Source organism: Chiloscyllium punctatum, chromosome 52 (genome assembly GCF_047496795.1).
Source record: "Chiloscyllium punctatum isolate Juve2018m chromosome 52, sChiPun1.3, whole genome shotgun sequence".
In the NCBI taxonomy this organism is placed as follows: domain Eukaryota; kingdom Metazoa; phylum Chordata; class Chondrichthyes; order Orectolobiformes; family Hemiscylliidae; genus Chiloscyllium; species Chiloscyllium punctatum.
The window spans coordinates 41,432,181-41,504,269 of NC_092790.1; positions in this window are offsets into that span (position 1 = coordinate 41,432,181).

The window sequence follows — 72,089 nt, forward strand, 5'->3', positions numbered from 1 at the left end:
ATGTCTTTGAACTGTTGTAGCTGCACTTGCATCTTCCTCTGGCAGCTCATTCCATAAGCAAATTACCCTCTGTGCGAAAATGTTGTCCATTTGTCCCTTTTAAATTTCCTCCTTTTAACCTTAAGCTACGTCATCTATGTTTGGACTCTCCTGTCCTCTCAAAAAGACCTTGGCTATTCTCCCTATCCATGCCTCCCATGATATTAAAACTTCTAGAATGTCACCCCTCAACACTCCATCTGATTCTAGCTTCAAGAGCAAACATTTAAAGATAACCACTGCAAATTTGTAACAGTATTAAAAGTGACAGGTAAACAACACACTGCCCAAACTTCATAATGTAATTTGTTTTTCTCCATGTTACAATACTAAGGCAGCTTGCAATTCTTACTCGTGCTCATGAGACGTCAAGCAAACAAATTCCTTTGTCTAAAGGGGGTGATGATCTCAACAGTGAAAACGTATATTTGGCCAGTTCTATGTTAAAAAAAAAGAATTCTTATACCATACGGTCAGCATGCACCTTTAGCAGAGTGAGATGAAGGCTGGGTGTACTTTTTGGATTTGGGATCACAATGTGAATTCAGTGCAAAGGGAGAATGGTGTTTTCAATACGGTTTACTCCAACAATGAAACTTTCCAGAGTGAGATGTGAATGGGAGGTGTAAAACAGCATGAATAGTGAGGCTGAGCCACACTGAGACCAGTGGCAAGGTGGCAGCACAAAACACAGATTGATGCTAGTGCAGGGAAGGTAGACTGGAACGAGTTTCAGGTGAAGTGGGGAGGGACCATAATGTGAGAGAATGTGCTCTGTAATTTGAGATGGAGAACCTGGAATCAGGAAAGGAGAGGAGCAGGGAAGAGGATGGAGCAGCAGTGACAGGGGTTTCTGGGGAGAATTCAGGAATCACAGCTGAAAGTCATGCCCCACATCTGCTTATGGGCCCTGAAATAAACATCCTAAATCTGGCCCTACACTAATGCTCATCATGGTATCCTTGTCAACCATGGTGGTACATCTTCTAATCGAGTCCTTCTTTTTGAACAGAAACAACAATTTCTTAGCGTTATTGGATATCTGCTTGAATGTCTGCCCAGGTATACCCACTGACCTTCCTCTGGGTCTACTTCCACATCCCGCTTCAGATCAGATGTGAGACAGAAAGCCTTAACTTAGATGTCTAAGTCTTTTCAATCATTCAGGGGGGACTTCTGCATGTAGCTGAACACATGATCAGCGGAAGCTGACTCCATTCTCCCAGTTTCTCCATCTCTGTTGTTTCTGTTTGATGACGCCACATTCCAGTGAACTGCCACTGATGTGACCGCCTTTTCCTTCAAATCAGAAGTCCGCTAATTCCATTGAACAGGGCCTTCAGCTGTCACTATCCCATCTCCCACGCTTCTGTCCTCACTCCGTCCCCTCCTTACCAGAACAATGATAGATCTCCCCTCGTCCTCACTTCTACTGTACTAGAATCCACATTCACAGAATCATCTTCCATCATTCCACCATCTCCAATGGGACAGCACTATCAAACACATCTTCTCTCGCGACCACTGACAGCATTTCATAGGGACCATTTCTTCTGTAACACCCTCCATCATCCTGAACACTTCCCAACTCCCCATGACACATTCCCATGCAATTACAGAAGCTGCAACACATGCCCGTTCACCTCTTCTATCTCCACTGGGAAGTGTAAATTAACAAAAGATGCACAAATATCTTGGTTCTGAAACTACATACGACTGGAATCATTGACACTACAGAGTTCTTAATGAAAGTCATGGAGAGAAGCAGAGTGAAGCACATTCAATTTAAGCACCGAAAGTGGCATAACTGCAAGGGAAAACGTTCAGATGAATGTTAGAATTAGAATCGCTACACTGTGGAAACAGGTCCTTCAGCCCAACAAGTCCACACCGATCCTCTGAAGAGTAAACCAAGCACACCCATTTTCTTATCCTATATTTACCCCTGAATAATGCACCTAACCTGCAAATTTTTGGTTTGTGGGAGGGAACCAAAGCACTCAGAAGAATCCCACATGGAGAATGCGCCAGCTCCATAAAGACAGTCGCTAGAGGATGGAATCGAACCTGGGTCCCTAGCGCTATGAGGCAGCAGCACTAAACACTGAGCCTTGGTGCTACCTCACGGAATGCGTTTTGGAGTTTTGAAAAACAAGAAAATAAGAGGTGTGACACAATAAACAAACGCTCAGAGGGATGAGAATATGAAAATGGAAGTGCTACCACATCAGAAACCAGAGTAGCTCACGGGGTGCAGGTCAATGGGTCTCTGTATGAATTGGGCGATAGACAGCAGAATTGCATTGCAGAAGTTGCAGCGCAAACCCGGGAATTCATGTAATAGTGTAGATCACAATTGGACAGAAGGAGAATTGTACTGAGTTACAATCTGTAACTTTTTGCCCAGGATAATTCCTCAGTCCATTATTCTCATTAAGCTGAATGATGTTTCAGTCACGAGTGGAGGTGAACATACCAGGGTCAGAGCCGTGTGGACCTAAAACTGATAACAACCCATTTAAAGCTACCACACTTGACTACTCACATACATTGCAAACAACAGGACTAACATCTGATAGAGAGGACGAAATGATTACAAAGCAAACAGATCAGATCGAAGCTCTGCAGTCCTGCCACAGCTAGTCAGAAATGAAGTTGAACTATGAAACTACTGACGAAAGAAGAGGACTCCACAAATATTATTTTTTTAAATTATTCAATGGGATTAGTGTGTCGCTGGATAGGTCATCTTGTATTGCCCGGATGGTAGTTAAGAGTCAAACACATTACTGTGGGTCTGAAGGTACATGTCGGCCAGAGCAGGAATGAATGGCAGTTTCCTTCCCGAAAGGGCATCTGTGAACAAGATGGGTTTCTCACACAATCAGCAACTGTTTCTTGATCATCATTAGACTCTTAATTCCAAATATTTATTGGATTTGAATTCCACCATTTGCTGTGGCAGTATTCGAACTGAGGTCACATGAGCATTGCCTGGGTCGCTAGACTAACAGCTCAATACCACTAGGTTATTGCTTTGCCATTCCCCGAAAGAATGGAACTTTGCTGCACATCAGTGTAAAAGACAGTATGCAATGTCTGCACCATCCTCAGCCACAAGTATCCCTTAGATGATACCCAACCAATTCGATTTGCTGCATGTGACATGAAGAAACAGCTGAACACAGTAGGTAAGAAAAAGGCAATGGGCCCTGACACCATTCCTGCAATAGGACTGAAGACTTGTGCTGCATAACAAGCCGTGTCTCTGGGAAACTGTTTCATTCCAGCTCCAACTCTGATATCTCCCTGGCAACGTGGAAAATTCCTCAACTATGTCCAATCCCTTAAGAGAAGAATAATTACAATCTGACCATTTACCACCCCCTCAGTCCCATCACGAAAGACAAAAATGTGTGAGTTATTTTTGACAGAGCTGTCAAGCAGCACAGAAATTATCTGCTCAGTGTGGTTTCCGATTGGTCCCCATGTGGAGATGGTGCTGTTGTGGAAATGTCACTGGATTACCAATCCCGACCAGGCTAATGCTCTGGCAGCTGGTGGAAGTTAAAAACAACTAATAAAATATCGAAATCTAAAATCTGCTGTCAGTAACAGTGACCTTGAAGCAAAGTCGATTGTAAACACCAATTGCCTTCCCAATGTAATTTCAGGCAGTGAATCTCCCCTGCTTTCCTATTCTGGCCGAAAAGTGCCTCCAGACGATAGACATGTGGCAAACTCTTCAACGGTCTCTAAAATGCCAAGCAAGACATTCTATTGTATCAAACTGTTCCGAGCCCTTAATGGATAAAATTGAACAGAACACCCAGCACCAATCTCGGTATGAGAAAAGGTAATGGGAAACACAGTCCTGTTGATCCAGAAGATGCCTCCTTCCTAACAGCTGAGAGCTTGTGACACAGTTATAGAGTTTTCACACAGACTGCACAGAAACATTGGGGAAGGAATAGGTCATTCAACACATTGAGCCTCCCCCATTCTAGTTTTTGGTCGAACATCTCTTCAATTTTTTTCCCAAACACTGCATACTGTATATCCTTTGAAGTGATTAATTATTGGAACAATGTGAATTACGAACTTCGGTCCATCAATTTTGCTTCCCCATTCAATATAACGATGGTTGATCCTTTCTCCCCACACCAAACTTCTGCTGCAACCTTGTCCCTTTAGTGTCAAGAAATACTTAACGAAATTCAGTGCCTTGCCTTCCACAGGCTTGTGTAGCATAGAATTCCCAGATTCACCAGTCTGTGAGTTCAGACATTTATTCTCATCTCAATGCAGAGTGCCCTGGCCGTACCTAATATTGTGGCTGCTTGTTTTAGACGTCCCAGGAGGTGAATTATCATCCCTGCTTCCAATAAATCTCGCCCTGTCAGAGTATTATATATCTCACTGAGATCTTCACTCATTTTCCTAAACCACATGGAATACAGACTCAGTCGCCCCAAACTCTGCTCCCACAACAAGTTTGTCATCCTATAGATCAGTCTGGTCATTCTTTGCTGCTCTCCCTCAATGTCAGGTTTGTCCTTCATTAGGTAAGGAGACCAAAACTGCACACAATACTGCACAAAGTTCGAGATGGGGTCTCACCAAGGTCAAGTAGAGCTGTAATAAAATACCCTTATTCCTGGACTCAAATTCCCCGGAAATGAAGGTCAACACATCATTTACCTTCCTAACGGCTTTCAGTTGCTCCAATAATGCTTTGAGTGACTGGTGTACAGGGAGATCCAGATCCTTTTCAATGTTACATATACTCAATTGGTGGGTCTATGTACATGGGACAGCGTGCCAGTGCCAATCCCAGTATTGACGTCTGGCTTCAGAATGCACTGCCGTGAATGGACCTCAGAGTTCAGTGAAGAAGTCAACAAAGTATGCACGTTACTATCTTCATCGACCAACATTTCACATCAATTCCTTTTGAAATGCTAGCCTGATATTATATTTTTCCAACCAAAATGTTCAGTGTTACGTCAATCCACATTGCTGTTCATCTGCCACGAATTTGCCCATTTCCTCCACATGTCTCAATTACCTTTAACTTCTTTACATCCGCCTCATCCAATCAATTCTCAGTTTGCGACCATCAGCAGATTTTGAAACATTCCATTTAGTACCCCAGAGCAGATGTTTAATCTACTTCCTGAATAGATGGGTGCCAAACATCAATTCCAGGATCATCCTGCTCGTAATTGCTTTCTACTCCAAAAAAAAGGAACTGTTTATTCTGACTCACTTTTTCTTTCAGCTCTCTACCATTCTCAACCCATGCCAGTATATTAGATCACACTGTTGCACACTGTTATGGGCCAGGACAGAACACCTCAAGTCTTTTTAAGGAAGTAGTGCAGACTCAAACTTTGCTTCTTGCCTTAAGCAGGTGTAAGGAAGATATTCCAGGAGTGACGCAGCTTGTTAAGCCATTTAGTTTTAAATAAAACAGAATTTATTTTCAAGGTTCCGGAATGAAACACAAACAGAAGAGGATAGCATGCAGAATAACAACCTATCCGAAAACCCAACAGATTATCCTAACTTAATGATGTAAGCAAATTAAATTCATAAGGAGTGGGTACATGGGAAGACCAAGAACTGACTTTCAATTCAGCCTACATAGATGTGGGGCATTACTGTGTGACATGATTAGGGATGACAATACCAAGAGACAGCCAATTAAAAGCCATTTCCATGCTACTAGTTCCACAGTAGGTAGAACTAAAGTGACTTTTCCCAGCTTTTCTCATTTTAAAGTTTTATAAATAAATATTAAAAAATATTAAAAGTTGGCTACTCAGCTAATCGTCCAGGTGAAGCTTTCTGGTCTTCAGTAGCACTTCATTTCTCAACCGAGAATCTGAAATTGGTTGAAAGCCATTGGGTGGTACCGTGGCAAAGTGGTTAGCACTGCTGCCTCACAGCGCCAGGGACCCGAATTCAATTACTGCCTCAGGCAACTGTTTGTGTGGAGTTTGCAAATTCTCCGCGGGTTTCCTGCGGGTGCTCCGGTTTCCTCGCACAGTCCAAAAATGCGCCGGTTAGCTGAATTGGCCATGCTCAATTGCGCAGAGCGAAGGGGTAAATGTAGACAAATGGATCTGGATGGGTTGCTCTTTGGGGGGTTGGTGTGGACTTGTTGGGCCAAAGGGCCTGTTTCCACACTGTAAGTAATCTGTATCTAAATAATCTAAGGTGTTGTTCGAAGTACTTGAAACAATCGCCATAAACACCCCATGGAAAATTCGAAAGGAAAAATCAAACCCAGTTTCTTCCAGGAGAGATATCAGAGAGAGAGGGGGCAGGGGTATCAGCATGGAACTTCTTCTTTGGCCTGATAGCTTCACAACTGGCTGCCTGCTTTCAGTAAACAGCCAGTCTGTGAAAAATCAGTCCAAACAAATCAAAGCAGAGGGTCTGCGCTGGGAGAACTGGCCACTCAACTTTCATAAGAACAGAAGGATGAGGATCAGGAGTAGGCCATCTGGTCCTTCTAACCCGCTCAGCCATTCTGTAACATCAAGGCTGATCGACTCGTGGACTCATGTCCACTTACCCGCACTCTGACCGTATCCGTTATTTACTTGATTGTTCAAAACATATCTATCTCAGCTCGAAAAACATTTACTGAAGTAGCGTCAACTACTTCACTGGGCAGGGAATTCCATAGAATTACAAGCCTCTGGGTGAAAAGGTTCTTTCTCAATTCAATCCTGAATCTGCTCCCTTTAATATTGAGGTTATTCCATCTTGTCCTAGCTTCACCTGATAGTGGAACCATCCTCTCTACTTTTTTCTGACCTCTTCCCTTCATAATATTGTTTATGTTTCTATAAGATCCTCCCCTCATTCTTCTAAATTCCAATGAATATAATGCTGATCTACTCTGTCTCTGCTCATAAGACAACCCCCTCAACTTCAGATTCACCAGAGTGAATCTCCTCTGCATAACCTCCACTGCCAGTACATTGCTTTGCAAGTAAGGAGGCCAAAACTGCTCACAATACTCCAGGTATGACCTCACCAGCACCCTGTACAGCTGTAACATAACCTTCCTGCTTTTAAATTCAACCCCTTTTGCAATGAAGAACAAAATACCATTTACGTTCCTAAATATTTTATGTACCTGCAGATCAACCTTCTGTGATTCATGCACAAGGACAGCCAGGTCCCTCTGCACAGCAGCATGCTGTAACATTTTTACAATTCAAGTAATAATCCTTTTTACTGGTACTCCTAACAAAATAGATTACTTCATATTTATTAACATTGTATTCCATCTGCCAGACCTGTACCCATTTGTGCAATGGAACTATTTTCCTCTGCAAAGTTTCACAGTACTCTCAAACTTTGCTCTGCCACTCATCTTCGTGCCATCTGCAAACTTTGTCCAACTACGCATGCTCCCAACTCCACATCATCTTTATAAATTGTGAATAATTCCAACCCCAACACTGATCCCTGAGGCACACCACTCAGCACTGATTGCCAGCCAGGATAGCACTCATTTATACCCACTCTTTGCTTCCCGTTAGTCAACCAATCTTTTATCCATGCCAATACTTCAGCCGTAGCGCCATCCATCTTGATCTTATGCAGCAGCCTACTATGTGGCACCCTGTCAAAGCCTTTTTGAAACCTAGATACACCAGATCCACTGCTGCCTCGTTGTCTATCTTGCTCGTAATGTCTTCGTAGATTTCCAAAAGATTGTTAAGCATGATCTGCCCTTTATGCATCCTTGCTACATCTGTGCAATGGGCAGTTTTCTATCAAAATGCCTTGCTATTTCTTCCTTGATAATATTGTCAAGGCATCTTCCCCACTACTCAGATGAAGCTAACTGGTTTATAATTCCCCAACTTTTATCTACCTGCCTTTTTAAACAATGGCGTTCCATTTGCTGTTTTCCAATCTGCTGGGACGACCCCAGAGTTCAGCAAATTGTAGAAAATTACCACAAGTGCACTTGTTATTTCTCCTGCTATCTTTTTAGTACCCTGGGATACATTACATCAGGGCCAGGGGATTCGTCTAACCTTATCTCCATTACTCGATTAGCTTGCCCAATGCTACCTCCTCTGTAATAATGATTGTTCACAAGTCCTCACCTACCTTCATCTCTTTGGTAAAAACAAGGACAGCAGATGCTGGAAACCAGATTCTAGAGTGGTGCTGGTAAAGCACAACAGTTCAGAGCATTCCTGATGAAAGGCTTTTGCTCGAAACGTCGATTTTTCTGCTCCTCAGATGCTGCCCGAACTGCTGTGCTTTACCAACACCACTCTAATCTAGAATCTTAATCTCTTCGTCGCTCACTGGCATGTTATTAGTGTTGTTCGCTATGAAGACTGATACAAAATACCTGTTCAATGCCTCAGCCATTTCATCATATCCTGTAACTAAATGCTCCTTCTTATCCTCTCAAGGACCAACATTGAAGTTAGCCACTCATTTTAATTTTATATATTTAGGGAATCATCTGCTATCTGTCTTCATATTCTGTACTAGTTTTTTTTTCGTGTTCTATCTTACTTTTCTTTATAGCTTTTTTCGTGGCTTTCTGTTGATCTTTAATCTTTTCCCAATCTTCTAGGTTCCTGCTGTTCTTGACCACTTTGCATTCCATCTCTATGAATTTCATAGCCTTGCGTATTTGCTTAGACACCCACGGCAGACTGCCCCTTTTCTGAGAGTCTTTCCTTTTCACTGAATATACTTTTACTTAGGACTTGGAAAAAATCCTTTGAAAATCCTCCACTGCTCGTCAACTCTCACCATAAGGTATTTGTTTCCAGTTGACTTTTGCCAAGTCCTCCCTCCATTCTGTTGTAGTCTCCTTCGTTTTAGCACAGGACCCTGGTATTAAATTTTATCTTCACTCTCCATCTGTGTTTTAAATTCAACCATACTGTCATCATTCCTTCCAAGTTCATTCCTAACTAAGAGTTCATTAATTATTCCTGTCTCATTACACAGGACCGGATCTAGCATAGCTCGCTCCTCATTGTACGTGTTTTAATTTTCAACTTGAAAGCATTCCCAAGTTGTCAAACCCAGACTCTTTGGATTCGCTGCTTTTCAGACTGCTATGAAAGAAAAACAAAGACAGCATAACCTTGTTAAAGGAGTAGCATTGTCACAACACTACACTTGGGACATCATCAAAAATGTTTCTGAAAATTCAAATTCACTGCATCTATTGCTTCGCCATAATTTATTTCGCAGTCGGAATCTTCAATATTATTCTCCATTAATAATTTGGTATTGACTTGATCCATGTTCATTACTTTCAAATTAACATAATTCTCAAAGTTCCCTGGCAAAGCGTTCTTTCTAATAGACTCTTGTATTGTCCTGATTGCTTCTCTGGTACTAAGCAGACGGTAATTTCCTGCTGTCTCCCTGCCTCCTTTAGAAATATTGGGATTCCATTTGCTGCTCTCAAATCTGTCAATTCAATCACCTGGAATTTGGAACACGGAAAGCAGAGTATCCATTATTCCCATGGCCACCTTCTTTAGGAATCAGAGATATAGATTATCATTCCATGGGGATTTATCAGATTTCAGTACAAATACTTTCTCCAAAACTGCTTAGTTAGTGATTGATTGTATTTCCTTTCTTTCTCAGTAGACTTCAAATTGTTTGGAAGCATTTTTTTAATATCCTATCATGAAGGCAGAACTGAAGTAAATGCTTCATAGTCTGCCATTTTCCTCTTCTCCATTCGTTGGTTTTGGACTGTAAGGAAGCTACAATTATCTTCTCCAACATTTCACCTTGGTATATTGTACGTTGAGAAGATTTCACATTTCACGCTTGTTAATGTACTCTTCCAAAGTCCATTAGTTGCTGTCTTAAGCTGTTCAATGATTGACCTTCCACAGACATACAATCACAGAAGCATAGACTCTGTACCATCAAAAATACAGCACGATTTATATTATTCCAAATTTCCTACATCAGTCCCGTAGCCATGAATGGTATGACACTTCAAGTGCTCGTCCAAATAATTTTTAATGGTTGTGAGATTACCCGTGATAACTGCCCCACCTTCGGAAGTCCATTCCAGATTCCATGACCCTCTGGGTGAAAAACAATCCCCGAATCATCTCTAAACCTCAAATCCTTCCCTTTAAACGTGTGCTCCCCTGTTCTTGGCCATTTGACTAAAAGGAACAGCTGCTGTCTATCTACCCTGTCCATGTCCCTCTAATCTTATCCTTCTGAATCACGTCCCCCTCAGCCTTCTCTCATTCAAACTGAACAATCCGAGCTTATTCAGCCTCTCTCCATAGCTGACATGCTCCATCATTGGAAACATCCAGGTGAATCTCTGCACCCCCTCCAGAATAATCACATCCTTCCTGTAATGTGGCTCCGAGAACTCCACATAGTATTCCATATTGGCCTCAACAAAGTGCTACATCGATCTTGTAATCTATGCCTCGATGAGTAAAGGTTATGCCTACTGCTTCCATTGACTTCTTACGTAACCTTTTATTCTCCCACGTCACATTCAAGAATGTGTGGAAAAGCTCCCTATGATCTTCCTTGTGTGCTACAATTCATTGCGTATTCCCCATTTAGTTCCTTCTGCCAAAGTGCATCACCTCAGTTATCAGACTTACATTCCATCTGCCATTGATCCACCCATCTGACCATTCCATCTGTATCTTACTGTCACATAAGACCTTCCTCCTCACTGCCAATCACCCGGTCAATCTTTGTATCAAACACAGACTTACTTATCACACTCCCACTCCCCCTCTACATCCACACCTGCACCATTTATGAATACCACAAGTAATAATGGACACTGCACTGATCACTCTGGTATACCGGGGACACCGGTCTCCAGTAACACAAACAGCCTTCTAACACCACCTGTCTTGTGCAAAATTTTCTTTAACACTGATCTGAAACACACTGGTGTATAGTTCCCTGTTCTATCTCTCCAACCCTTCCTATAAAGGGTGTTCTCCAGTCCTCGGACACCTCACCTGTGACCAGATTCTATTTAAACATTTGCATCAGCGCCTTTCATCCCTTGTCTCCAACAGCAGCCTGAGATGTAACTGATCTGGACTTGGGGATTGGTCCAATTTTATACCAGTCCATCTTCTTGAGTTCTGTATCTGCCTCCTCCTTTTCCCAAGTAAAACAGACGTGAAATTCTCATATAACAATCAATCAGCGTCTCCAGTTTCAAACACAAATTTCCACCTTGATCTCAGACCAAGTCTCCTCAGCAGTCCATTGTGCCATCTGAGGAATTAATCTGGAGAAAGCCCATTCAATATATGTGATCAGTTTATTTTACTTAGATCACGACATCAAAATTGTACAGGTACAGTCTCCTCAAATCTCTGTGTTACTCGTGCAGAATGTCTTTACTTCTAGTAGGAGCAAATCACTGCAGAAGCAAAATCTGCACTGAGACCAACACATGCTATAGATCACAGTGAGTCAGACAGCGTCCGCAAAGAGAGATTAAGTTAACACTTTGAGTCTAGTTGATTCTTCATCTGTATTCGGATTCCCTTTAAATGAAGGCGTTTAAAGGGAGACAGCACTGAAACCTGTGGCACACCAGCGTACTCCGGGCTGCAGTCACACAAACAACCTTCTACCACCACCTATGTTCTCCAATAGTTTCTCCAGTGCTTACCTTCCCCTGTTTGCATATGTTCCTTCCAATACACTTTGCTTTAATGTTTTCTGCTAACTTACTGCGTGTGCTAATTAAAACTCGTCCTGAATATCTGACTGTACCATATTCACTGATTTGCCATTATTTACAAATACAAGAGATATCTTCAAGAAAAACTTTGTAAATTGTAACTTCCCTTTCATATGTGCAGAACAATTCACTTGAAATTTGCTATTACTTTCTCAGTGTCCAAAAAGATCTTCGTTCCAATAGGTTGAAACAGATTCCCTACTGCGGATAACAACTAACTGGCTTGTAGTCCTTCACTCTCCCACTCCTTCCCTTCGTTAATCATTTGAATGCATTTATAACCGTCTGAAGTGAATACAGAAAAGTTCAGTTGTCCCTATTGTAATCAACATGTGTATTGCTGTTTTCTCTGAAATTTCAGTTTGAATTATATCCCGTCTGTCAGACTGATCAATCCTCATCCCAGTTCTGTTTCCAAATACAACTTCATAACTGTATATGAATTATTTTAGTCTTTAGTTACAAAGATCCCGTGGTGACCTGGTATTTCTGGGAGATTTTCTGGAAGTCATCTTTGAAGACAGATGCAATTAACTGTTTCGTCTCCTTGTCATTTTTCTGTTCTCTACAATAAATTATTGTATCCAGACATACGCTGTGTCACATTTGATCTTGATTTCATTTTCCTTTCAAGTACCAACAGGCGCTTTTCGCCAGTATTTACAATTAACAAAGAAAATCACAGAACAGGTACAGGCCCTTCAGTCCTCCAAGCCTGTGTCGATCCAGATCCTCTATCGAAATCTGTCGCCTATTTTCTAAGGATCTGGATACCTCTGCTTTCTCATATTAAATGATGCTATCATCCCCGCCTCTACTACCTCAGCTGGCAACGCATTCCAGCCACTCACCACCCTCTGCGCAAAGAACTTTTCGAGCATATCTCCAATAAAGTTTTCCCCTTTCATCTTGAATTCTTGACCCCGAGTAACTGAGTCCCCCACTCTGGGAATAAGCTTCTTGCTATCCACCCTGTTTACATCTCTCAAGATTCTGTAGACCTCAATCAAGTCCTCCCTCAACCTTCATCTTTCTAATGAAATTAATCCTAATTTACCAAATTTCTCTTTATATGTCGTTCTCACCATAATAGGCAACATTCTGGTGAAAATCTTCTGCCCTCTTTCCAAAGCATCCAGAACCTTTCAGTAATGTGGCAACGAGAACTGTCTGCAGTATTCCGAATGTGACCGAACCAAAGTCATATACAACTGTAATATGGCCTACCTACACTTGTACGCAATAGATTCCAACAGATTCCCTCCTGTTGGTGACGGGTTAACTGGTCTGTGGTTTTCCACTTCTTAAATTGTTAGAATGCAGGAAGGAAGTGTGCTGTATGCCTTCTTGATCATTCTATCGACCTGCCACTTTCAGCGAACAATGGACCTGAACACCCGGATCTCTCTGCACATCAATTTTCCCCAGGGCTTTTTCCAGTTACTGCACAATTAGTTCTCGAATTGGATCTTCCAAAATGCATCACCTCACATCTTCCTTTTCGCCACCCAACTCTCCAATCTATTTACATTCAGCTGTGTTCTCTGACAGTCCACTCAACTTTCTGCTACTCTACCAATCTTAGTGTCATCTGCAAACTTGCTAATCAGACCACCTATACCTTCCTTCAGATCATGTAGTATATCACAACAAACAGTGGTCCCAGCACGGATCCTGTGAAACACCACACAGAACAATTGTCCATTTTGAGAAACTCCCTTCCATTACGACACTCTGTTTCCTGTTGCCCAGCCAGTTCTCTAATCCATCTAGCTAGTACACCATGGACTTCTGCGACTTCACCTTCTCCATCAGTCTATCTCATCAAACGCCTTACTGAAGTCCATGTACATGACATCTACATCCCTTTCTCCACTATCAACTTTGTCATTCCTCAAAGAATTCTATTACGTTTGCTAAGATGTGACCTTCCCTGCATCAACCATGGAAGGTCTTGTGTGGAGTCCGACTTTTTTCACCCTGGAGTCATACTGGTTTTATTTCCACTGCAAGACTTTATAAAATGCCACATGATTGGCTGCGTAAAAATTGAATGTTGTTTTGAACAAAATACAATCTATCCACCAAATATAAAACTGCAAACGCAAATTAGCCCCCCAGATTTATAGGTGTGTCTGTGCGAGAGATGCAGAGTGTGTATGTGGCGGGGGGTGGGGGGAGGATGGGGGTGGCGTGCGAGTGAGAGAGAGAGGGTGTGTATGCTTCTTTCCATGTGTGTGAGCGAAAGAGGGTGTGTGTGCGTGTATGTTTAAGGATGAGAGTGAGAGTCTGTGCTACTTTAAGACCAGACAGATTTAGCAGATCCCTTTCCCCACACACACCCAGTCCGTGGTTTCAGAGCGTCCATGCTGTGCAGCCTCTGCTCCATTTGTTGTTCATGTTACAGACACTGATGCTATAACTAAGGTCCCAATGCTCCATCCAGAGTTGGGTCACCAAATCCTCAGGTCTCCATGAACGTCTGAGGTAGCTCACAGCACAACATCCAGCAAACCATCCCCATCCCCATCCCCTCCACTAACTTTTCAATAACAGGAGACAATCAGACTTCCATCCACTAAAAGTGAGATATCTACTCCTTTATAATTATACTTCAGGGTCCTCCTCTTGTTCCTGACCACGTGATCAGCTGAGAGGGACAAACACAGGCGTTCAGTAGACAGGCACAGACCAAATTTTAAAGACATGAGTCAAAGATGCTGAAACTCCCTGTCCAACATGGAGCACAACTTGATACGCACTGGGAAGTGAGCAATAACCCGAAACACAACCCCCTGTCTATGGAGCACCACATGGGACACACCAGCAAGTGAACAACAGCCCAGCACACACACCGCTGTCTAACATGGAGCACGACGTGGGGCACACCGGGAAGTGAACAGCTGCCCTGAATACACACGCACCTCTTCATGAAGCACCTTAAGGCACACACCAGGAAGTGAACAACAGCACAGCACACCCTCCCCTGTCCATGGAGTAACACATGGGACACAACGGGAAGTGAACAATAGCCTGACACACACCATTACATTATTTCTGAAATTCATGATGCCAGCATTCGATACAATACACAACGAAAAACCAAGGCCAGGGAAAGAATCAGATGGACAGAGACATTCACATTAAAGATAGAAACGGAAGGTGTAATATTTTGTGAAGGCAAATTGTGTTAGCACTTATAGGTAGCATCCTGGGAAGTGTTTTCAAACACAGACAGGTACATACAAATTAAAGAAGCCCTGCAGTGTGGAACCAGGCCATTTGGCCCACCGAGCCCACAATGACCCTCCTGATAACATCCCGAGCAACAAACTGAAACGTTATCCCGGTAACTCTAAATTTTCCACAGACAATCCAACGAACCTGCACATCCCTGGATACAGTGGAACAATTTATTGAGGTCACTGAATCTAACCTGGACATTTTTGGCTGTGAGAGGAAAACCAAACACCCAGAGGAAACTCACGCACACACAAGGAGAGCGTGCAAACACCACACAGAATGTCACCAAAGGGTGGAATCGAACACAGGTAATTGATGCTGTAAGGCCGTATTGCTATCCACTGTGACACTCAATGACCAGCTGCGCGAGAAACTGCATCCTCCCACTTTCTCTGAATCTGTCACATCTGTTCAAATGATGCCGAATTCCAATGTGGTGCTTCCAACAAGCCTTCCTTTACCTCCACAGGGCCTTAAGCTGTGACTGACACACTGCCTGATCTTTGCCCTCACCCCTTCCCCTCTTCCCAGATCAAGTTGTTCATTAATACTGCAACATGCAAGATAATTGCTGATCTAAAATAAAACAAAGAGCTGCATATACTAGAGATCAAACACAAAAGCTGTTCTGATGAAGAAATCCCAAATTAAAAATGTTGACTCACTCTCTTCCTACAGAGGATTAGGAAAAAGTGAATTCTGAAGTAAATTCATGATGAAAGGCTGATGACCGAAACATAGACTTTCCTGCTCCTTGGATGTGCCCTAACCTGCTATGCTATTCGAGGGTCAAACTTCCGACTTTCTTCCTTCAAATAGTACCAGACCCGTCGGGTTTTGCCTGCAAACGCTTGTATATCTAATCTCCTGTTTAGAACGTACATTTTTTCCCTGCAGTATTGACTTCCATACACATCTCCCACCAGTATTTGCTTGTACTTCTTGTTTATAATCTCTAGTCAAAATGTTTCTGTGTAATCTGATTGCTGGGGTGAGATGAATGGTAGATTCAGCGAGATCTTTCCTGAAGCCTTCCTTGACATCACAAAACCTCGCTGCACTTTGTTCGTACAATATATGAATTGGAAAGACAGAGAAGAATATGGGCCAAGTGCAGGGAATTGCGGTTAATGTGGACGGACATTTTGGTTGGTATGGACCAGTTTTGGCTGAAGGTCCTGTCTCCGTGCATGACTGTAAATGAAAGTGGTTTTGGGTATAGACAGAGAGGGTGAGATTGAGCAACAATATCATGGAAGGATGTGCTCACATGTTTCAGAATGCTGAGATATAGACATTTCGATAGCATCCAGTAAAATACGCCAGTATTACCAGGAATGATGGTGAACAGAATATAGGTGTGAGTTCAGATGATGGAGAGTTTTGGATGAGGATTTGTTCTGCAGCTCTGTAAATGTGAATGGGGTCAGCAGAGTGTTCAACTTATCCGTCTGAATCTAACAATAATTTATCTTTGAGTGATTTCCATTGAGTGTGACAGGGGGATTCTTTGCACGAGGCCAAACTAGTTTTCTGGTGCTATCTTACCGAACTCACCTCATTAACTACTCACCCTAACCCATGGTGTCACTCTCATTCAATGTTAACCCGATTCTTCCACCCACTTTGGCTGGAGGTACCCACTATCTCCCAGATGCCACTGGATATTCCATTATTGCTGGCACTCGTGCCATCTTTAAAAGGACAATGGGCACTCGATTGAGCTTTCCTCAGTTTGGAGCTGTCATGTACGTTTTACCCAGAGCATAGCAGATAAGGGTCAATTACCCGACGTTTTGGCAACAGAGTCACAGATATCCTGGCGGATGGTTTAGTACATCTCTTCCCTAGTACCACCAGACCCACCAAGCATGATCTGATCTCACCACCCAGCTCAGTGCAGTATCTGAGATCAGTAGCAATGACCAGCACTTCAGGACAAACATCGATAACATTCCCAACTCTGTGAGGATAAGGGGCATCGTATGCTGTTGGTCCCTCACACTCAATGTATGTCTGTTCCAGCACCGACATCCGAACAAGGCTCATGCTCCACCACTCTCACTCTTGCATACAGCACGCCCCCGCCCCCCCCCACCCCCCACCCCCCGTGTCTCTTTCCTTTGTAATATCTCCACAGATTGTAGAATTCTCCAGAGAATGTTGATTATGGAATGTTCTAGATAATATTCCAAATAATTCCCAGTTTCAGGAAAATGACAGTGCCCCAGTGTGTAAAACATGAGGTGAAGGAACAGTGTTTTTTTTTTAAATCATATGCAATTAAAATTCACATTGAGTCCATTTCGCCCTTCAAATGTGCTGTACCATTTAATAAGATGGGTGGTGATCTGACTGTCTCCTGAGCTTCACGTTGCAGGAACTTTCAATCATTCAGCCCCCTGGTTTCCTGTCACAACCAGACGACACTCACGCACTTTCTACCCTGGGTTTGTTCAAGCATGTGTTCGGGAGGCATTTCCCATGGGGACCAACCCTCCAAAAAATATGCTCCATCAGCTTTTTACTTTCATACAATGGTTAGCATGCTTCACACAGACCAATCAAAAATGTATTCATATTTTATAGTTATCGACATCCAATCACAATTAGTAATTCCGGTTGTTTCACTTGGTTCAACTTATTCAACCAAAGATAGCATCCAATCAACTCTCTCGTTATAACGTACAATTTCCAGCGGAGATTTTTCCCCCTCAGCAACTATCTTGACCGTTATCTGAATTGTACCTTTTTTTCCCTTCTTATCAAAGTTTATATTTTACATTGACTTTGGCTATTTCTATTTATAGCAGTTACACAGTCTCGCAATCTGTTGGCTGGATGGATGGCTTGTGATGCAGAGGAAAGCCAACAGCGCAGGTTCAGTTCCCCACACAGACAGAGGTTGCTACGAAGGGCACACCCTCTCAACATCATCCTGTCACCAGAGGTGTGATGACCCTTAAGATAAATCATAATTTGTATTCTATCCATGTTAACATTTTAATTTTTTTCAAAAATATTTTTATTCAGAGAAAATTAGTTTAATGCTTCAATGAACAAATCAGTCCCCAACTCAAAAAGCAATGCAAATTGAACACAATTACACCCATGTGCATGTATATAAGAAAAGGTAAATCAACGGGCCGAAGAAAAATAAAAAATAAAAAACGAATACTGGAACTCATTATAACAAAACTATAGCTCTCAACCTTCAAGAGCGTTAATTAATACACGTTCATTTGTTCGTACTTCTTCCTCTCTGGACATTAGATTCATTAGTCAATTTCGTCATAGCTATATTAGCCTGTACCTTGGTAATTCAAAAAGGGCTGTCATGTCGAATAAAAATCCTCTATTGTATGGTGCAAAATACCTTTTAAAAAGTCCAAAGGGCTATGCTCCATGACAAGGTTACGACAAACCAATAGACCCAGGGGGTTTTCAGACACCCAACTCAACAGAACTTTTTTTTTCTGAACTCAGAGAGTGAGGGTATTGAAGTATTTTTTCCTATGCACATCTGAGTAAGGTAGACTGGGCAGGCCCAGGAAAAGGGAAACCTGAACCATCTCCAATTCTGTCCGCAATATCCTGTCCATCGCAGAGAACACACCGCTCCTATAGCGCCGGTGGATGGTCAACAAGCAATGAGTAAGAGTGTCCATAGTCATTTTGTATTTAAGACATACTCCCACTTGAATTTTGAGAGAGTGTCTGGGGCCAGATAGACTCTATGATGAATCTTCAACTTCAGGGCAAAAGTCTTCTTACAGATTGAAATACTTCTTGTATTTTCACAAATATCCTCCCCTGTGTCCGAAGAGATCTGAACCCCCAAAATTGTTTGCAGACCTCATAAAGGCACAAAGTCTCGTCTAAGGGGTCACTCTGCAACAAATGGTAAAGGGTACTGACAGAGAGTGTGTTCTTAGCAATAAGCACCCTCTTTTCTGTATCGGATCTGTACGGGTCTATTAAAAGCGTGGTTCTTTTCTGAATAACATCTCTGATCTGATAAAAAGAAAACAGAACAGATCTCTACTCGGTAGTCATTAGTTACGACGAATTTTGATCAAAGGACATCATTGTTTCTCCCTCAGATAAATCATCCAAGCAAGATAAACCAACTGGTTGTCCATAGTTTAACCATGGAATCCAGTATTCCCCGTCGGAAACATGGTACACCACGTTTTGGGGTAAGAAATGGGGTTTGGCTATATTGCCCTCGATCGGACACATTACAGTCCCTACTTTAAAATTATTGATATTTATTGGGAAATGGTAATACTTCGTAACTGTCCTCATTTTGTCTATGAGTAGCAGACTACTAAGGCAGTACTTTGCCTTGACAATGGAAGGATAAATAGTTTCCATCCTCAATGTGAGGGACTCAGACAGAATTTTGAAATCAATATTTCGAAGTGAGATAGGCCGATAGGAAGCACAATCTTTCGGTGTCTTCCTTTTCTTCAGAATAAGAGAGATATGAGCCTCTCTTTAGGATGGTGGGATGCAGTCGTGACTGTGTGAGTGACGAACATAGTAAGCATCGGCTCTGACAACAGGTTTATAAATTCCTCATAAAACACACGTGGACATCTGTCAGGACCGGGCGCCTTTCCGCCTCGAAGCTGCTTTACACCCTCCAGCACTGACAGTGGTGAATGAAGGCAAGACTCTTATTCGGGGGTTACCCCTGGAAGGTCCAAGTTCTTGAAGAAAGATTCCAGCTTAATCCAACTATCCTCATAATGCTCAATCTGATATAATTCAGAGTAAAATCTCCGAAATGCTGTTTTAATTTTTATGGGATCGCAGGAAAGGGTCCCAGTACCTTCCCTAATTGAGGTAATGGCATTGGGGCTCTCTTTTTCATCGCAAGATAGGCTAACTTCTTGCCCGGTTTTGTTTTGCAAAAGTAAGTTCGTGCTTGGCTGTCTGTGTGAGCATGGAATTCACTGCAAACCGAAGCATTGTGATCCTCTACAGCCGAGCCACCGAGGGTCTATCACAGTGTGCCCTCTCGGCTGCCTTCAACAGTGCCTGGAGCAAGCGTTCCTGCTCCAGCTTCTGCCGCATCCTAAGGAATTGTTCCTTTGGCATAAGCCTTAGCAATTCCCATAGAATGGGTGTGTTACTGGTTGAATCTGAATTAATGGCTAAGAAAGATCTGAATTCATTACAGAAATACTCAATGTACTTAATATCCTTAAGAATAAAGGGATTAGCCAGTGTCTTGAACCTGCTATATTTCCCTTGATCTTAACCAATAAGTATGCCGCTGCATGGTCAGCAATGGTAATATTCCCAATTGTCCAGAACACCACTGAATTGAAGATTGCTGCAAGGTGAGGAAGACATCAACACTAGTGTGGCATTTCTACGGGTTAAAGAAGAAAATAAAATCCCTGTTTATGAGGTGGATCTGCCTCCATACATCCACCAGCCCCAGTTCCACACAAAAATCCACTAATTGCTTAGATTGGAAAGATGGTGCTTGGAGCCTTTGGGCATACTGTCCACTGTGGGTGCAAAATACAATTGAAATCTCCTCCTACGATAATGTGCGACGAAGAAAGGTTACTTAATTTGGAAAAAGCATCTATCAGGAATTTCCGGCAGTGAACCGGGGGCAATAAACATTCAAACTACTGCTTTGTTCCCCATATATCTTTGAGGGTTATAATCCTCCCGTGGGTATCTAATACAATCTACTAATTTAAATGAAAGATTCTTCCTCACCAGTATGGTTTCTCTCTTATTCCTAGTGTTAAAAGATGAGAAATAAACCCGATCAAACCCACCTTGCTTTAATGTCAAATGTTCCTTGTCATCAAAGTGCATCTCTGCAATACGACAATATCCACCCTCTCCTTTTTCTTAACTGGCGAATGGCTCCCCTTAATGTTCTAGATACACCATTTAAGCACGACATTTGCCATTATACACTGAAACAATATTTGAAATCCAGAGAGGAAGAACTCGAATTACAAATCGCTGAGCACCAATGAAAACAGAATCATAGAGCCTAAAAAAACATACAACCTAAAGCTACTACAACTAATAAGCTCTCAAAACGTTCCAAAACTAAATACATACAAATACAAAAAAAGATACAAAGTGCCAATGGCACTCAGGAGGGGCATTTACCCCCCGTCGACTGGGAGCATTTTCACGTCACAAATCTCTATCTTCTGCCCCATTATCAATACTGCATCCAGGGCAATTAATCACAAACATCGGGACTGAACTGCGCTTAGGTAGGCATTCAGTCATCACGATCACCTTCATAACTCCGTCCAGCTTGAGCCCAACCCAACACACAAACTAAGCAAGAGAAAAACGAGCATTAATACTAATGAAGGAGTTAAAAGTATGCACTCTATCCAGCCACGTCTATAATTTAACACTGCTTAATACCAGAAACTGCCATCAAACTTTCTTTTAAAAAAGAGAAACAAGGCTATCGCTTTCCATTAACGCATCCAGCCTACTTTAAAGTGCCCAAAAAGTTTTCACAACCTCTGGAGAGTTAGTGGATCTATTGAAAGATCCACTAGTGCATACGGAGCACCGCTGAGTTCATTAAGGAATACTGAATCTCAAGTTCCCTTAATCTTCTCTTGTTATCATCGAAAGATTTTATTTTCTGAATCACTGCCGCTGAAAAGACCTGGAAGAACATAATCCTGGAGCCCTCTTCGGGTCTCTTCCCTGTGTTCTGGAGGCTTCCCTAAGTCTTTGTTTGTCCTTGCAACAATGTAAAAGCACAAGGACAGGGTGAGGGCGTTGGTCTGAGTATGACCCGCGCACCGTAACCCGATGAACTGTCTCACTCTTCACCCGTCCCTCTTCAGCTTTGTTGTGAAGGAATCTTTGCAACCAGTTCTAGCAAAAAAAACACTCACTGACTGATCACCCTATGTCCGGTCCACCAGACCGATTATGTGAACATTCTTCATCCTGTCCCTGTTCTCGAGGACGTCACCTTGTTCAGCTAAGTTACGGACCTGTTTTTCAAGGGTGAGGATCCGCTCCTTACAGGAATTGATCACAGTCTCTGCCCCTACAGTTTGGCTCTCGACCTCATCCGTTCTGTTTCCAAGGCTTTCAAGTTGCTGCTCATGTTTTTGGAGCACTGCTGAGAGTGGTTCTATCCTCCCGCTGAATTTTTCTTCAATCATGGTTTCAGTCATTTCCCGTAACTTGGTGAACTCGGTGACCAAGTCCTGGTGAGTGACTCGGTCCATTAAACGAACAGAGGGTGTTACAGGTGCGGCCACAGACATACTGAAAGCTTCTGACGGGTGCACTGCGTGTTGGGACTTACTCGATCCTTTCCCATATTTTGTCATTTCCACTTGACAAAATGGCATTAGTGAGGATTCTGTAGCTCTTTTAGTGTTCAATTGTAAGTAAATGACTGTGGTGGGGTGGGGTAGAGCATTATTGTGGTACAGAGATCAGCAAAGCTGACCTTTCAGATCGCTGCCATTTTGTTTTCCCGGTAAAACCTTATTGATGTTATCATTTCATTTAATTCCTGGATATTCTGAAGCCGTGCCATTCAGTACCACTGTCTACATTTTCCCAACACTGCACATTGCTGCCCTCTCTCGATAATCCTTGACTCATCTGTGATTCATGAACCTTGCCTCAAAAATACTCAATATCTCTGCCTCGAATGGTCTGCAGGGAAGAGTGTTCCAAAGACTCACTACACCCTGAGAAAACAAAAATAAACTGTCTAATCGGTAATTTAGCATGGCCAATCAAACTAAGCTGCACATCTTTGAACTGTGGGAGGAAACTGGAGAACTGGGAAGAAACCCACACAGACACGGGAAGAATGTTCAAACTCCACATAGAGTGTTGGACGAGGTTGGAATTGAGCTGAGCTCCTTGCTGATATGACGTAGCAGTGTTTACCACAAATCTATCACGCTGCTCCGTTAGCCCTATTAGTTACCTGCGGCTGACGAAAGAAATCTGCCTGACTTTTTCCTATTTCTGAACCTGACCCCGTCTGAGACCTTTATCATCGGTCATATCACCGACCCGGTTACATTTAAAATTTGTTGTGAACAATGGAGTAGTGGGACGAGAAAAGGAAACAGTGACACCCTCCAACATCAGTCAGAACCGGAGTGAGGAAAAATTCACAAAGTCGGATTTCACTCAAGTGGATATTCCCCTTCCCAGAAGTTTGGGATGGCTGAATCATTATATTATATCGAGGCTGGCTTTGTTCTGATTTTCCATAGACAGGTGAATCAGGGATAATGGTGCATGGAGAGAAAAGTGCAGCTGGGACCACAATGAGATGAGCCATGACCTTATTTACTGGTGGGGTAGTGTCAAAGGGCCGTTTATCCCACTCGTGTCCCTCAGCCCTATGTTCTGATGTTCCATTCCTCCCTTCGGACCTGCTACAAACAGGCAGATCGAAGCCACGCTGATGGTTAGGTGTAGTTTCGGAAATGCACTTGGAAATTCTAGGCTTAGGTCATAAAGTGGCCCCCAGCCGCAATCCTTTTTTCCATGCTTCCTCACTCTGTAACTTCTGCTCTGGAATTGCTTTAAATGCAGATCCCATATCCCATCCAGGATTAACTCAGGCAAATTTTCTCCTCTCCCGAATGCAACATTGTACAACACGACTTCCAGGAAAATAACCAATTACTTTCCAAAAGCATGACATAAAAGACTAAGAAGTAGGAACATGAGACGGCTATTCGGCCCCTCAAGACTGAATTCTCATTCAATAAGAACATGGCTGATCTACTTCCGAGCTCAACTCCACTTTCCTACCCAATTCCTTGTATCCCTCCACAACTCTCTGGGCTAGGGAATTCCAGACATTCACTACCTTCTGAGAGAATGCTTCATTTTTCACCTCAGATTGAAATCAATGTTTCTTATTCGGTATCTACCACCTCGAGTTCGAGACTCAGGGGAAACACCTTCTCAGCATCTACCTTGTCAAGCCCCCTCTGTATCTTGTACATTTCAGTAATATCACCCTCATTCATTTCAACCACAATGAATAATCTCCTCACCATTTTAAATGTATTCAATAATTCAACGCTTTCATCCCAGGAAGCCGCCTCATGAACCAACCTAGTTACTTGCTGCATCAGCATGCTGACGTTACGTTTCATACTCAGGAACACTCCAATCCCTTTGTACTACTCCTTTTTTGGGAGTCCTCTTCATTAAATAGCAGCCTGCATTTTGGTTCGCAAAGTGATCCACTAACTCCAATGTATATTGCACTCAGCTCCCGCCGTCAGGCTATCAGTATAGATTGTACATAACTGATGCCATCGGCCTGATATTTGTGGTAATCCAGTAGATACACCTTTATCATAAAGATCCATTAATCCTGACACTCCGATTTCTATGTGTTAAGCAACCATTATCCCATGCAAATATATTATTCATCATACTACAAGCCTCTGTCTTGTGTCAGAACGTTTATTTTGTGATACCTTGTGAAAACTTTCTGGAAAGTCTCATGTTAACCAGTGCCCTTTATCAAATCTGCTTGTCACTTTCTCAGGAATTCCTGATGAACGGCTCCTGCCCGAAACATTGATTTTCCTGCTCCTTGGATGCTGCCTGCCTTGCTGTGCTTTTCCAGCATGACTCTAATCTTGACCTTCTCAGGGATCTCCAAAAAAGAATTTGTATGTTGTGACAGAGCAAAAATAGTTTCCCCTTCACAAAACCATGCCAACTCTGCATTAAGCTTTTCTAACTGCCCTGCAATTCCTTCCTTAATAACAAGCTCTAGCAGATTCCCACCAATAATGGTTAGGCTAAATTGTTCCTGCGTTCTGTCTCATTCCTTTCTTCAAGATAGGCACCACATTGGAGGATCTCCAGTTTCAATGGAACACTCCTGTAATCCAAAGAGTTATGAAATATTTCACACAATGTCACTAGTCACTCTGTGACTACTTCTTTTAAAATTAACTATGAATTACTGCTGACCTGCCTACCCTTATTCTTACCTGTTAGGTAAATACCTTGTACCTTTTGTTAGAGACAGTTCAATAACTTCCCTCCTGTTACCATTTTGTTTATACCATTGACATTCTTACACTACTTTCCTCATGAGGAGTGATTTAAAATACTAGTGTAAATTACCTGCCTGTTCCCTTTGGCCAGTTCTCCAGTCACACCCCCCTAATGGCCTCAATGTACTTTCCTCACTTCACTTCCCCCTCAGCTCACACACACATCTTCAAGCTTTTTTTATGTTGACAGAAAAGCTCATGATGCTTGTTTTTATATTTCTTACCAATTTATTACATCATATCTTTTCATACATTTTCGTCAATTTCTACATTCATACAGTTATATCGTGCACGAACAGACCCTTTGGTCCAACATGTCCATGCTGACCAGGTTTTCTAAATTATAATAATCCCATCTGCTTGCACTTGGCACATATGCCTCTAAACGTTTCCCATTCATATGTTGGTCTAAATGTCTTTGAAATATGTACTTGCATCTCCCACTGTTTTTCTGGCAGTTCATTCCATACATACATCACACTCTGTGTAAAAAAAGTTGTCCCTTTGTCCCTTTCAAGTTTCCCCCCTTCCACCTTAAAGCTATGCATCTGTGTTTGAACTCCCCGATCCAACATAAAAGACCTTCGCTATTCACTCTACCCATGCCTCCCATGATATTATAAACTTCTAGAATGCCACTCCTCAAACTCATACACTCCATCTGATACTAACTTCAAGATCAAACGTTTAACGATAAGCACTGCAAATTTGAAAGAATATTAAAAATGACAGGTGTAGAAAACAGCCCAAACTTCATACTGTTAGTTTTGCTCTATGTTACAAAACTAAGGCAGCATGAAACTCTTACTCGTGCTAGTAAGAGGTCAAGCATCTGAATTCCATAGTGTGAAGGCAGTGATGATGTATACTGTGAAAACGTATAGATCGAGATCTATATAATACAACATTCTCTCTCCTGTTCTCCCTATGGCCTTGTGTGGGTGTGTCATCTTTATCTTACACTCAACGAGAGAGAACCCCTTTCCCCCATTCACATCTTAATTTAAAACCATTTTGCATCATCTTCTCGTTCACCACTGCTAACAGCCCGTTTATCTTTTGCCACGCCCTCTTCTCCAAGTCACCCATCCCCCATCTCCATCAAGGGATTAAAAAGCCAACCCTTTTCAGTTCAGAACAAGTCACATTGTTCTTGTTATGCGAACTCTGTTTCTCTGTCTCTGCAGATGCTGCCAGACCTGCTGAGGTTCTTCAGAAACGAATAGGCACAGCACAAATTTTGAATGAAACAAATAACTATGGATACTGGAAATAAATATAAAATAAATGCAAAAATTGCTGAAGAAACTGCGGGCTTTGTAGAGGGCCACTGGACTCGAAAGATTAACTCTGCATTCACTACAAAAGATGCCACCAGAGCTGCTTTGTTTCTTCAGGAATTTCTGTTTTTGAACAAGTTCCAATGACGTGTTTGAAAGCTGCTCAAACGCCCTGTCCAACACGGAGCGCCCTACACTGGGAACTGAAGTCCACACATTCATTCGCTCAGAAACTGCAGAAGGCTGATATCACTGACACCACAGAGCTCTTACTCATGGTCAGGGAGAAAACCAGAGGGAAACACATTCAATTCAAACGTAGATGGCATGACGAGCAAGGAAAAGATTCAGATGAATATGTTGAAGGGTTTGAGTAATGTAACAAATTGGAAGCATGGAACCAAGGAGAACCATCAGCAGAATGAGAATATGAAAATGGAAATATTACTGCATCAGAAACCAGGTGCGGTCACTGAGTACACGGCTGATGGGTGACTGGGTCTCGATGTTAACTGGGGGACAGACAGTAGAATTGAATTGCTGATATTACAGCTCAAACTGGGCTTTCATGTGATGCTGTAGACAACAGCAGCAACAGAAGCAGGATTGTATTCAAACATAATCTGTAACATTTTCCCCAGGATATTCCATCAGTCTACCATTATCATCAAGCCGAGCAATGGTTCAGTGACGAGAGTGGGTGAACATGCCACGGTCAGAACCATGTGTACCTAAAGCTGATCACAACCCATTACAGCTACCACACTTGAATGGTTTCATTCCAAACAGCAGAACTAACATCTGATAGATAGGACAAAATGATCCCAAGACCAACAGATCAGATCTAAGCTCTGCAATCCTGCCACATCCAGACATAAATGTCGATGTACTATTAAAAAACTTACTGGAGGAGAGGACATCAGAAATATCCCCATCCTAAATAATGGAACAGCCCGGTACATCAGTGAAAAAGAGAATGATTTAGTATCTTCACTATCCTCAGCCAGAGGTGTTGAAGGATTGATCCACCTCATCCTCGCCATGATATCCACAGAATCATAGATGGCGGTGTTCAACCAATTCGATTCGCTGCATGAGACATGAAGAAACCGCTGAACACAGTAGATACGACAAAGACAATGGACTCTGACACCATTCCTATAATAGAACTGAAGACTTATGCTGCACAACAACCCGTGGTCCTCGGGAAGCTGTTTCATTCCAGCTCCAACTCTGACAACTCCCTGGCAATGTGGAAATTTATCGAGGAGAAAGTGAGGACTGCAGATGCTGGAGATCAGAGCTGAAAATGTGTTGCTGGAAAAGCGCAGCAGGTCAGGCAGCATCCAAGGAGCAGGATAAGAAGGGCTCATGCATGAAACGTCAATTCTCCTGCTCCTTGGATGCTGCCTGACGAATGCATCACATTTTCAGCAACACATTTTCAGCAGTGTGGAAAATTACTCAACTATGTCTGGTCCCCTAATAGGTGAATAATTACATTCTGACCATTTCCCAACCCCTCAGTCCCTTCACGATAATCAAATTGGTGGGAGTTCTTTTTGACAGAGCTGTCAAGCAGTCCAGAAATAACCCGCCCATTGTGGTTTCTGATAGGTTCCTATGTGGCGATGGTGCTGATGTGGAAATGTCACTGGATTACTAATCCAATACAGGATAATGCTCTGGCAGCTGGTGGAAGTTAAAAACAATTAATAAAATATCAAGATCTAGAATCTGGTGATTGTAACAATGACCTTGCATCCAATGTTGATTGTAAACTTCGATCTCATTCCCCAACGTACTTTCAGGAAGTGAATCTCCCGTGCTTTTCTTGTTTGGCCTAAAAGTGACTCCAGACACATAGACATGTGATAAAGTCTTCAATGGTCCCTGAAATGGCCAAGCAAGACACTCAATTGTATCACACTGCTCCGAGGTCTTAAAGGAAATAAACAGACAGAATAACTGGCACCAGCCTCGATATCAGAAAAGGGAACGGGAATCACAGTCCTATTGACCCTGAAGAGTCCTCCTTCCTCACATCTGAGAGTTTGTGACAACATTTACAGAGCTTTCCCACAGGCTGCACAGAAACATCGGGAAAGGAGTAGGTCATTCAACACATTGAGCCTTCCCCATTCTACTTCATTGAGAAAATCTCCTCAAAGCAGTTTTCCCGACACAGTGTTCATATCTATTAATATGTTTAAACATTGTGAAATATAAAATAAGAACTGTTGTAGACCTTCAGTCCATCAATCTTGCTCCTCGATTCAATATACAGGCATTTCTCTGATAACGCGTGTTTATTCAACGTGATTTGACTGCAATGCGATTCGTGAATTGTGCACCTTTTTTCTATAAAGTGAACTCCCGCTCACTGTGACGCGATTCCTTGCCAGGCACCATCTGTACAACAAAACCCAGCTTCAAGATCCTCTGTCTGCCAAATGCACCCTCTGAGTGTTCAGCTAAAACAGGAATGTAATCCGCTCTGCAAGCTTTGAACCTGAGCTTGAAACAGGGAATTGCTCTCTCCAATTAGAAAGAACTTTATTTCAAACCGGGGGAGAATCTTCAGGAGAACTGGAATTCCATGTTGGCATCACGTGGTCAGTCAGTCCTGAGCGCTTTCTGGTGAAGAGCTTGGTGAAAGGTACAGGGATGTAGCCAGTGACTGAATTGTCATTATTAACACTCTTTCATTACAATATATGATTTAAAGGTTTAATTAGACTGTGCTAGTGTGTGTTAGACTAACTTTAATTTTTGTTTTTTACTGATATTTTGCAGTTCGCCCATTATCCTCTTTTCCCCATAGACCACATTATTAATATTGCATGATTTTCTGCAACACAGTGATGCACAGGAAAGCAGCTACCACGTTATTGGAGAACAACCTGTAATGGTATCTGATCCTCTATCTTCATACAATACCCTGCTGTCTCCCTATCCCTTTAGTTTCCAGAAATGCATATTTATATTCAGTGCCTTGGTTTCCACAGCCTTAACTGTGAGATAGTACCCCAGGTTCACCAGTATCTGAGTGCAGACATTTATTCACATCTCAATGCAGAGTGGCCTGTCTGTACATAATACTGTGGCCCCTTGTTTTGAAGTCCCAGCCAGGGGAATTGTCACCCCTGTTTCCAATCTGTCTCGCCCTAACAGAGTTTTATATGTTTCACTGAGATCGCCACTCATTTTCCTAAAGCCCATGGAATACAGGCATAGCCGCCCCAAACTCTGCTCCACAACAAGCCTATCATCCCAGAGATCAGTCTGGTTATCCTTTACTGCTCTCCCTCAATGTCAGGTTTCTCCTTTATTGGGTAAGGAGACCAAAACTGCATAACATACTGCACAATGTGCGAGATGAGGTCTCACCAAGGCCCTGCTCAGCTGCAGTAAAACACCCTTACTCCTGGATTCAAATCCCCCTGAAATGAAGGTGAATACACTATTTATCTGCCTATCTGTTTTCTGCTCCTGCAAAATTGCTTTCTGTGACCAGTGCACAGGGAGATCCAGATCCTTTTCAATGCTACACCTCCCCACTTGTTGGGTCTGTGTATACTGGTCAGCGTGCCAATGCCATTCCCAGTATTGACTTCTCGATTCAGATCTCACTGCCCTACACTGACCTCGGAGGGCTGCACAGAAGGAAACAAAAATGCAGCTTAAGTTCCTTTATAGATCAACATTTTTCAAACAATCCCTTTTCAACTGATAGGCTCCCGTTCTGTTTTTACCATCAAAGGTCACAATATCACATATCCCCCATAGACCATATCCCCCACCCCTCATTGCTCTCCATCTGCCATGTATTTACCCAGACACTCCACTTGTCGCAATCACCTTGCAGTTTTTTGGACATCCAGCGCACCCACTCACAATCCGATATTGTTTAGTGCCATCAGCAAACTTGGAAATATTAAATTTGATCCACTCAACAAAATATATGTTGTGTATTGGGAATAGCTGGAGCCCAAACCCCGATCCTTGCGATATCCTCCAAGCCTTCCTTTCAAATAAACCCATTGTTTTATTCCTAGTCACTGCTTCCTGCCCGCTCTCCCATTCTAAAACCATATTAGTCCCAGTCCCAGAGGATTTGAATTTGCATAATAGGCTTTGGGCTTTCTCAAAAATCTTTCTGAAAATGCAATTATATTGCATTGATTGCTTCTCCATAATTATGCTAAACGTCACTTTCTTAATTATGATTCCCATTTGATCAATCTCGGTTAACTTTATCTGTGCTCATTACTTTCAGTTCCAATACTTCCTCTAAGAGTGTTTGGTTGCAAATGTCATTCCATTCCTTTTTTCTCAACAGACTAATGTTCACTAGGATTGTTGGGAAGTTTTCTTTTTTGTTTTGTTTTCTTCTGTGAAGACATAACTAAAGTATTTGCTCCATAGTTCTGCCTTTTCCCGGTCCTCAATTCACTGCTATCAGACTGTAAGAAAGCTGCACATTTGTCCACTTAATTTTGCCACTGACATATTTTCATAAGATATTACAAGTTCAATCTTAAAACCCTTGTTAATATACTCTTCAGAAACCCATCAATTCGTATCTTAAACTACTCAATGATTGACATTCCACAGCCATACAAACACAGAAGCACAGACTTTGTCCCATCAACAATACGCACTGTCTACATTAGTCCCATTTTCCGACACAAGTCCCGTAGCAGTTAATCTTATGGCATTTCAAGTGCACAGCCGTGTATTTTCTAATGGTTGTGAAGTTACCATGACAACTTCTCTCAGGAAGGACATTCCTGACCCCAACACCCTCTGGATGAAAAACAAACCTCAATTCCCTTCACTTTAAAATGTGCTGCATTGTTCTTGGCCCTTTGACTAAAAAGAACAGCTGTTGTCTATCCACCCTGTCCATGTCCCTTAGAATCCTATCCTTCTGAATCACGGCCCTCTCAGCCTTCTCTGCTCCAAACTAAACAACCTGAGGTTATCCAGCCTCTCTCCATAGCTGATATGTTCCAGCCCTGGGAACATCCTGGTGAATCTCCTCTGAGCCCCTTCCACTACAATCAGATCCTTCCCGTAATGTGGTTCCCAGAACTACACACAGTACTCCATCTTGGCCAAACCAAAGTTCTGCATAGCTCTTATAATCTATGCCTTGATGAATAAAGATTACGTTTACGGTCCCTTATGTTTTTTTCAAAATTGTGCATTAACGCATTTAGTCATATTCAGGGAAGCGTGGAGAAACACCCTCTGAGCTTCCTCGTGTGCTGCCATTCATTGAGTACTCCATGTCCAGTTCCTTCTTCCAAACTGTATCACATCATATTTATTAAGGTTACATTCCATCTGCCATTGCTCTGCCCATCTGACCATTCCATCTGTATCTTGCTGCAACATAAGACCTTCCTCCTCACTGCCAACCACCCGGCCAATCTTTGTATCAAACACAAAATTAGTTGTCACACTCCCAGCACCCCCGCCTATATTCACAGCTGCATCATTTATGAATACCCCAAATAATAAGGATAACGATCACACAACACCAGGTTATACTAAAACCGGTGTATTTGGAGGCACTAACTTCGAAGCGCTGCTTCTTCATGAGGTGGTTGTGTGCTTTGAAAGCTCGTGCCTTTGAATAAACCTGCTGGACTATAATTTGGTGTTATGTGATTTTTAGGTTTGTTCACCCCAGTCCAACACCAGCATCTCCGAATCACAGCACTGATCCCTGTGATACACCATTGGACATCAGTCTCGAGTCACACAAACAGCCTTCAACCACTACCCTCTGTCTCCTAACACTAAGTTGATTTGGATGCAACTTGGCAAGTCATTAATGACTCGTATCTATTCCCTTGTTATTCATTTCTGCTTGACACATTTGCAGAATATCTGGAGATTTTCCTTAATCTTACACTGCCAGCAGGTTTCTATGACCCTGTTTTAGGCAGTTCTCACCGAGTGATGAATTTCCTCAAAGTTACAGTCTTAAGTGGCCAATCCCTTATCTTGCCATTATTTGCCTTGAATTTGGATTGGGGAGCCAGGGAAGCGTCCTGTTAATTTCCCATTTGTTATATGTTTTGTGAATTTTGTAAATCTCACTGTGACCCACTTCTCATTCTTTGAAACACTGGAGAACATAGGCCGAGTTTCCTCATCCAACAATCCCGCCATCTGTGAGATTAATCTGGACAACGTCCATTGCAATTTTATTGTGGTCAGTATATTTTTTCTCAGATTGGGTCACCAATACTGTACATAATGGATGCAGGTTCGCTCGCTGAGCTGGCAGGTTCATTTCCCGACGTTTCCTTACCTTACTAGGTAACATCTTCAGTGGACCTCTGGCGAAGTGATGCTACACATTCCTGCTTTCTTTTTAAGGGTTTCTTTGGATTGTTGATATCACTTCCTGTGGCGAAGTCACTTTCTGTTCCTTTTCTCAGGGGCTGGTAGATGGGGTCTAACAACTAATAGCACATCGAGTTAGACGTCTGCCAGAAATACATGTGGATTCTCTCCATTGATCCTATTAATTTCTAAATATCCATTATCACATGCTGCATAATAGATTACAACAGTTTCCCTGCAGATGTCAAGTTAATTGTTCGGCAATTCTCCAAACTATGTCTTCTTCCCTTTATAGATGCTTGGATCCCTTCTATTAATCTATCGTGCTTGGACCACGTTTAATAACTTCCATTTATCCGGAATGGCTTCCGGCCTCTGCAGAATACACAGGAAAATAATACACAGTCGTCGACAGTGCAATTAATACTTCTGTTGATGAGTTATGTCTGACATTTTAATATGAAGTACTTCAGGTTTGTCAGGTTGAGCAATGCTCAATCAAGTTACACTTTCAAATACTACCTTGTTCCTGATATAAATTGACTTTTTGTCTTCAGTTGCACAAGCGCTACATGATCACTTGGTATTACTGGCTGATTTTATGGATCTTCCTCCTTGAAGACAGATACAAAGCAGCTGATTATTTACTTGGCCATTTCCCTGTTCTTCACAATAAACTCTCCTCTCCCAATTACCAATTTCCATATTTGACCTTGCTTTTACTTTGTTTCCTTTGAAATACAGATTGTAGATTTATGCAGTGTTTTTGTTCCTGTTTGTTCGCATTCATGTTCTATTTTTGATTTCCTTATCAGTTTCATGGCCCTTGTTTCTGGATCGTGAATTTCTGAGAATTCTCAGGTTTCCACAATGACTGAAATTGATCTGAGGGCATTTCCTATGATTAATACATTTTCGAATTTGTTATGTTCAACATCATTGTTTCACTTTTCCTTTCTTTGGTGTTTGTACCTGAAATAAAAAGACTTTGCAATATTTCTGTAAATTTCCTCGTCCTGACCATATATATTCAGGAACACTGCAGGAGGACATAGAAGGAATTGCCGAAGCCCTGGCTGATATTTTTGCATCATCGCTGGCCAACGGGCGAAGTCACGAAGGACTGGGGGACAGCGAATGCTGTGTCCTTACTCAAGAAGGGCTACAAAGAAAAACGCGGGAGCTGTAGACCAGTAAATGTAAAATCTGTTGTAGGTAATTTACTTGAACAGGTTCTGAGAGATAAGTTATAAATGCATTTGGAAAGACAGGGTGTGATTAGGAGCAAGATTAGCGTGGTGCTGGAAAAGCACAGCAGACCAAGCAGCATCCGAGGAACAGGAAAACCAACATTTAGGGGAATAGCCCAACATCAAACTCAGCACGGCTTTGTGCATGGGAGATCATGGCTCACAAATTTGTTCAAATTGTTTGATTAAGTGACTACCAACGTTGAGGAGGGCAGGATGGTGTATGCAGTCTTAATGGATTCCAGTAAGGCCTTCAATAAGGTTCCAAATGGTACACTGCTCTGGAAGGTTAGATCGCATGAAATTGGGGAGGAGCTGCCAAATGAGATGCAAAGTTGCCTTGTTGGTTGGAAGCAGAGGGTAATAGTGGAAGGATGCTTGTCAGCCTGGAGGCCTGTGATTAATGGAAAGCCTCACGGGTTACTGCTTCGCCCACTACATATTACATATATCTGTGGTTTAGATGAGAATGAACAGCCAGATTTGTAAGTTTGAAGACAACACTAAAATAGGCAGCATCGTGGAGACTCAGGAAGGTTATCAGAAATTTCAGCAAATACAGCAGTACCTTGATCAGCTGGAGAAGTGGCTGAGAAATGGCAAATGGATTTTAATATAGATCAGTGTAAGTTCATGCATTTAAGAAAGTCAAATCAAGGTAGGAATTTCATGTTGAATGGTTGGGTCCTAAGGAGTGTAGTGGAACAGAGGGACCTTGGAATTCATGTGCATGGTTCTCTGAAATTTGATTCAGAGGTAGACAGGGCAGTGAAGAAAGCTTTTGGCACACTGGCTTTCATCAGTGTATATCTACGTTGCAATTATACAGGATGTTGGTGAGGCCATACTGGGAGCGTTATGTTCAGCTGTGTTCACTTTACTATGGGAAGGATGGTATTAAACTGGAAAGAGTGCAGAAGAAATTTACAAGAATGTTGCAAAGATCTCAATGGTTTGAGTTATTGGGAGACGTTGGACAAGTTAGGACATTTTACTTAAGATGTATGAGGCTGAGGGGGAATCTGAGAGAAGTGTATAAGATCATGGTAAGGACGGACAGAGTGAATGCACTCAGTTCCTTTTTCCAGGGTTAGGCAATCACGGACAAGAGGGCATCAGTTTAAGGTCAGAGGGGAAACAATAAAAGGGAACCTGAGGACCAACTGCTTTTCACACAGGGGTGATATGCATATGGAATGATGTGCCAGTGGAAGAGTTTGAGGCAGGCACATTCGCAACATTTAAAAGGCATTTGTACAAATACATGTACAGGAAAGGATTAGAAAGATACAGGACAACAGCAGGGAAATGGGGTTAGCGTGGATGGACAGTTTGGTGGGAATGGACGTGTTTGGGCTGAAGGGCCTGTCTCTGTGTTGCCTGACTATGACTCCAAAAAACATTGCTTGCCTCCCACTGTATGTTATATTGTACTTTCCCAATTCACTGGAGGGAACTTGACCCTTTAGCCTCCAGGCTACCATGATTTTTAACCAGAACGTTCAAGCATTCTATATTCATGCAGACACCGTGTAAACTGCACCTTATTAATGTCTCTGTTCCTTCAAAGCTGATTCAGAGCAAGGTCATTAACTCTTCCTTCTGATCACACAACAAACCCAAAATAAACTGCTCTATAGTTTGCTTCACAACATACTCTTCAACCCACCTCACATACACGTACAGAATTTATTTTGCACAGCATAAGCAGTCACTTAGTTAATACAGTTTAGATGCAATTTGAGAACATCCTACAAAACTGCGGTATCCTTGATACTTGCATATCTAATTCCCAGAGCATATGATGTTCAGATTTTCTACAACCGATATATAACACAGCAATATTTGCTGTACCTTGCTCTTTGTAAGTTCTACATAAACTGATTCCGTAGACTGGGAGGGACAGGTCTGTGTCATTATTAGTGATAGACTTGGAAAGGACATTCGGGGAGGCTCACCTTGACGCTGAGATGATCTAAAGATATCTCCATCAATACAGGACAAGCATCAATATCCTCCCGGCTGTCTCAGGATAATGGTCACCGAATTCTCTCTGCTCTGTCACCCTCTCTGTATATCTGTTATAGCATCTATCCCCAGAAAATCCTCATGCTCTATCTCCAAATAAGGCTCAAGCACTACCGCACTCACTATTGAATTCAGCAACTTCCTTCCCACACTTTTTCTGTCACCTACGCAATACTCCCACACATTAATAATGATATATGGATTCAAAACTGTCGACTGTCTCATTCCGGACGACTCACAATTCCTCCCAGATACACCTCCACCAGCACTAACTGCAAGGCCATCCACTCCTGCCCTCACTCCATCCACCCCTTTCTTCTATTCCAAGAGAAAAAGTCTGGAATAGGACAGAAATGGCCAAGCCGGGTGGTGGAGGGCCCAATATCCATTCCCTCACCCCCCCCCCCCCCCACACCCGCCATGTGGGAGGAACCTAGTACAAGATGAAGCGGACTGGGATGCCTCGCGTGAAATTTCTGAAACATCCATGTCCCACTGACCGATTAAAGAGCAGTGCTCAGTGAAAGACAATTCTCACTGTAAACACATTGGCATTTCAAACGACAGTCCTTTAACTCCCACTCCCCCACCCCCAAATACAGTTACCTCACTGCACAGAGATGCAGACACAGAAATACACAGAATTATTGGTATCACCCCATTATACGAACAAACACAATACATACAAGGGAATAGACATACACACACGTAGAAACACACGCAAACATACAGAGTCACACACAAATAGACACAAACATAGATAAAAACACACAGGCTGATACACAGAAAGACAAACGTAGAAGCACAAATACCCAGATGACAAGCAGATGGACAAACATATGCACACGTCGACACAGAGACAAATTGATAAGTTTTTGTTTTATAACGGGATCAAGGATTCTTGGGGGAAGGCAGGAGAATGAGGTTGAGGAACAGAAAAGAAATTATTGAATGGCAGATCAGACTAGATGGGCCGAATGGCCTCATTCTGCTCCTTTTTTCATGTGGTGCTATGCTAACAGGTATTCTCTTCCTGAGACAGCAGCAGAGACTGGGTTTGATACATATTCGATTGGAAAGGTTCAGTGGGAATGTGGCACAGGTTTGGAGTCCGGAATGGTTTATGTTTATTCCTAATTATTCTGTCCTTATATCTGCAAAGAGGTGGTGATTTGATGTTCAGTTAACAAAGTCTTAAAATAACAGGTTCCACAAAGAAATAAGGACGTACCTTTCACTTTAGTGTTGTGCTACCTGTGGTGTCCTCATCCTCAGGGAGCAGTGAAGACTCGTTTATAGAGTCATAGAGATGTGCAGCATGGAAACAGACTTTTCAGTCCAACCCGTCCATGCCGACCAGATATCTCAACCCAATCTAGTCCCCCCTGCCGGCAACTGGCCCATACACCTCCAAACCCTTCCAATTCGTATACCCATCCCAAATGCCTCTCAAATGTTGCAATTGTCCCAGCCTCCACCACTTCCTCTGGCAGCTCATTCCATAGAAGTACACCCACTGGGTGAAAACTGTTGCCCCTTAGGTCTCTTTTGTATCTTTCCCCTCTCATCCTAAACCTATTCCCTCTAGTTCTGGACTCCCCAACACAAGGGAAAAGACTTTGCCTATTTAAATTATCCATGCCCCTCATAATTTTGTAAACCTCTATAAAGTCACCCCTCAGCCTCCGATGCTCCATTTAAAACAGCCCCAGCCTGTTCAGCCTCTTCCTGTAGCTAAAATCCTCTAACCCTGGTAAAATCTTCGTAAATCTTTTCTGAACTCGTTCAAGCTTCACAACATCTTTCTGATAGGAGCGAGAACAGAATTGCACGCAATATTCCAACAATGGCGTCAACAATGTCCTGTACAGCAGCAACATGACCTCCCAACTCCTGTACTCAATACTCGAACAGTAAAGGAAAGCATACCAAACGCCTTCTTTGCTATCCTATCTACCTGCGACTCCACTTTCAAAGAGGTATGAAGCTACACTCCAAGGTTTCTTTGTTCAGCTACACTCCCGAGGACCTTGCCATTAAGTGTATAAGTCTGCGCTCGACTGATCTGTGTTGGGCAGGAGAGTCAATGTTTATTGCGAACAGACAGGAGACGGATGGACAGACACATTCGGAACAGCCATGAGCATTCTGAATGGTGCAGGCAAATGACCAACTGTTACCCCTACCCCGTGTGTTGTTCCCTGAATCCACCCTCGAGGCTATTACATGGTAGGGGACCACCCCATTCAATCAGACTGGATCGATACAATGAGACAGGAGGAGACCATTCTGTCACTCTAAGGAAATGCAAAGCAATATAGAATGAAGTCATTCAGCTCGTTGAGTACATTACACAGCCCAGCAGGAGGCCATTCAACCCGCCTGAACGGCTACCCAGGATCAGGGAACATTGACTCTCCTGTCCAGCAAAGATCAGTCGCTAACAGGGAATAGAGAGTAGAGACAAATGTTTATTTTCAGGCTGCAAAGCTGTAACTGATGGAGTGCCTCAGAGATCACTGTAGGGTCATCAATGATCAACAATTTGTATCCAAGATCTGAAAGAAGGGGAGGGAATTGTTTGGAGCTCAATTAGCTCATAATCCAAGATGGTTATTTAATGTGTCATCAAATGAAGGTAGTGAGTCTGCAATGTGTAACAGACAGGGAAGGTTAGTGAGCAAACCTTCAGCAGAAATAGCATAAGGTAGGTTGTGTATTTTGGCATGAAGAATAAAACAGTGGTAAACAATGTAAATGCAGAGAGCTTGCAGAACTCTGTAATTCAGGCGGTTTCTATGTTCCTAGGACATGAATCATATGAAGTCAGTCTGCAGATGCAGCAAGTGATTTGGAAGGTAAGTGGAATGATGCTGTTTTTGGCAAAAGGTATCAGGATTAATCGCAGGAATGTTTAACTGCATCGGTACGAGGGCATTGCTGTGACCACATTTGATGCACTGTGTGCTGTTTTGATCCCCGAAACTAAAATGAAAGGATTTAATTCTTTTCGAAGATTTTCAAAGAGGTTTCCCTTTACTCATTCCTGGAATGCCGGCCTTTTGTTATCGGGGATTATCAGTTTTGATCTTAGCTGAGAAATAGAATTCAACCATCCATGACGTTCTGAAGAGTGTATCAACTGGATGCACATTAACTCTTGTCAGGGAGACTAAAGCTAGAGAATAAATTTTAAGAAAAAGATGCATTTATATTAACACACATACTATGAAGACACCTACCAATATTTACAAATTACACAGACACATGTAAGCATGTCTTCAAATTATAAAGTGGGGACCATTTTGCGATTGAAACAAATGCACTTGCATATAATCTATAATCGGGTTTTCCAGAGAATGTTCCAGAAGAGCACACCTGGTCCAGTTTGGTGTTCAGTTGACATTATCGTATGTTTCAACACAGAGAGGGAGAAAAATGTCCCCCGCCTGAGAAGCAGCAGCCTATTGATCTCTCTCTCTTACGTTGTTCCATCCGATAGCAAAGTGTGAGACCATAAAATCCCTGTGTTATCTTTACAACTTGTGAAGGATTTCTGGTAAGAATTCACTAGAATCTCTCCACTGCCTGAAACAAAGGGAATTCAGCCAAATTCAACTGTTCCAGAGTGAAACCCCACTACCAGTAACTTGTGTGAGCAGAATAACTTCAAAGGCAGAATAACGTTTGGGGTACTCTATCATTTTACCATTTGTTATGAGTCCAACGTTCTGTGTCTCACACTTTTCTAGAAAATGACCTACTCTGAGACCTACATCATTGGTCACATCACAAAAATGGTTCCATTTAAGATTGGTGTAACCAGTGGAGGAGTGGGACTGGAAAAGGACGGAGTGACCTTCCAACATTGGTTGAAACACAAATGAGAAATTTTCAAAGGGCTGTTCAAGTGGAAATTCCCTTCCTCAGAAGTTTGTGGTGCTGGATGCTTGCATTTATTCAAAATTATATTTGGTGACATTTGACAGACAAGTGAATGCAGACAAATGGCATACAGACAGAAAAATGCTTTTGAGACCACATGCACATCACCCATGGAATTTGTGAGTGGTGAAACGGTGACAAAGTGTCTAATAGCCCACTCCTGCCGCTCAGTCCTATGTCCCTATGTTCTATTCAGCTCCTCACAGCTCCTGATATTAGCAGATGGAGGCCACCTGCTCCAAATACCTGGTCCACCAGAACACAGGATGTCATCCTCAAGACTGTCACACACGGTTTGGTGTGGGTTGGAAAATGTTATTTGGAAAACTAGGCTGGTTTCGAAAGACAGCTCTGGTCTCTTTACAGAGTATCTCCTCTCTGCAACTTGTGCTTCATTTGTTGGTGATGTTGGAGACTCAGATTCACTGTGAATACAGCCCCCATACCTCACCCTGAGATGACTCACAAAATACTTTACTCTCTGTGACTGCAACATTCAATAACAGAACGTTCAGGAAAATTACAATTATTAACTTTATAATTACAGAATATGAGAACATAAGAAGCAAGATTAGGTGACTCGGATGATCAACCTATTGTATACCATCATGGCTGACTTACTGTTATCAACAACTGGTCTTTAATGTCCAATTCTTCACACCCTTTAGCACTCTGACAGGCCAAAAAATTCATGTACCACCTCTTTGAATACTTTCCGTGATGTAACTCCCCTCACTATCTAGCCCAGATAATTCCTGGCATTGATTACCCTCTATGAGAGGAAAACACTCCCAACACAGACACCATCATCTATTGATGTGAACAAGAGGTGAACACAGGGGCTCAGGAAAGAGTGAATGGCCTTGATGACAAGGTAGCATTTTACTGTGGATGACATCAGGACCACCTACTTATTTGAGATTAATGGGAATTAGGTATACCCACCCCACTGGTTTGGGGTCTTTCAGAGCACAAAGAAAGATGTTTATGGTCGGTGACCGACAATCCTTTCAGTCCTGGGACATCTCTGCAGGAGATCCTCAGGGTAGCTGCCTGAAAACAAACACCTTCATAAGATCAGAAATGGGGATGGTTACTGAAGACCACCCAATGTTCAGAACAATGTGCCACACCTAAGCTCCTGAAACAGTCTGTGTCCATGTGCAGTAAGACCTGGACAACATTCAGGTTTGTGCTGTTAAAGTGTCGGTAACATTCATGTAACAGCAAGGCCAGACACTCTACATTTCCACAGTTAAATGAAGAGCTCATTCAGCATCTCAGGCACATTAGAAACAGATATGTGGAAGCCATTCAGCCCATCGAAACTACTGAACAAAGAGAAGAATAGCCGATTCAATCCTCCTGCCTGTTCCACAGGAAGAGAAGAGGTCTGATTACCGCATCAAGCTGTTAAACAGGAACAGGCAGGGCCAAGTCCGACCCATGAACCTGTTCCATGGGACATGGAGGAGGCCATTCAGCCCCTCGGGACACTTATACAGGAACAGGAGGGTGCCATTGATGCTCCAACCTGACAAATCAATGGAGCAGAGAATGCACTCTGAGACGGATCCACGATGTTCTTCATGGCTCCATTACCTGTGGGACACTTGAAACTTTAATATGGTTTGCTGCCAGTGAGGAAGGTAGCCAGATGCTTTGTCTGAAATCTCAGAGAGGCATCTTCCATCTCTGAGAAGACAGACCCATGTCCTTCATGGATGTCAGAAGCTGGTGGGAATAGTTAACTGTTTTAGAATGAAGGTATTGTGGCTGTAGTCGGGATTGTGGATAACATGACGTTTAATGCAGGATCACACCCTAAATGCACTGTATTAATGTGGGGAGAATTAATTCAAAGACTGACCCTCTGTCTCTCTCAATAAACAAATGGAGTCGGGGTGGGATGAGGGGAATGTCCTCTGAGGCTCTTAACCTATTGAGAATCACTTAACCTGAGTTAATAAAACCCATGGAATTTATCATCGTATCAGTGCCTGTTTAGAACATCATGAGTGACTGTCCATCCCCCTTCAGGTTCAATACAATCATCTCTTATTCTCTCACTGAGCTTCACTCTCTGCTCATGGTGCCATCATCCCAGGGATTAGTCTGGTGAAACTTGAGAGAAAGTCTATCCACTGTACCCCAAATACTGCCTCAACAACACTCTCAGGGATGATCGCAATAATCATTTTCTCTCACTTAGACATCGCCGTTTCTTTCCTGTGCCACAAAAAGCCATTCTTTCCCTATGCACTACGACTGACATGGAATGTATAAGTTCCTTACATCTGTACGTCAGCATCAAGAAAGCCAACACCAGAGATGCGTATGGAGATGTGCATCACTCTCGGGGAGAATTTCAATGAGATTGAATACACCTAAAATAGGGAATGACACCGACCTGAATAGAAATGAGCTATAGGAATACGGGAAACAGGCAGAGGAAGGGAGCTATCTTTACTTCTGTTCTTCTCTCACAGGATGTATGCAGCCCTGGTCAGGGCAGCATGTTATGCCGATCTTGAACTGAGTGTTTGGTTCAGCTGTTCCACAGGACAGTAAAGAGAAAAGCACATTCCTGTGGGATTGTAGTGTTACAACACAGGATACATTCTCCTGCTTAATGTAAAACCAACAACAGGGAAATGATTTATCCACTGCACTAATCCATGATAATTCTAGAGTCCATAACTATTTGAAGTAAAAATTAACAACTTTATTTCTTAAAGCATAACAGGAAATAATAGATGAATGAATATTTACAGCTTCTTCCTCTAAGCTATATTTTGTCTCCCCCCCCCCACTATATTAGTTCGATTAGACTCCTAATTAATATTTACAAAACAAAACTTCTTATCTCAAAACCGAGAAGCTGTCGGTTCTTCTCCATATTCCTGTCTTCTTTTCTTCTTTGAGATTCTGCTGTTCCAAGTTAATAATCAATAAAGTTAGCGAGAGGAAAACTATTTTTCAGGCAGTCTTTGCATGCTGGTAACTTGGCAGATCTCCTCTCAACTGTCAATTTCCCGCGGTCTTGTACCCCCAAACCATTGGACTGTGTCATTGGCTTTTAAGATTATCAATATACTAAATTCACACTTGATTGGAGGTGGGCACTTTGGGTTATAACTTAAACAGTTTGGCTGAATTTGTTTTTGTCTTGAGAAAATAAACTAATCGACCAAATGTTACATTAAATCTATTTTTCGGAAGACTTGGTGCTGTCAGGTAGTTATTGCTGGCTTTTAATTCTGTTAAAGGTGCAGAACACCCACATGTTCCTCACAGAAGTCACACTGAAACCTGACTAGAGAAGAATGACCCATTGACTTCGCTTAAGGACTTGGGGCAAGCAGATGGGCTTTTATGGCAAATGAAAATTGTTGCTTTTAATTTCCCTCATGAGATTTCAACAGACTATTATTCTGTGGCTCTAGAGTATGAGTCTTGAACACCATAAACTGTCGTCCCGTATGTACAGAGAACAAGTTAAACATCCTCAGAGCAATTTTTTTAGTGATGGACATATGGTTAGAAGGAACTTGAAACTGTTAAACAAAGGCACAAATTCTGGTTTATTCAGAAGTTGCAATGAGACTGAGACGGGACTGGAGTATCATGACGGTGATATTGGACAGGATTCGTGCGTGGGGAGGAGATGGAGATGTAAATTTGTGAAGGACAAAATGGGTTATGGAGTTTGAGAACAGTCTGGTTCCTTCTTGCATATCAGTGAGTAATTTAGAAATAGTAGTTTGACACTGATTAATATAAGGAAAGGAGGTTTTGTTTGTAACTGAAGACATTGTCTTGCAATTTTCAAATTTTATATATCATGAGCAGAAATTCAGTTCAACCCAGTTTAGTAGACAAATATAATGACTTACCAGGTACACCAACTATAGCGAGGATGGGATAGTAACCACCTTGAATAATCCAAAGGATATCCTGGATCCGTGATGCTAATGATATCCAAGGCTGAGAAAGGTAGTAAAGACCCAAGGATAAACTCCTGACTGTTATTGTAATATTTCAGTCTAATATTCTCCGATTCTGATAGATTGTAGAACCATTCCAGTCTAATGATCTCAGATTCTGATCCATTGTTGTACCATTCCAGTTTACTAATCTTAGATTCTGATCCACTACTGGAACATTTCAATCCAAGGTCCTCACATTCTGAACCATTATTCTAACTTTCCAGTCTAATGTTCTCAGATTCTGATTTCTACTCCCCTTCTCTCTCGAGCTGATGATCCCTGTTAGTGCTGTCAGTGATGCTCCTTCTCATACTATGGGATAACACACTGAAAAGAGCCCATTTATCATTCACTGATGGAAACGCTCCACTGGGATAATTAGGATCCACGGAGATTGACATTAATCACAGTCACTGAACAAATAGCTCCAGTTAACCCCTTTCAATTTAACATTGATTTTATTAAAATTCTAAAGAACATATAAAATTTATACATTTGGCATGAGATATGTGGGAGTGACTGAGGGACGGAATATTGGAGATGGTAGATTGATTGCGTGCAATCATTCAATCTGCCTTGGATATGGTAATAATGACAAAGGATTGTCAGAACATAAACAAGTTTCTCCGTTTATAAATGGAAACATACAATCTGCAACTACTGATCAGTGATTATAATGTCAGTAAAATATGGAGAGAACTTTTCTAGTCCAGAATCTGACAGGAAAATGTGCCTACGATAACATGAGTGAGAAAGGACAACTGACATGAATATGTCAACAGAGAATATGATGTGACACACAATTCAGATGAGTATTCGAGAATCAGAGAGGGCAGGTGAGGGTCATGCTGTTCATGTTATCGATGTCAATCAACTGTGATTATTTTCCATTGGATTTCAATTGCAGTGTGATTATGATATTGGGGACATGGCTGCTGAGACTGGAGTGAGGAAACATGATATTTCCCACTCATCACTAGTGAAACGTTACTCTTTGTAAATCATTTGAAGATCAAATTTCAGGATACAGCTCCAATGAGGAATGAGGAGAGCCAATATTAACCATACAACCAGAAGATATTGGAGCAGAAATTTGGACATTAGGCCCCTTGAGCCTGCTTCACCATTCAATGATGGCTGTTTAGCTTCTCAACCCCATTCTCCCGCTTTCTACCTGTAATCCTTGATCCCCTTTACAGTCAAGAACCTATCTGTCTCACTCTTAAATGTACGCAATGATCTGGACTCGACAGCCCTCGGTGGCCTCTGTGGCAGTGAATTCCATAGATTCACCACTGTCTGGCTGGAGATGTTTCTCTTTATCTCTGTTTGAAAAGATCTTCTCTTTACTCTGTCCCTTTGGGTACTCGTCTCTCCTACCATTGGATATCTCTTCCCAAAATCCACTCTGTCCCACGGCATGCAGTATTCTGTAAGTTTCAATTAGACCTCCTAACATCTTTCTGAACTCTATCAAATACAGACCCAGAGCCCTCAAATATTCTTCATATGTTAAGCTTTTCATTCCTGGCACCATTCTTGTGAATCTCGTCTGAAAACGCTCCAGGACCAGTACATCCTTCCTGAGATATGGGACCCAAAGCTGCGCAGAATAATCCAAATGGAGCCTGACCAAAGCCTTGTAGAGCCTTAGAAGTACATCCCTGGTTTTATATTGAAGCCTTCTTGAAATAAATGCCATCATTGTATTTGCCTGCCTAACTACTGACAAACTGCAAATTTACCTTTCAAGACTCCTGGACTAGAACGCCCTAGTCTTTTTGCACTTCAGATTTCTGAATTTGCTTGCTATTTATAAAATAGTCTATGCCTCTATTCATCCTGGTAAAATGCTTTTCCACACTTTTCCACATTGTACTACCTCTGCCACTTCTTTGTTCACTCTCCAAACCTGTAAAAATCCTTCAGCAGGTGAAAGTGAGGACCGTAGAAGATGGAGATCAGAGTCAAAAAGTGTGGTCATAGAAAAGTACAGCCTGGCAGGAAGCATCCGAGGAGCAGGAGATTTGACGTTTCAGGCATAAAGCCTTCATCAGGAATGTGGGGTGGGCGGAAGGTGCCAGAGAGATAAATGGGAGGGGCTGGTGCTGGGAGGAAGGTCGCTTGGAAGGTGACAGCTAGATGAAGGTGGGTTGTGATAGTGATAGTTCAGAGTGGAAGGTGGAGTGGCTAGATGGGAAGGAAGATGGACAGCTAGGACAGTTCAAGAGGGCGGTTCTGAGTTGGAGGGTTTGATCTGGGATAAGGTGGAGGGGAGATGAGGAAACTGGTAAGATTGTCCTTGATACTGTGTGTTGGAAGGGTCCCAAGGCAGAAGATGATGCGTTCTTCCTTCAGACGTCAGGTGGCTAGAATTTGACAGTGGATGAGGCCACAAACCTGCAAAGCCTTGGCGGAGACGGAGGGGGAGTTGAAGTATTCAGCCACAGGTCAGGAGGGTTGTTGGGTGTGTGTGTCTGAGAGTGTTCCCTGAACTGTTCTGCAAGTTGACGTCTTCTCTCGCCAATGTAGTGGAGACCAGGAGCAATGGACACATTAGAAGAGGTATTTGGATGCACAGGATGTTATCTGACTGATGTGGAAGGATCCTTTGGGGCCTTGGGTGGAGGTGAGGAGGGAGGTGTTGGCACAGGTTTCATACCTGTTGTAGTGGCAAGGGAAAGTGCCGGGAGTGGAAGGTGGCTTGTTGTGGTTGCGTGGACCTGATGAGGGAGCTGTGAGGGAATGGTCTCAGCAGTATGATGATAGGGGTAGGGAGGGAAGTATATCTCTGATGGTGGGGTCTGACTGTTGGTGGCAGAAATGGCGGAGGATGATGCGTTGTATCCTGAGGTTGGTGGGATGGAAGGCATGCACCAGAGAGGTTCTAACTTGTTGTAGTTGGAAGGGTGAAGCTCAAGGCTGAAGTTTTGGGCAGTTGAGGAGATGCGCCAGAGCACCCTCCTGCAGCCAAACCACCTCTTCAATGCTACCTGTCCCTATATCTATCTTTGCACAGTTTGAAAGCTTAACCCAAATGCCCTCAGTTCCATCATATAGATAATGAATGCACAAAGTGAAAAGTTGTGGTCCCAAAACTGAGTCTTGAGGAACACGACTTGTCACTGGCTGCCATCCTGAGAAGGACACTTTAATCCACACTCTCTGCTTTCTGTCAGACAGCCAAACTTCAACTTCCACCTTGTCTCTAACACAATGGACGCATATCATTCTCAATAGCCTCATGCATGACACCTTGTCAAAGGATTCTTGAGGTGCAGATGGATAACATCTATTGGTTCTCCTTCATCAAATCTGCACATTACTCCCTCAATGTTTTCTAGCAGGTTTGTCAGGCATGACCTCCCCTTGATGAAACCATGCTGACTCTGTCCTATTTTACCAAAGACCTCCAAGAATTCAAAAATCCCATTCTTCACGATGAATTCCATAATGTTACCCACAACCAAGTCTGCAAATCAGTCTGCAGTTTTCCATCTTCTGCCTAACTCCCGTATTAAACCGGGTGTCATGTTAGCAATTATACAGCCACTTGGCCCTTTCCTGATTTTAGTCATTCCTGAAAGATTACCACTTTCGCTTGTACTAACTCTTCAGCGATCTCCCTTACAAGGCTGGGGTGTAATCCATCTGTTCCAGGTGAGTTATCCACATTCAGGCCATTCCGTTTTCTAACATGTTCTTCTTGGTGATGGCCACTGTATTTAGGACTGCCCTCTCACTCTCTTCAAACCTTGGGTAATTACTCGTGTATGCCACCGTCAAGACTGATGCAAAATTCCTCAGACATTTCTTTGCTTCCCACTACTGTCTCTCCAGCATCATTTCCAGTGGTCCATATTCACATTTACGTCTCTTTTGCATTTTATATATCTAAAGAATCTCTTACAGTTTCCTTTATATTACTGGTTAGCTTAGCCCCATACTTAATGTTCTCCCTCCTTATTTATTTTTTCTTGCCTTCTGTTGGCCTTAATTCTCCAGTTCCGAACTGCTCTTCACTCTGCTTGCTCTTTTGCTTATATGCAATCCCTGACTTCCCTTGTCAGCCCTGGTTGCCTCATCCTCCCTGTACCATACCTCTATTACTCAGCACGCATCACTGCAGTGTCTTTTAAATTATCATGGAATCTCCAGCCATTGCTTTTACCCTGTCTTTCCGGCTAGACGCCTGTCCCGGTCAATTCTACCCAGCTTCTCCCTTATGCCTCTCCAGTTGCCTTTATTCAGCTGAAATACTGTCAACTCTGATTCTATCTTCTCTCTCAAATTTCAGAATAAATTCAACCATGTTCTGATCACTGCTTCTGAAGTTATCCTTCACCTTAAGCTCCCTTGTCTAGCCTGCGTCATTAAATCCAGTGTCATCTGTTCCCGAGTGGGCTCCACCACATGATGCTCCAAAAAGCCATCCCGTAGATATTCCTCAAATTCCTTTTCTTGCGATTCACTACCAAACTGGTTTCCCATTTCACTTGCATATTGAAATCCCCCATGATCACTGTAACGTTGTCTTTTCTACAGATCTTTTCCATCTCCTGGTGTATCTTGTGCCCCAGCTCCTGACTACTCTTTGGAGGCCTCTGCAAGTCTCCAACTGTGGTTGTCTTACCTTTGTGGTTCCTCAATTCTACCATGCAGATTCTAAACCATCTGACCTTATTTCCTTTCTTTTGTTGATTAAATTTCATTTTTTATTAATAATGTAAATCCACTCTCTCTATCTTTTCGATACGATATGTGTCCTTGAATATCCTGATCCCCTTGCAGCCACTTCTCTGTGATGCCCATTACGTCATACCTCCCAATTTCAATCTATGCCACAAGCTCATATACCCTATTCCTTATACTGCTCGCATTCAGATATAACCCTTCAATCTTGTGTTAACGTTCCCTCTTCTATTGCCATTTGTTTGTCCAGTGTGATTGAATTTTGATTGCTTACACTTTCCATACACTCTGTTCTATTTGCGTCTATGCTGAAGATTTTAAAAACCTCTCTTGAGCTCTGTGCTCTTACCTCCTCTTTTCTTATTAAACCCTATAAGGAAACCCCGACCCCGCGCGCACACACACACACTCCTAATCAGTTTAAAGCTCTGTCGACATCCTTGGTTAGGATTCTCTTGGACTCTGGTCCCAGCACGGTTCACACGAAGACTGTCCCATCAGAACAGGTTATTTCTTCCTCAGTAATAAAATGTGTTTAAAGTTTCTGAGAAGATTTGTAGCTCGGGTGCTCATTGTTGTATTTCTGTTCGCCGAGCTGGGAATTTGTGTTGCAGACGTTTCATCGCCTCTCTAGGTGACATTCTCAGTGCTTTGGAGCCTCTTGTGAAGCGCTTCTGTGATGTTTCCTTCGACATTTATAGTGGTTTGAATCTGTCGCTTCCGGTTGTCAGTTCCAGCTGTCCATTGCAGTGGTCGGTATATTGGGTCCAGGTCGATGTGCTTATTGATTGAATCTGTGGATGAGTGCCATGCCTCTAGGAATTCCCTGACTGTTCTCTGTTTGGTTTGTCCTATAATAGTAGTGTTGTCCCAGTCGAATTCATGTTGCTTGTCATCTGTGTGTGTGGCTACTCAGGATAGCTGGTCGTGTCGTTTCATGGCTAGTTGGTGTTCATGGATGCGGATCATTAGCTGTCTTCCTCTTTGTCCTATGTAGTGTTTTGTGCAGTCTTTGCATGGGGTTTTGTACACTACATTGGTTTTGCTCATGCTGGGTATCGGGTCCTTCGTTCTGGTGAGTTGTTGTCTGAGAGTGGCTGTTGGTTTGTGTGCTGTTATGAGTCCGAGTGTTCGCAGTAGTCTGGTTGTCAGTTCGGAAATGCTCTTGATGTATGGTAGTGTGGCTAGTCCTTTGGGTCGTGACATGTCGTCGTTCCATTGTCTTTCCCTTAGACATCTGTTGATGAAATTGCGGGGGCATCCGTTTTTGGCGAATACCTTGTATAAGTGTTCCTCTTCCTCTTTTTGCAGTTCTGGTGTACTGCAGTGTGTTCTGGCCCTTTTGAATAGTGTCTCGATGCAACTTATTTTGTGTGTGTTGGGGTGGTTGCTTTCGTAGTTCAGGATTTGGTCTGTGTTTTTGGCTTTCCTGTAAACCTTTGTGGTGAATTCTCCGTTCGGTGTTCTCTGTACCATTACGTCTAGGAATGGGAGTTGGTTGCCCTTTTCTTCCTCTCTAGTGAATCGGATTCCTGAGAGTGTGGCGTTGATGATCCAGTGCAATTTCAACAACAGATGCCTAGGGGAAAGACAATGGAACGAGGACATTCCGCAACCCAAAGGACTAGCCACACTACCATACATAAAAAAACATTTCTGAACTGACAGCCAGACTACTGCGACCACTCGGACTCATAACAGCACACAAACCAACAGCCACTCTCAGACAACTCACCAGGACGAAGGACCCGATACCCAGCATGAGCAAAACCAATGTAGTGTACAAAGCCCCATGGAAAGACTGCACAAAACACTACATAAGACAAACAGGAAGACAGCTAACGATCCGCATCCATGAACACCAACTCGCCACGAAACGACACGACCAGCTATCCTTCGTGGCCACATACACAGATAACAAGCAACATGAATTCGACTGGGAGAACACTACTATTATAGGTCAAGCCAAACAGAGAACAGCCAGGGAATTCCTAGAGGAATGGCACTCATCCACAGATTCAAACAATAAGCACATCGACCTGGACCCAATATACTGACCACTGCAATGGACAACTGGAACTGACAACCGGAAGCGGCAGATTCAAACCACGATAAATGCCGGAGGAAAGATCACAGACGCGCTTCACAGGATGCTCCCAAGCACTGAGGATATCACTTAGACAGGGGACAAAACGTCTGCAACATAAATTCCCAGCTCGGCGAACAGAACCACAACAATAAAATGTGTTTATTCAACACAAAATACTGGGACAAAAAACAAGCGTTTCAGCACATACCAAAACATGAAAAATACAAAGAGACAAGTCTGTTAAAATTCACTTACGATGTGGAGCTATATGAATTGAAATGTGAATTACAAAACCACGGACGAGGTATTCAAGCTTTATTGGTCATTATCTGACCCACAGCTGAGGTACTGATTTCCCCCCAGTCAGTGATCCACCTCACTGAGACTCTCTCGCCCTGTCTCACACATTGTCTAGTTGGCCCAGAATTTTTAAATTAATTCATCTTCTCCCTGGAACCAATCTATTGTTATTTTGGAACTTGTTCAGCAGTCAGCAACACGGTTCTGTGAAATTATTGGCGATAAATGATCTGGGATGACAGCATAGTGCTCACAGGGTACGGCACCAGACAAAGGGCTTGCAGTCTGTGGGAATTTCTAAATAAAATTTCTGTATGTTTGTCCTCATGCTGTCTTCTGATCTAACTTCATACTCGTCTGACACCCCTTGCTCTCACTCACTCTGTCGCTTCATTTTCCCTCCATTCCTTTTATCTCTCTGCACTTCCTTTTTCTCTGTTAATTTTTCTCTCTCTCACGCAAACACAGTTCACTCTGTTTTCAAATTGTACAATTGGCTAAACGGCCTCGTTCAGTGCTCTATTAATTCTGAAGCTCTCTGAACCACTATGAAGACTTCAGCACAATAAAGACATCAGGTGCCTGGAGAGACAAGCTGGTCCTGCGAAGGACACAGTGCAGAATAATCCTTTATCTCTTCCTGTTGCCTGTTGTGCAGTGGCCTTGTGCAGTGCCACTTTTACAATAAACCCGTCATATTTGCAGCAATTCTCCATCAAATACAAGTAAATATACTGCAGATGGCAGAAACCTGAAACAAACATAGAAACATACTATGAAGAGAGAAACGAGTTAATTCTCCCAATGCAGACACGGGGAGATTGTAAAAAACTCCACAAAGACAGGGTCCAGAGATTGGAATTATTCTTATTTGAATGAAAATAGTCTTATCAGTGATAGGCAACATGGTTTTGTGCAGAGAAGGTCATGTCTTACCAAATCAATAGATTGTTTGAGGAAGTGACAAAGTTGATTGATGAAGGAGGCACTGTAGATGTCATGTACGTGGACTTCAGGAAGGCGTTTGGTATGTTTCCCCATGGTTGGGGTATGTCGAAAGTGAAGTCACATGATGCACGAGCTGGTGGATAAAGAACTGGCTGGGCAACAGGAGGCAGAGAATAGTAAGGGGAGGGAGTTTCTCAAAATGGAGAACTGTGACCAGTGGTTTATTTTAAGATGTTTCTGGAAAGATACATGAATGGCCTGGGAACAAAGGGATACAGATCCTTAGAAAATAGGCGACAGGTTTAGATAGAGGATTTGGATCGGCGCAGGCTCGGACCACCGAATGGCCTGTTTCTGTGCTGGAATGTTCTTTGTTATAAGATTAGCAATGACCCATCAGACCCCAGTAATGGTCTCCTCCAACCTCTTCCCTCAGACTAAAAGGTACAGAAGCTTGAAAACACTGATCAGCTGGTTCAGGAACAGCTTCTTCCTGACTGTTATTAGACTGATGAGTGGACTCCCTAATCTCAGATAATGCTGATCTTGTTCCTGCTGATCTCGCCTCGCACACGCCCTGTGCATCGTAACCTGCATGGCTCTCAAACATATTTTATAGCCATTGTTCTGTACATCATTGTTTACTATGCTTTGTCTGCATTTCTTGGTAAAGGTCAAAGTAAATCCTCACCTCCCTTCCCCCAGTTACTACAGTGCTCACTTCCACCTGTCTCTGGTCCACAGCCCCAGAACCTCCCATTCACCACCCCCAGTACACTGTGACCCCATCCCCACTCCCTGTGTGCTTTGTATCTCACTATTTCTCTCACACTGTCTGTTTCCTAGTATTATCCTTTTATCTGTCTTCTGTTTCTTTCCCATAACTTACTATCTCCCCTTCTCCCTGTTCTTGTGAATGTTTGTTTCTTGTTTTGTTTCCTTTCTCTGTTTTACTGACTGTCCTTCTGTTTGCCTCGCTGTGTTCTCTCTCTCCTTCTACATGTCCATCTCTTTCTCTCTCGTTGTGATAGTGATGGCTTCTCTATTCTTTTGAAGCATGTGATGGCTCTTTGGTTGGATGTTAGAAATACAATAAATTCAATTATGTTTTGGTATCTTAAACATAATTTAAATTTATTGGTTAAATTTCAATTGTTGTCAAAACAGCAACCAGAACTTGGATCTCCATTGAACAACCAATTCTTACATCTAAATATTTTGGAACTGCCTTCTCCCAGTGCTCTGCATACTGGCAACTGAAAGCATTCTATTCACGTGCATAATAGTGTGACGGTAACTGCTCTTCCCAGGACCATAAGAAACTACAGACGGTTTTGTGCACAGCCCATAAATATCATGGAGGACAACCTTCCATCCATTTATACTTCTCATTGTCAGCGAATGGCTGGCAACATCAAATATCTCTCCCAAACTGATAATGATCTCCCACAACCTCTTCCAGGAGGGAGGAGATACAGAGACTTGAAAACATGGACCAGTATGCTCAGGAACACCTTCTTCCCTACCGTAATTAGACTAACGAATTGACATCTCTAATTTTTCAAATAATGTTAATCTTGCTAAATTCGATCTTGAATCGCACTGCTCCTGTGTTGCTGTCACCTTGTGTGCCTCACTCTGTGTAAGTGCCCTGTGAGGCTCAAGGTCTTCTCAAGGGCAATCAAAAAAGTGAACTAATGCTGGCCCACCCAGCGATTCCTATATCCCATTAATAAATATAAGAACACGACGACACTCAGGGAACACAGACAGGTCGGATCAAATCACTTTAAACATGATCTTAGATAGATAGAGATTGCCCTCGGTATCTGAAAGTAGAGTGTTCCGACAAAGCCTTTCATAAGCTGATATGGTATAAAGTGAGGGATCATTAATTTATGTGGGGAAAATTTAATTTTCTTGTTAAAAGTGAAAATCCTCTACGGATTTCTTTTGATTAGTGAAAACAGAACGTAATGGAGGTTTTTCGGAAAGGGAAATGGCAAAATGCGAATTTTTTAAAAGCGGGGGATACATGTACCACCATGGGCGTGATATTCAGGAAGATTTGAAAAGTTAAAAATAAATGAGGTGATTCTCACATTTTATTTCCACCCCAGCTGATCATCATTCCCTTTGTTTGCTCTTTGTCTTCTGTCTATCTCTTTCTCTATCGATTCAACTCACTCCTCCTGCCCTTCAAAGCTGACTTCCCTGTCACCAGCATTGTTCACACTATTTTCCAGCTGCTTTCAGTTCAGAAAAGCTTCCCAGAACTTTCTGATCTTTTCCTTGAATTATTTATGCAATTTCAGATCTCCAGCATCTTTCAAATTTGTTTAACCTTCAAATTTGTTATTCCATGGGAAGTCGGCATCTCTGCCCAGGGCAACATTTGTTAAACATCACTAATTGTCCTGACTCTGACGACATTCCACAAGCCAATAGAAAGTCAAGCACACTGATATGGGTCTGAAGTCACACTTAACCCAGAACGGGTAGTAACATTAGATTTCTTTACCGAAGGTCATCAGTGAAACAGGAAAATGTTCAGACAAAATGTGGTTTTATAGTTGTTTTTCGTGAAATTCACTTTTATTCCAATTCTTATCACTTTTATTTAGTTCTGCCATCAGCTGTGGTAGGACTTGAAACAAATCGCTTGAAACAATGTCTTTCGTTTAATAAGCTTTGCTCCTGAATTATATCCAGCGACATTCCTACTCTGATACATTGTCCTAATCATGAAGTAACGTCTGAGACAAGAACAATTTTGTGATTGAAATACTTGTAACTGGAAAAGTGGCCAGAAGAGAGCTTGAAACATAAAGTCTGAATTTTACCAACGAGCAGACAATGGTTTGTTCAGCCACAGCACTGACGCAGAGATGGAGACTGGGGATATTATGACCTGGTAGTCGACAGGGTTCGTGACAGAGAGAACAAGATACATAAATCAGTTCAGGGCAATAAGAGATCTCGAGGTTGTGCACAGTTTTGTTCTCAGATGTTTGTAAGGGATTGGTCTGCAATTCAGATGAATGGAAACTGCAATTGAAATTGAAGATAAAAGTTTTTTTCATTGGCAAATATAGATAATAGAAATTGCAATGAAGTTTAAAATTGTTTATGGGCTTAATGAATGGACAGAGGTAGAGAACACCAACAGTAGCGAGAATAGGTTATGATTTGGAGATGCCGCTGTTAGACCGGGGTGTACAAAGTTAAAAATCACACAACACCAGGTTATAGTCCAACAGGTTTAATTGGAAGCACACTAGATTTCGGAGCGTCGCTCCTCCACCAGGAGTAATACACTCTCCACTCCGCCCAATCAGCACCACTAATATCCGATAAGGTAGACATTTGCGACAGAGGGAAATTTTGAAAAGATCCAAGGAAAGCCTCCTCTCCATTTGTGTAATTATCCAGTCCATTGTTCGCAGATTCAGATCTGTCCTCTCCACGTCTCTCCAGCTGCTGATGTCTGTTACTGTTGGAGCTGATGCATCTGCTCCTACACTGGGACAGCGCACTGAGTGAAGCTCCTCACCAATAGGACACAGATACAATGCATGGAGACTGACATCAATCGCGGTCACTGAGCAAACAGGTCTAGCTTTCAATACAGCACATTCAGTTCACAACATATCTGGACTGGACTGGACTGGATTCTGACATTGCTGGCTATTGGTCACATCTCCCATCGCCAATTCCTCGAGTGAAGTCAGTTGTGAGGGAGAATGATGGAAGTTTTCTGATCGCAGGCTAGAATATCCTGCCTTGATGTACGTTTGCAATGCTGTCGTCATCATACCCGGAATCTCTGCCCCTCCACTAAATAAAGAAACACAGTCAGGATGTTGTTACTGTGCTGATCTCTCCTTCACGGGAACAAACCCCAGCCAACAGACTGTCACTGGGCACAATTGCCCTGAACATAGACAGGAACTGTGGACTTCTCTGAATGGTCCTCTCACTGCTCTAATAAAGAAACGTTGGACCTTCCATATAGAATATGCTTCAGTAATTAATTTATACAAATTGACAAACATCTTAATGCAGTTTTATTTGCTGTAAAGCAATAATTTTTCACCTTTTTTCCCCTCAGCCCAAAACCAAAAGTGAACTTATTCATTAAGACTTATGAATTAATAAGTCAGACTTACCGAGTAGATCGGGCGGAATGGGGATAGTGGCTGTGGAGACTGCATGGGGAGTACAATGATATTCCCCAGTCATCATCACTCTTAACGTCAGATAGAATTAAATATAGTTCACAACAAGGAACGAGCCAACGTTTGGGATATGTAATGCTCAATGACAATGTGAAGTGAACCGGATAATTTTAAATGTGATAAAGTGAACTATATTATATATACACACCATTTCATCATTGGGAATACAGATTGAGTAGTGTCACCGCATCTGAAGCATTAACTTTGATGTCTCTTCACAGATACGGCTAGACCTGCTGAGCTTTCCCTCCAACGTCTGTTTTTGTTTGAGATTGATCATGTTGTTCATATCTGGCAGGATGCTTACAATTAAAAGCAGATGCTAACAACAAAATGTACAGAGGTGTGGAGACAATACAAGAGAATGACAGTAGAAATATCGCTCATTCCAAACTGGAAAAGACAATGAGCTGAGTTTTCACCACCTTTGCTGTAATAATTCTATGTTATGCATTGAAAGCTTTTGGAGATTGGGGAGACAAGCTTGTTCAATGAAGGACACAAGTGTTCCATCATCAAAAATCTATTGCTATTCTTTCATGAAGTTCAGCTGCCTCTAAAATGTATTGTCAAACAAAATAGATTTCCTGAGATTTACAAGATGTTGAGATTTTCTTTTTACTTTCGATCTTAAAGAAGAGACAGATTTCGGCTGTAATTCAGGTATCACAGACACACCAACAGTAATAGAAACATGAAAGTACCACATTGTCCAAACATTACCAAGGTCAACATGTAGACCTGTCAAGAAACATGCAATAAAGTGATAATGGAAACATGAAATGCAAACAGAAAATGCTGGATAAACAAAAAACGTGAGTATGTGTCTGCAGAGAGCAGCAGAATTAACATATGTAATATGATGTGACACTGTTCTGAAAAGTCCTATTAGAATGAAAGGTTAATTTTTTGCATCTCTGTTCAGATGTTGCCAGATTTACTGAGTTTCGCTTCAGCTCTTTTGATTTCTTTCTTCTTTCTGAACTGTGACAAAGTGTCTGATCTGAATGATAGCAGCAAAGCTGTTATCTTAGTTGAATCTCGAGTAATTTGTTATTGATTTTAAATGAGAAATTACAAAGTTCCTATGTTTGACAGGGCTCTAAATATCGATGACGTATTGCATTGTGAGACCTTGCGATGAAAATGTTGAAACAAAACAGAAGTTGCTGTAAACGCTCAGCAGGTCTGGCATCATCTGTGGAAAGAAATCAGAGTTAACGTTTCAGGTCCAGTCCCCCTTCCTCAGAACTGATAGTAACACGGAAAGTGTTGGTTTATATGCAGAAGAGACTGGATAGCTCTTAATGGAGACTGTTAGTAACTAACAATAGGGTGTGAGTAATGGAAGGCTATGTGACAACTCGGCCTGGTGTATGGATAGGGGGCTAGGACATTGGGGATTTCAGGCCCGAAAATTATTGAACTTGATTTTGAGTCTAAAGGACTGCAGAGTCCACACATGGAAAATGAGGTGTAGTTCTTTTAGCTTGCGTTGAATTTGCCTGGAACACTGCAGCAAGCCTGACACAGCGATATTGGTCAGGGAACAGGATGGGCTGTTCAACTGGCAGGCAACTGAAAGCTCAGAGTCATCTGCAGCGGTCCAACTTGGATGTTCTGTGAAGCGGTCACCCAGTCTACCCTTCATTTCCCCAATGTAGAGGAGACCACATTGTGAGCAGCGCATGAGGTAGACTGGATTGTGGGAAATGTTGGTAAGGTGCTGCTTCACCTCGAAGGTACAGTTGGGCCCTTTGATACTGATGAGGAGGGAGGTAAATGGGAAAGTGTCAAACCTCCGGCAGGGGAAAGTGAAGTGGACCTGTGGTGGGAGTGAATAAAGAGTAGACCAGTGTATCCTGGAGGGAATAATCCCTCTAGAAGGTGGACAATGGAGGAGAGGTGAATATGTGCAGGTGGGGCATCTCACTGAAGGTGGGGGAAATGTGGGCTGATGATCCTCTGCATGTGAATGCTGCTGGGATAGTAGGCAAGGGTAAGGGAAACTCCGTTGCGAGAGGGAAGGGGAGGGGCAGGCTAGAAGTGCAGGAGATGGGTCAGATTCACTTGAGGACCCTGTTGACAACAGTGATGGGGAATCCCTTGATTGAGGAACAAGGTGGACATTTGAAAGGCTTCCTTATTGAATTTAGTATCAGCAGAAGCAATGCGGTGGAGACGGAGGAACTGGGGGAATGGAATTGAGTCTCTGCAGGAAACCAGGTGTGAGGATGTATACTCCAGGAACCTGTGGGAGTCGGTGGGATAATACTGGATATCAGTTGCCTGGCTATCCCCAGAAATGGAAGCAAAAATGTTGAGGAAAGAAAGTAAGGAGCCAGAGATCGACCAGGTGAAAGTGATGGAGAGTTTCAAATTCCAAGTGAAATCGGTGAACTTTTCCAATTCCGGACAAGAGAGAGATGCAGCAGCGATGATATCATCTGTGTATCGGACAAAGATTTGTGGATGGGTGCTGGAGTAGAACTGGAACAGGGAATGGTCGATGTTCCCCAGGAAGAAACAGGCATAACTGAGGCCCAAGTGTGTATCCGTGCACTTCCTCCGTGTGGCAGGAGCAGGCTGAAGCAATGGGTCTGCCTGGGCTGTTCTGTTTGTGAACTTTTGAGAGGAGATAGAAGCGAGCTCTGCTATCAGAGGATTATCAGCTCGGGGGCAGTTAGGGGCGTGGGGCGAGTTGGGCAGAAATCTCCAGATGAAATGTGGTCAGTTATCATAGTTGATACAATTGCCTGATGTGCCATGGTAGGGTCATGGTCTAGGGGGAGATTAGAGGCAGTACCTGAGAGTGGGCGTTCAACCTTTGCAATGTCGAGGTCAGTCCACCAGACTATAGCAGCACCACCCTTGTCAGCACAGGCTGAATAACACAGTCAGAGTTGGACCTAAGCACATGGAGTATAGGCTGTTCGGACATTGATAGTATGGATTTGGTGAGGCAAGTGCAGAGAAATTACGACAACCAATGTCAAGTTGAGATTTATCAACGAACCGATTTAGTTCAGATAAAGGCCAGAGGGAGGAGTCCAGGTGGAGGGAGAGTGTTGGAGCTGGGTAACGGCGTATTTGGAACAGGGAGAGGAATATTGCTGAAAGAAATGGGCACTGAGGCGAACGCAGCGGAAGAGCTCAACTAAATATCATGCCTAAAATTCCTTAAAGTAGGGGCACAGAGAGGTAATGTTCAGATATTTGCTGAGTACAGAACATTCAGCATCAGAGAGTGGAAGTTAAGGAGGGACGGTGAATAAACGATAGGAGGTGGAGCTGGGGGAGGGCATGGAGTCAGTGGGCAGGTATGAGAGGGGAGGAAGGTTCCAGAGGGTCAAGGGCATCTCTACCTTGTTGCAAATTGTGTGACCAGTGCATCTGTTTAGCATGACGAATGAGCCGGTGAATAAATTAGAATTGTAGAGTGGTGCAGTCTTTAGACAATATAATGCGATTCTGCTGGACAGAGAAAACGTTGATCTCAGTGGTACTGATATCGCACGATCAGACCTCAGAAAGTAAATGATTGACTATAATTGGGAAGGTATACTTATTGTAACATCCTTATTTCAATGGAGTGACACTCAAGCAGCAAGGTCTTATTTTTTTCGGAGACTTTAGACCAAACTTTAAAATATAATATGTCTTGATGTTATTAACAAGAAAAAATTATCAATGGTTTTGGAAGGCACTAGCAAGGGCAGAGTTTATTTGGCATTCCCAATAGCTCTGGGGAAGGTGTTATTGTTCAGTGAGGAAATTACCAGCGCAAAATGTCCTGCGATTCCCAGTGACCACAGTTTACTCAGGATCTCTGATGTCACAGGAGTCAAATACTACTTTAATGCAATGCAAGTTACTCTGATCTCAACTCAACTGACATTGGAAGATCAGTTAAATGAATAAAGAATAAAAGGCCAGTACACAGCCTGTTAGAACAATGTGCTCACTCTACTCACAATGTTTAAGGTAAAACTGATGCATGGATTTCTGACTGTGAGGAGAGGTTTGTCCCATTTGTGATGAGGCTGTTTGGTTAAGCGCTGTGACAGAGAGACAGAAAGACACTCAACTCTGTACCATGGGGAACAAAACCATCCTGTTCACGGTGCATCAGATATTGACAGAAAAAACTATTGCCAGTTCCTATTGGACATTGATCATCTCAATCTCATCATTCACTGATGCTCAATAGCAGCCCAGAAGCCAGCGGCTCCCATCATCCCAGTTGGAAAGCAAAATGGGGAAGGAATGGCCAGAGAAAGTGGGAGTAACTGGGGAATTGGTGTATCTTACAGGTGAGTGGCAGAAGAAGAGTGTGAAGGGAGATCATCAGTGGAAGAGAATGTAGCAGCAGAAGGGGTAGTGCAAGGGAGGTAGGAGTGTAAGAAAAGAGTAGGATGGAGGAGGAAGAAAGGCAGATGAAGTTTTAGTGACAGGGAAAAGCTTGCTTTTGAGGAAATGAGATTGGATGAGAAAACATCACTGTACAAGAAAATCGGGATCTGGATTCCATTCAAAATTAAGAAAGGATTTCTTGTACTTTCTCTTCTATCACTTGATTCTTGTTCAGGTTGTACATGTACTATATATTTCTATATCTCCATCAAGTACAGACGACATGTTTCTTTCTCCCCTACGGTGGTGTTTCAATATTTTTGATTTTTTTACAGTATATATTTGCTTCCAATGGATATGAGAATATGATTTGATCTTCTGCAGTTTGCCCATAATATAGAATTTATTGGAATATTTATCCTCATCACACTCGCTGATTAAAACAAACAATAAATGAGTGCATGTTCATCCTGCAGATGAAAAATTTCTTCAGCTCTGGCTATTGCAGGGAATGTTACAAAGAACAGTGCCACGCCAAATGCTAACGTTCTACCGCAAAATGCCAAATCCTAGTTTATCCTAAAGTATTTACAATGTTTATAAACAAAACATGCAGAGGGGCGGAGTGTAAAAGGTGAATTCAACTCTGTGTCGAAAATGTTAATTATGGATCCCTCATAAAATGTGTGAACTACATCACTCATAAATTCACCAAAATAGGAAAAGCAAGAGACTGTAATTGTCCAATCATCATCTAAATAACATCTGGCGAACAGGAAGGAAATCACTGGTTGTTTGTGATATTCAGAAATGACGATTGTGAGAATGTGGAAGGTGGGGAGCAGTGGAATGATGACCAATGTTATAGATGACACAAAGATGGGCGGGGTGGATTACAGTCAGGAGGAAAGTGTTAGGCTACAGAAGGATAGAAACAGATTATTCAGATAGCCAGATCAATGGCCTGATGAAATTTAACACCGATAATTTGGGAAGATGCAAGTCAGAAGTAACAAGACAAGTGAGTACTTAAAAGTGAGTATGAAAGAAGAGGGCTAAATTTGCTCCTTTTTTCTTTGCAGCAGGGAAAGTTGAGGAGGGAATATGGTACAGGTGTACAAGAGCAAATGGGGTATGGAGGGGATGAACAGACAGCAGCTGTTTTCCTTCATCAAAGGATCAAAAACAAAGAGACACACTTTTAAAGTGAATGTCAGGGGATTGAGAGAGGATTTGTGGAATGTGTTTAGAACTGAGTGGATGGTATGAATCTGGAATGCGTTGTCTAGGAGGGTGGTTGAGGCAGGTAACTTCACAAACGTTTAAAATGTCTTTGGATATGCACTTGCTGGCACAGACGTGATAGGCCTGTTTTTCATTGCATGATTCTTTGCAGTGGCAGCCATGAACACTCTGGCATATTCTGAAACAATTAACAATGGCAGTTGGTGCTTTGTTCCTTTGACTGTACTCAGTAAGTGGCTATATTGCAAACCAGCATCATCTCATGCAACTTCAGCACTCACTCAACCAAAGGCAGCCCAGCCATCTCTGGGACCATCCAGTGAAATTCATATGCTCAGTGGATGCTGTCCAACAACAACACTGACACTATTCTAGCTGTATGCACCATTATTAAAGCTACAGCCATAATATGAAGACAGCTTTTCCTCCATTATAATACAGACCTCTAGCAATAAGGGTGTTATTTATCTGAAGCATAATAAATTCTTTCCCAGGTATTCACTTTTACAAGCAGCAAGTTTTCCTGTGTTTTGCTGCCAGTTGTTTATCATGGAATTCCCCAGCCCAACCTCTTTCCCATTTAACATTTTCTTGTGCAATGTCTCCCTGATCCCACACACCTCACTCCGTCACATCCCCCACACTCTCCATCCTTACTTGTTAATCTCTGAAAAACCTGCGCCTCCTCTCTATAATTTATTCCAACTCCCAACTCACTGTTTAGATTCCTTCTCTCGGCATGGTCATTAGACTGGCCGTGCCTGATGTCCTATTCACCTAACTTTCTGCTCAGTTCCTGATCTTCTGCTTTGGTTCTCACTCTCCTGGTTTATTCAAATCCATCAGACTTGTACTAGACAACATCCCCACATGATGATGGTGCTTGTACAGTTACGATACAATCTGTCTTTTTTGTACAGGTCCCCACCTGTCCTGGAAGAGATTCCAATGATACAACAATCTGGAACTCTCACCCCTGAACTAGATTTTTAACAACATGTTAAGGTTTAGTGTCTTCCTCATCTTTCTCTCTTTTCCACATGGCACGGGGAGTAATCCAGTGATTACAGAGGATTATTCTTTCTCTTTCTCGCTCGCTGTCTCTCTCTCTCTCTCATATACACACACACACATTCAAACACACACAGAAAGACACTATATTACTTTGCAAAATAATGCAAATAACCTTAAAATAATCGGAATGACAAGTGGAATGAAGTATTTAGTTAAAGGGAGGATGAGAGAAATTGTGCTTCTTCTGGATGTCAGTTTGCTCGCTGAGTTGGAGAGTTCATTTTCAGATGGTTCATCACTGCACTAGGGAACATTATCAGTGAGCCTCTGGCGAAGTGCTGATATTATGTCCCACTTGCTATTTATGTGTTTAGGTTTCCTTGAGTCAGTGATATTATTTCCAGTATTGGTGATTTTATGTCGGGTTCTTTTTTTCAGAGAGTGATCGATGATATCAAAATCGATATGTTTGTTGATAGAGTTCAGGTTGGAATGCTATTTTTCTAGGAATTCTCGTGCGTGTCTCTGTTTGGCTTGTCCTAGATGGATATGCAGACCCAGTCTAAATCGTGTACTTCCTCATCTATAAGTAAGGATACTAGTGATAGTGGGTCTTGTCTTTTTTTTCTGGCCAGTTGTTGTTCATGTATCCAGGTGGCTAGTTTTCTGACTGTTTTTCCGATGTAGTGCTTGTAACAGTTCTTGCAAGACTTATTCTTGCTTGAGCAGAACAGACAAATATGTGAACTAGTTGCGGTGCTCAAATGTATGAAAAAAAGTTGTCGAGTAAAACAGGAATACTCTGCTTCCGTTAGTTGGCATTACAGCATCAAGGAGTTCTTATTTCAAGCTTGTCAGCAAAAGAGCCAGGAATGAGATAAGGAAAAACTTCTTTATTGAGATAGTTGTTAGGATTTGGAATGGAACTGCCTGGGAGAGTTGTGGATGAACATTAAAAAATAGAACTGGATATGCATTTGGAAATATGAATTTAACAGGCTGCAGAGATAGGGTTGGCAAATTGGAGGGACTTGGGAGACATTCCTGGAGCTGATGCCCACACAGTGGCCAATGGCCTCCTCCTGTACTTTAAGGTTTTGCACTCTATCATGTGTCTGATGCGAATAAAATTCAGGATCCGATTATTTCCCATTGTAAATACTCACGAATATCTGATTACTTAGTGCAGCATAAGCATTTAAAATGCAACTACTGCAAGGTCAGCTTCATTAAATAATCTAATTATTGCTCAGAATATGAATATTTGAAATGTTGAATTCCAATTACGAAAACAAATCTGTCATTGCTTTGCCACAAATCTCTTCGAAAAGGTTTGACTTTTCACTTACACGATTATATGCTCATCGTTTTTGTTCACTGTCTGCATTTCAAATTAAATAACATTCTTTCTAAAAGTTAAACGTTTTCAAATTATTGTTCACTAAAATTTGATAGCACAAATCATTTAGTTAGTTTAATATTCAAAGAGCATGTTGAACTATAGCCATTTCTAATTCGCTGACAAATAGCTGTAGCTTGTACATTTCAGTGAGAAATTGAACTGATTGATTATATATAAATATATAAGAATGCTCATTCTATTTGATTATTCAATCGTTTGCTCACCCTGAACATGTAATCACTCAGAAGCCAACCACTTTCAAGATGTTGGAGTGACAATGCATAGTTTTGAATCCTGACATTGTTTGTGTAATTCTGATCGCCAAAAGAGTTACATCCATGTTGTTTGTTTGATACAAAATAAAATGTACATTCTTTATTTCTGTGTTAGAAAATCTTGACAGGAGTTTATATTTTTGTTCCATAAATATAGAATCAGCCTAATTCTTTTCAGAGATTATAGTTCAGTCGAATAATCATAGTTGACGTCTTATTTTTGCGCAATTCACGAAACATAGCAAACATCTGATTAATACATGGGTCACCCAACAGATTGTATCTGAAGAAAACAGCAGCAAATGACAAGTCAAGAATTACGCTAATAACTGAACTTGGCGGAGCCTGTCTGGTGTAGGACACGTCACATATTGCACTGGCATTCAGTTGAATGGAACAATGAACAACATAACTGGAAGTTTTGGGCTAACGCCCCTCCCCAGCTTCCTAATCTCACTCAGATCACTCCCTCACACATTCAACAATTGAAAAGAATCCAGAGGCTGGGTGAAACATAAAACACAGAACAGTACAGCTTAGTGCAAACCCTTCAAACCTTGACGTCCTGCCGAACCTTTATCCTACTCGAAGTTCAGACTAACTGACATACCCTTCATTGTACTATCATTCATGTGTCTATCCAATAGTCACTTAAATATCCGTAATGCAGCTGACTCCACTAACGCTGCTGGCAGTGCATTCCAAGCACCCACCACTCTCTGTTTAAAGAACCTACCTCTGACATCTCCTCAAACCTTCTTCTAATCATACTAAACTTATGCCCGCTCGAGATAGCCATTTCCATCCTGCGAAAAAGTCTCTGGCTATGAACTCTGCCTATATCTCTCATCATCTTATACACGTCTATGAAGTCAACTCCCATTCTTTATTGTTCCAAGGAGAAAAGCCCTAGCTCCCTCAACGCTTCTTTGTAAGACATGCCATCCAGTCTCAGAAGCATCCTGGTAATTCTCCCCGGCACCCTCTCCGAAGTCTCAACATCTTTGCAGTAATGAGGCGACTAGAACTGAATACAATACTCTAAGTGTAGTCATAAGAGAGATTTTTGGCGCTGCAGCGTAACCTTGCGGCTCTTAAACTCAATCCCTGGCTAATGAAAACACCATACATCTTAACAACCTTATCAGCTTGGGAAACAACATTGAGCATCCTATGATATGGACCACACGATCCCTAGGGTCCTCCAGTCTGCCAATAATCCTGCCTTTAAACCTGTATGCTGCATTCGAATTCGACCTTAAAAAATGAATTGCTTTACACTTATCCAAGTTGAACTCCATCTTCCATTTACCAGCCAATCATGTCAATGTCCAATTACAACCTAAGACAGCCCTTAACACTATCCATAACTCTAACATCTTTATTACATTGTAAAACTTACTAAAGCACCCTTTCACTTTATCATCCGAGTCATTTGTAAAAATCACAAAGAAGAGCAGTCCCAGAACCGATTCCTGAAGAACGCTACTGGTCACCAATCTCCAGGATGAACCCTTTCCATGTTCTACCACCATCAGTCTTCTACAGGTCAGACAATTTGTATCCACACACACAGATTTCCCTGTTTCCTTGTACCCCATGCCTGCTTACTTTCTGAATGAGCCGATCTTATGGTAACTTTATTAACCACCTTGCTAAACTCCATGTACATCACATCCACTGCTCTACCTTCATCAACGTGTTTGATCCCATCCTGAAAGAATTCAATAAGTTCTGTGAGGCATGATTGTCCATCAAAACGCCATGCTGACGATCTCTAATCAAACTATCTCTTTCCAAGTAATCATAAATTCTGTTTCTCAGAATCCTCTCCAATACTTTTCCCAATACAGAAGTAAGACTGACTGGCCAGTATTTCGCAGGATTATCCCTATTACCTTTCCTGAACAAGGGAATAACTTTTGCCACCCTCCAATCATCAGGCAATACTTCAGTGGACAGTGGGGACGCAAGGATCATCTCCAAAGGCGCAGCAATCTCTTCCCTCACTTCCTCTGGTAACCTGGGGTGCTTCCTGCCTGGTCCAGGGGACTTATCTATCCTTATGTTTGCACTTCAATCAGTCTGTACTCACCTTACTTTGTCTACCCCCTGTCCAAACAACTGACTGACTGCTTTCCATTTCAGGGCTATATACAGTGCTGCCCTCCTGAGCAAGTACCATTCCAAATTTCCCATGGAATGGAAAAAATGTGAATGCACCAATGTCTTCCTGATGAAGGGACTCTGCTCAAAGTTTTCACTCTCCTGCTCCTCGGATGCTGCCTGACTCGCTGTGCTTTACCAGCACCATACTTTTCGACTCTGATCTCCAGCATCTGCAGTCCTCACTTTTTCCATTACTGAGGGCTGACCCCTCTGCACACTAAGCAAAGTAAGGTATTTGGAGCTGACTGTTCAGTTCTGGAACGTTGCATTTGATTAACACATTAATTAAAAAAGAAATTACAATTCAACAATTATTTATTCAGTCCCAGAGTTACAGTTTTAGTTCATGGAAAGGCAGTTTGATAACAAACAGTAAATGACTGAAGAACTGCGAGGTACAGAGTATTCCATGTGCTATTATCCAGGCTGGATGTCCTTTACATTAATGTTGGGAATATTATCGGACCGACAGGTGTGATAAGGGAATCAGTTGACATTTTTGCAGTGTGACATTTTTGCCATCACAGAGATGTGTTTGAGGGTGGTCAGGGCTGACAACTCAATATTCTGTGGTACAAGAACTATGGGCAGCACAGGAGAAGGGTAAAAGAGAAGGTGGCATTGCCTTATTAATTATGGAGTCAATGACTGCAGTTAGCTAGCATCATATCTTGGAAGGGTATTCAAATGACGCTTTGTGGGTTGACAGATGCACTGCTGGGGATATATTACCGACTGTCAGATAAAAGAAAATACAGCAGCAGGTATATAACCAATTCACTGAGGTGTGTAAAAACAATAACAGGATTATGATATTTAGACATTTCAATTCCAAATATTCATTAGGACAGTGATTTTTTTTAAAGAGGGGAAGAGGACTTGACATTTATTCCAGAGAGACTCTTATATCAACATGGAGCAGATACAACGATGGGCGGGGCAGTGCATAGGCGTGACTGTGGGGAGCGAAGCCAGTCAGGTGCCAGGCAGGTTTGGGAGAGCATTGCAGGACCAGTGACCGTGACTCAAGCATTTTTAGCTTCTTAAGGAAAAGACCAAAAGAAAAAGGCTTGAAAATTGAAAATAATTTGGATGATGGAGGCAGATCTTACCAAGAGAAAGACAGGATCTGGCCATAGTACAGTTACTTCTGGTTGAAACTGTAACAGCACAGCGTATAGGTGGGGGGGTGGGGATCACATGCTCACAATGGAATTGATGAGCGTGTCACCACAACATGTTACACCAAAGATGAAATGGAGGAAAACCAGCCCGGAGAGCCTGGGATATCTACACATATTCAGAATGGAATTAACAATGAAAGAAAAGCTTAAAACAGGCATAAAGGGATCAGGTCAATGGAGGTCCCAGAAGAGGAGAGAACGTGAAGGTGTAAACTCAAGAAAGTAAGTAAAAGAGCAAAAATAGGGTGGGTGTGCAGCGGTGATAAAAATATTAGTGGGCAGTATTTTCAAGACTCCAAAGCCATTTTATCGGTTTATTCAGGGTAAGAGGGATAAGAAGAGAAAGAATAGGGAGCATTAGGATCCGAGGAGGCAAACTGTGCATCGAGCCAGAGAATATGTCAAAGACCTATTACATATTGGTCTTCAATTTGGAGGAGCAGTTACTGTATTCAATGTCTGTTCCTGACAGTGTGACCTTGAGCAAATTGACACAGAAGCTGAGGAAGAATTGGAAGTCGGTGTATGATAAAATGTGGCCAAATCCCTTGATACGGATGAACTGTATCTTAGACTGATGTGGAAGATGAGGGAGGAGATTACAGGCTCTTAAACTTTGTGTTGCTTTTTTTTTGTTATGCCTCTGGACACAAAGTTGGTATGATCGAACATGATAACATCTAATGTAGGTTCAACTTCCACACAGAGTGCTAGAAAAAAAGCCATGGGATTAAAGACCACCAAGTCTCACATCAGTGGGAGGGAAACAATTGTAGAAAATTGAGATAGCTGTTGGGGATTGATCACTAAATATGTTCAAGGCTGAGATGGACAGAGTTTTAAACAAGGGTTACAGGGAAAATGCTGGAAAATGGAATTGAAGGTTATCAGAATAAATGTACCCTAATTGAAAGGAAAAACAGAGTCAGCGAGCGGATGGGCATCATATCGCTCATATGTCTAATGGTAAACCTTTTCAAATAGGCTGTATTCACTGGAACACCAGCATCTCTCCCTCCAGAATGAGACATAGTTTGGAAAGCAATCAATAGATTCAAGGAATTCATAAATGCAGTACTAATAGACAGAAAAGATCAGAGGACTGCGACAACGTGGATTGGCTGTCAGGGTGAATATTTGCATCAGCACAGTCACCACGACGAGAAGGAAAACCTCAGCAAGACACTCTCCAAGTCCAAGTATGGGTCTGGTGTCAAGGCGTGCTTAAGTCCCAAACAATACATCACTGCAGTGTTTCCCTCCTGCCTTAACTGTGTACTGCCTGCAGGATTTCTCTGTGATCTTCAGGGAGACCATCGCTGGATCGTGATTGGCCGTTGGAGGATCGTTTGGTTGTGCTGACGTGCTCTTGGTGGATCTTCATGCTAGCTTCGGCCTAACGCCAATTCAGGGACCAGCCAACCTCAGAGCTATGGCCTCAGCAGCCACTCGCCGCCCAGGCCAGGGCATTCGGAACACAGTCAGGGTGACTGTGAAGAAGGTGGAGGAGCACACACCGGTGGATCGGACGGTGTTTGTGAAGAAAGTTCTGCTGGAGTGTTGTGGCCTTGCAGCCGCAGACGTGTACTGCCTGCAGGATTTCCCTGGGGCAGGCTACTTCGATGTGACCTACAGAAGCGTGAAGCAGTGTGAACAGCTCCTGAAGGTCTTCAAGGAGAAGGAAGGGGAGCCGCTGTTTTCCATCTTGTCGGCGACCCCATTGTGTGTGCTTCCTGCACAGAGGAATCGGGTTGTTACAATCCATATGTACAACCCCTATGTTCCAGCGGCTGATGTCCTGACCTTCCTGGGAAGGTACATCCAAGTCGAGGGAGAAGCCACTGATGTGATCGACCCCTTTGGGATCTGGACCAGTAAGAGGCAGGTCAAGGTAACTCTGAGGGCCGATGACAGTGGGAACATCCTCCACCCACCCTCGAGCTTCGCAATCGGAGGGAGCAGAGGCTACCTGACATATGCAGGGCAGCCCAAAGTGTGCCGAACCTGCGGGAAGTCGGGACACGTGGCGGTGGATTGCAAAGTGACCATCTGCAGGAACTGCAAACAGGAGGGTCACTTGACTAAGGACTGTCGGGAGGAAAAGAGCTGCAACCTGTGCGGGGAGGCGGGCCACATGTACAAGGCCTGCCCAAGACGAGGAGCCGCCACCTACGCACAGATGGCCGGAGGTGGCAACACGAGCCGCGGAACGACAAAGTCCAACGAGGTACCGCGAATCAGCAAAGGAACGGTGCCTGGAGGTACCCAGAAGGAAGGGAAGGTTGTAGAGGAGCAGGCGGCAGACAGCGGGGAGATGCAGCAGCCGACCCAAGCTCCTGCAAGACAGACGGAGGAAATGGAAGAGGAGGGATCAAAGGAGGCAGAGCAGTGGATTATCGTTAAAAACAGGAAAAGGAAACCTCTCGAGGGCCCCAAAGCCACCAAGCGAAGGGGGAAGAGACACCTCCAAGAGGAGGATATAGGCAGCTCCTCCGAGGGTGAGGACGGGCGCAAGAAGGGTCGCCTCCAGAGGAAGAGGCATAGCGCCGTGGGGAGAAAGGAGGGCAACACCGCCCAAGAAGGAAAAGACGATCCCTCTGAGGGGATGGGTGAAGGCCTCCCCCTACCCGGTGAGAACCAAGGGGTACCCACCGGCCCACAGCTCCAGGGAACTGGGAGCAGTGTCCCAGTGACAGCCCTGCTGTCAGATGGAGAACGGGGCGATGCGGACCCTGGGTCTGACACGATGACACCAGAGCGGGGAAATGACTCCAGCGTGGAGCCGGACAACTACCTCAGCCCTGGGAAGGTCCAGCAGTTTGCTGTCACCACGGGGATGCACGCAGCTACCCCACTGGAGCAAGACCAGAAGAAAATGGACACTGGTAACCCCGTAAACTGTTAAAATGGGGTTTAAAATTGCCAGCATAAATGTGCGTAGCATTAAAGCGGCTACGCGATGTGTTTCAACGCAGGCCTTCCTGGCCAACGTCAAAGCCGATATCCTGTTTCTGCAGGAGTGTGGGAAACCGCACCTCAGCAGTTACAGGAGATGGTCGAGCTTGTGGGCCCACGGGCCGTCAGTGTGGTCGGGGGGCAACGATAGCCGCGCCTCCGGCCTGGGTATCCTGTTGCGGGGAGGCAACTTCACCATCTCCGAGGTTAAGGAGGTGGTGGGCGGGCGCCTCCTCGTCGTGGACGTCAAATACAGAAACGCTCCCGTGAGACTAATCAACGTGTACGCCCCAGTGGGTAAGAGTGAACGGTTGGCCGTCCTGCAACAGCTTCCACTGCTGCTGGCTACGTCCAGGCCGGTCATTCTGGCCGGAGACTTCAACTGCATCATTGATGCTGATGGACGATCCGGCGGGGGGGACAGTAAACCGGACGCTACGTCCAGGGCCCTGATGGAAACGGTCAAAGACGCCAAGCTGCACGACGTCTTCAGCGCCCCTGCAGACGGAGCGCAGCGTAGATACACCTGGTCACGGGCAGACGGGTCTATCCGCTCAAGGATAGATTACCTGTTTGTGTCCCGAACGCTCTCGGTCAGATCCACCGACGTCAAGCCGGTGTTCTTCTCTGACCACTGCCTCCTGCTGGCCGACTGTCACCTACAGGACGAACAGCGGGCGGGCAAGGGAACGTGGAAACTGAACACTAAGCTGTTGACCCCGGGAAACATCGAAGAGCTCAAGAGGGATTACGCAGGTTGGAGAACCGTGAAGCCCCTCTTTGAGACCCCAGCGGACTGGTGGGAAACGGTAAAAGGGAACATCAAGAGGTTCTTTATCCTCAAAGGTGTCCAGGAGGCGAGAGAGAGGCGGGGAAAACTGTCCCAGCTCCAGGAAAGTATGCAGAACCTGCTCCTGCTGCAGACGATGGGGGTCGATGTCACGGAGGACCTCAAGGAGGTGAAGGGCCAGCAAGCCTCGCTCTTTGCCTCGGAGGCCTCCAGGATAATCTTCCGGTCCAGGGTCCGCTCGGTGGAGCAGGACGAGACGTGCTCACGTTTCTTCTTCCAGAAGGTGCACAAAGAGAGCTCCGTGCTCAGCAGCCTGAAGAAAGAAGATGGCTCGGTAACGTCATCTCAGGCTGACGTCATGAGGATCAGCAAATCCTTCTACGCCAGCCTGTATGACTCGAAGCCGACCGACAGCGCGGCCTCCCAGTCGTTCCTGTCCT